This window comes from Quercus lobata, chromosome 4, assembly GCF_001633185.2.
Source record: "Quercus lobata isolate SW786 chromosome 4, ValleyOak3.0 Primary Assembly, whole genome shotgun sequence".
Classification (NCBI taxonomy): Eukaryota; Viridiplantae; Streptophyta; class Magnoliopsida; order Fagales; family Fagaceae; genus Quercus; species Quercus lobata.
In genome coordinates, this window is record NC_044907.1 from 67,142,258 (window position 1) to 67,214,346 (window position 72,089).

General features: G+C 35.0%; 2 protein-coding genes, 1 long non-coding RNA gene and 1 pseudogene across 5 annotated transcripts; 2 read left to right on the forward strand and 2 right to left on the reverse strand.

The window, feature by feature from the left end:
• The first annotated feature begins 4,152 nt into the window (after window positions 1-4,152).
• On the forward strand, window positions 4,153-31,184 carry LOC115987498. The gene is made up of 13 exons (XM_031111073.1): window positions 4,153-4,212; window positions 20,105-20,259; window positions 20,521-20,698; window positions 24,027-24,569; window positions 24,948-26,180; window positions 26,274-26,598; window positions 26,744-27,002; window positions 27,095-27,311; window positions 27,498-27,862; window positions 29,244-29,378; window positions 30,040-30,107; window positions 30,806-30,836; window positions 30,952-31,184. The coding sequence occupies exons 2-11, from the start codon at window positions 20,150-20,152 to the stop codon at window positions 30,101-30,103; spliced, it is 3,429 nt and encodes a 1,142-aa protein (XP_030966933.1). The 5' UTR covers window positions 4,153-4,212; window positions 20,105-20,149; the 3' UTR covers window positions 30,104-30,107; window positions 30,806-30,836; window positions 30,952-31,184.
• Window positions 31,185-31,697: 513 nt separating this feature from the next.
• LOC115987500 lies at window positions 31,698-33,885 on the reverse strand (annotated as a pseudogene).
• A 21,207-nt stretch (window positions 33,886-55,092) lies between these two features.
• Window positions 55,093-55,845, reverse strand: LOC115985655. Its single transcript, XM_031108576.1, has 2 exons — window positions 55,738-55,845; window positions 55,093-55,680 (listed from the first exon to the last, which is right to left on the reverse strand). Exons 1-2 carry the CDS (start codon window positions 55,843-55,845, stop codon window positions 55,093-55,095), a joined length of 696 nt encoding a protein of 231 aa, XP_030964436.1.
• Window positions 55,846-60,973: 5,128 nt separating this feature from the next.
• Window positions 60,974-63,658, forward strand: LOC115987502. 3 transcript variants are annotated; one of them, XR_004091106.1, is made up of 4 exons: window positions 60,974-61,352; window positions 62,977-63,076; window positions 63,206-63,286; window positions 63,386-63,658. It is a non-coding gene; the product is annotated as an uncharacterized LOC115987502 (long non-coding RNA). The 3 variants fall into 3 exon arrangements; XR_004091105.1 differs by having other exon boundaries at window positions 63,206-63,658; XR_004091107.1 differs by lacking the exon at window positions 60,974-61,352 and adding an exon at window positions 62,502-62,682 and having other exon boundaries at window positions 63,206-63,658.
• The last annotated feature ends 8,431 nt before the right edge of the window (window positions 63,659-72,089 follow it).

Below are 72,089 nucleotides of genomic sequence, written 5' to 3' on the forward strand. Positions count from 1 at the left end.
ACATGTGGATGATAAAATGAATAATACATGGAGTCATTATTATTTTTGCTAATTATTGTTGCACATAGCTAGTTACACAGCTTGTGAAATTGTGTATACGATTTCATGATTTCAACTTGTGTGTACATGCACACTATTTGTGAAAATCATTACTCTATTATTTTTGACAATGATTGATTGTACTGAAGCAAATAAGAAACTAAAATGATGGAGTCAATGGTGGAGAAGACTGAGGTGAAGAAGGAAGAAATTCTAGGTAGAAGCTTAGTAGATTTGATATTCTCTTGGTCTCTCAAGGATGTTCTCAATGAAGATCTTCATAAACACCAGGTTTGTCCACCATGAAGCTCTCACCCTCCTCTTTCTAATTAAAATAAGTTTCAACACATGTGGATTAATATGATATGAATAATGTTTTCAGGTGGAAGGGTAATATTGATTTCTTAAAAAAAAAAAAAATTCAATAATTATAATGTGTCCTATTCTAGGTATATCACTTTTACCAAGATTCACCACTGACACTACTTTTATTATGTTGTAATCACAACACACATTATGAGCAATTCTGAAAATAAAGTTGTAAAAAATGTTTTGCTCGTAGATTTATTCTTAAAATTCATTGTATAGCCACATATGTATAACAGAAGGAATAATACCTCTGACCAGAAGTAGATTTGTATAATAAAAAAAAATTACACTGACCCTACTAGTCATTCCCTTATTGCTCAGTAGCTGATTTATGATTTAAAACAGCATGAGAGAGGCCAATACTACATGACTTAGCAAAGGTTTGTTGAATACAAATCTTAGTTCCACTTTATGCTATACTAGGATTTTTTTCCTTATAAAGTAATTAAAGTTTTAAATGAGAAGAAAAAAAAGAAAAAAGAAGACTAAAGTGACCTAGTTGGTGGAGTATAAAGTAGAACACTAAGTCTAAGAGTGAGATAGGTCATTTTTATTCAAATTTTGTATTTAGTTCCTTATATCTTGTCAAGTAAATCTTGATAGGAAAGGAGAACATGCTATGACTAAATAGTATGACATCAAGCTGTTAGCCTTACCAAATAGTTGAATTATTATGATTTGGTTTAACTAATTTGATACAAAATTTTGGTTACCTATTTATTCTGTATGTTACCATTTTTAATAAAGAGATATAGTGCTGCAATTATTTTCATATCATGTAATGTTTATCACATTTCTACATGTGCTTATCTTTCCTCTGATTAAAAATTTTCACTTGGGTAAGAAAGATCCCAGAGACATTCTCCTCAACCACAGAGTACTTGACCTCATTCTGTGATCCACTTGTTGAAGAAACTCATGCTGACTTGTTGTGAAGCATGTCAACAGTATCCCAAGCACCTATGCGTGCAATATTTTCTGTTAGGCAATCTGTGAAATGTAAACCACCCAAAGACCTCTTTTACCATGTTACACTTGAAAGTTTGAAAAAATTTGAGAATCATGGTGTTAGATATGAACTTGAAGTTAGAGATATTATTGCCATAATAGATGTAAGACCAAAATGCATTGATGATTTAGAAAAACCAAACAGGTCCTATCTTGTTGCTATTGTTCTGAGCATGAGATACAAAAGGTATTTGACAATATTATCCTCAAAGCCTATCTTGTTTGAACATGACAATAACAAGAAGAGACAGACTCTTTATGCTTCCCTTGATAAACATGACCACTATTCGTATATGGAGGGCCTTGAACTCTAAGTTGGAAGGTGGGAACTTAAACATCATTCAGAATGTGCTGCAATCTAGTTCTATGGTAAGAATTTTGGTGATTGCTTATTTCATATGGCATATTAATATTAGGCTTAAATTCGCTGTTGTTGGTCCCTAAACTTTTAGCACATTAGTAATTTTAATTCCTGAAGTTTAAAGTGATCACTTTTAGTCCTTTAGATAATGTGTCCAAATTAAAAACTCACATGAAATCAGTCCATAGGGACTAAAAGTGGTCACTTTAAGCTTGTTAAGGACTAAAATTGACCACTTGAAATTTTTTTGGGACTAAAAGTGAGCACTTCAAACTTTAGGGACTAAAATTGGTCATAAACTAAAGTTTTGGGACAACAGTTATTTTGGCCTTGCTATTTTTATTGGCAATAATTTTTTTTTTTTTTGACCTCCCTTTATTTATATGTAGGATGCTACAAATTGTACTACCTTCCTTATTGAAGAAAATTGCAGTGCTGCCTTTGCAGCTATTAGTTCCAGAATCTGCTCTTCTGATTTAAATGACTCCCAAGAAGATGCAGTTCTTAGCTGCTTGGTAACTAGGGAATGCAATCATCAGAATACTGTCAAACTAATATGGGGCCCTCTGAGAACTGGGAAACCAGGACAGTTTGATGTGCTCCTATTCTCTGCTTAGAATGAAATGCAAAACACTTACATGTGCCCCAACTAATACTGTTGTTTTGGAAGTGACACAGAGGCTTCTAAAGAATGTGACAGATCGAGTCACTTGAATACTTATGGGCTTGGAGATGTGGTTTTCTTTGGAAATGGGAAGCGAATGAAGATTCTGGATTGCCATAATTTCCTCGATATATTCCTTGATAATCGAGTTAGCACACTACATAAATGCCTTGTTTCATCATCTGGTTGGAAAGGTAGTTTAACATCAATGAGATGGTCAATTGACTCGTGTAGTTATCTTGAAGCTGATCCTCTGCTGTCACTACCAGAATCATTGGCTTCACTCCGTCTGAGGGATGATTCAGAATCATCATCTACAACTTATATGTAAGTAACAATTTCAAATTTTCAACTATTATTTATTAGTCAATTTCTCTTAAGAATAGCTTAAACAAATTTAAAAAAAGAGTATGTATTAGATTATCAAATGGGAGTTACCATGCTGTTGGAGTAAGGTGTCAATTAGGAACATAATCAGAAAGTTCTGTTTTGCTTTCGGTGAACTAGCTCTGCTACTTGCCAAAATCATGATATTGAAAATATTGTGACCAACAATTGCTAGCGGATTTAATTTTAGTCCCATAATCCCCCAATACCATATATATCATGACACATCAAATCCATGTATCATGCTAGTACTTGAAGATATCCCTATAGAGGACTTACATATGTTTAAATATTAGGGGTTTTCTTTCCCTTAACTTGTTTATGGAACTTGGTCAAGTGGAAATTCCCTAGGTTGTACAGTATTATATTCACTAAATACTTTTCATAATAGCTTTGTCATTATCAATATAATTCCAAATTTATGACAAATCTAAATATCATTAGTGATTATTATTGCTACTACTACTTTGGTGTGCAACATTATAATTTTTTCCCTTAATAACCCTATTTTGCAAATGATATTTTGAGGTTTCAAAATGCATAATCAGAACTTTAGTGTCATTTTTTTGTTACTTTCCTTCCTATGACGACAAGACATGCATGTTTAATTGAATAAGGCTAGTTTGAAGGACTAACGGTTTCTCCTATCAATGATATTCAGAAATAACTCCTCCATGGGTAGAGATGTTGTTAGGAAATGGCTAAGAAAGTTGCGTAATGAGTAATGAGGTAGGTTTACATTCTTCATGGGAATAGAATATCGATTCTTTATTTTTAACATATATTCAAAATATTCTAAAACAAAATTAAAGCATTAATAGATCCAAAATATTTTCATGATTAATAAAGGATGAGTTGTTGTTAGGTAAGGCTTGATCAATTAATTAACATCTAAGATGTGTATTTTAATCAATTAGCTATAGTTAATCTAAATTTTCTGTTTTGGGCTGCTGACGATTGTTGACTACAGCTCAGCTTTATGAGTCTGAAGCATATTATATTACATGAATTGTTTTCTTCATTAAAAAGAAACAGAAAAAGAAAAAGAAAAAGAAAAAAAGAAGAGATCCAAATTCAATGATGACTACATCTCATCTTCTAACATATAAGAAAATATATATCACATGAATTGTTTTCTTCATTAAAAAGAAAAAGAAAAAGAAAAAAGAAGAGATCCAAATTCAAAGATGACTACATCTCATCTTCTAACATATAAGAAAATATATATCTTACCTGACTCGTATTAATAAGTCATAGCATCCATTCTTCATTTCTCTTCATTTCAGCAGTTCTTATCTTTAGAGAATAAGAAAGAAATGGGATATGATTAGAAAGGATGGGAACTTCAAAATCCAGCAAAAGGGCTAGAGTGTTCAGCTTTCGGGTATGGTACACATGTTTTATTGCATTTTTTTTTTTTTTTTTTTAACATATGCTAATGATGTAAGACAGATCCTAAGTTTAATTGCAAAGTATTTGGGATACATTCATGCTTAAAATTTTGAATTTTATTTAATCAATTGATATCAGAACAATCTCTCTATGTTCATTAGCTATATGATTTTTTGACTTTATTTAAGAGATATAGTTAACGTCTAGAGATCATTGAAATTGTGTCTACAATGCAAAAATCTCCAGTTTGTTTGAATTTTTTTTTTTTTTTTTTGTGTTATCTAGCTACCTACTCAGGTTCAAAACTAAAAAATATATTATATCCAAAATCAAGCTTTGTCTAATATTATTCAACCTTCCTGCAAAAGACCAGAACATAGAAATATGGCAGTAAGCTATCAATCAAGCCAAATTTGTTCTATAAATCAACATGCACAATTCCAATTCCAATTCCCATTGCATTCTATAAACATTTTTCTCTTTAGTACTAATTCACTGCAAAAATTGTACGAATATAAAGATAGAAATTCATAGGTAGATTAGAGATAGAAATTGCACAAAAGAATATAAAGATAGAAATTCATAGGTAGATTAGAGATAGGGAAGAAGACTGTCTAACTGGATAAATTCCCAAAGTTGACACAACATGTTCCAAGAAAACTATTCAAATGGTAGAATGTGATAGTCAGCTTAAAATAATAAGATGCCATTTGGCCCATTTCGGGGTTCCCTTATAACAACACATTTTGGTGATGAGGTGTTAAAGCCGTTGAGGCTCTAAAAGAGCTAAAACAACCGATCATCATTCTTCTTTTTTAATTTTTTTTTTCTCATTCACTCTAATAAGGACTACATACTTATTGGGTACAAAGGAATGGCAACAATTATTTATTTCCTTTTATATATATATATATATATATAAAGCAGTGAGCTAGAAGCTTTTGTGACCTGATTTATTGTGATACAATTCCGTAAAGAGCTTCAAATTGATTATCCTACTACAGTTCCATAAAGAGCTTAGTACATACTTCAAGAGTCATGTCTAATATCTACAAAATCAAGTGATTGGAACCAATTCTTAGAGTAAACTCCAAATTTCAATCTCCATTAAAACTGTTTTAAGTTGGTCAATTAACTTGCAAAGTCAAATCTGCACTCTACTCTATTCATGCTTTGTTAGGCTTAAATATGAATTGCAAAATTATCAGGTGGCATATATATAAGCTTAATTTGAAACACTAATGGTGCGTTTGTTTGGAGGTGAAATAGGGTGGATGGAAAACTTTGGAGAGAAAATGGGAAGGAAAACTTTTTTGAGTGTGTTTGGTTGGGTGGGAAGGAAGGAAAATAAATGGTGGGGTTTAGGTATTTTCTCCCCTGACCCACCAAAAAGTTTTCTCCATAAAATGGAGAAAAAATTGGACGGAGGAAATGTGGTTGTTTAATGGACAAAAATGCCTATGTTCAGTTCATTCTTTTTCCTAGACGTTGCTTTTTTGTTTTTTGATTTCTTGGGCTGTGGGTGGGCATGTTGCCTATTTTTTTTTTTTTTTGGGCTGTGGGTTTGATAGTTGTTTTGTTTTTGTTTTTGTTTTTTTGGGTTTAAGTAGACATGATTTTTTTTTTGGGACATGATTTTTATTTTTTAATAAATTGGGTGATTGTTTTTTTTTGGTGGTTGTTTGTCACTTTTTTGTATTAATTGACTATCATTTTTTAACAAGGGTGTATGAGTAAATTTATACAAACTCATTTTTCCACTCCCAACCAAACAAAAATGAGAGAAATTAAAATCTTCTCTATCCTCCTACTTTTCCATCCTCTCACCATTTTCTATCCTTCCACTTTTCCTCCCCTCCAACCAAACGGACCCTATGTGTGCATCATTGAAAAACTAATTTATTTTCTTTTTATTTATATTGAGACAATAAAAAATCACCTTAAGATAAAGAAAGCCTGGAAGGTGAATTGGTGAGGGAATGAGATTGAATTGGAAATCCCAACTTGAGATTTAGCTTGAAACCAAAACCCATTATGTTTGTCAGAACCAAAAGGGAAGAGAAACATGGTATATATCTACAAAATCAAAACTCAAATTTGAGAAAAAATATTGATGAATTGATAATGGTGATGATGAAATAAAAATTAGATTGATGATGCATAAAAATCGTCAGTGAATTGATTGTCCACATGTGCGCCAATTAGGGTACTTAAAGAATAAGAGATGATAAACCAAAAGAGAGCACCAATGGGGTGCTGGCCAAAGACTCTCCGAAGGTTAAGCCAGTGATTGAAGAATCTCCAATAACTTAAAAGTGTAAGAGCTAGGAAATTTTTTTATGTACCTTGGAGAAGCGGAGACTCGGTACTTATATTATGGTGTAGAGCTGACCAGGATCCCATGAATATAGGAGCTTTCCTTGTAGGGAAGAGATAGAGTTAATGTTTCGAGATCTTAGGGCTTTTCTTCCTATACTGGGGATATACGAATATGTAGAAAGATCTTTGGACGTGATGTGCAAGTTCTTTTTATCTAGGGATGCATAAGTGGAGAACATGCAAATGGTGTGGAGCTAAGTGTAATCCACCGTAGGTATTGGATAGCTCGACAGGTGATTCCATACCTAACGAAAGAAATGGAAGGTTCCCTCATTGGCATCTGACTCGAAGGGGGGGATCTCCAACCCAGAGGGCATCCTTATCTCAAAGGATGCTACAAACCTGAAGGACACTTTCATCCTAAAGGGCTAAAGGAGATAGATAATTTCTTAGATAAAATATTCCCTATCAGCTGCCCCCTATTCTGTATTCGTCGGGATGACAGGATCAATTAGTGGCTCACCTTGAGCTTGTGCCATTTGTGAGGGCAAAAGAGTCTTTTTATGGTGTGCAAGTGACACGTGGCGTTTCCTAATTGGGTGACATGAACAGTCGCTTCATTTCTTGTGCCTCTTTGCCTATAAATAGCTCAATGCCCTTATTGACCTTACTGTTTATTCTTTTTACTTTCTAACATCATGTGGAGCTCCCGTTTTCTCGTTGGTTTTTGGGATTGTCTATTGCTTCTAAAGCCATCCATTTCAATAATTTGTCCATCGTTCTTCGATCATCACCTCTATTGGGTAAGTCTCTATTCTTTAAACCTTTCTGCTTATTTACATATAGTTGGAGTGGTCGTTGGTCCAATGTTTGGTCGTCACGTGAGTAGTTTCTTAGTTTTCATATGTCTCTTATAGGTGAGAGGATGTTAAATGATAGTTAAGCGACAAGTGAGTATTCGTCGTTTGTCCATCTAGAATCGGGCGACGATGAGGTTTCCCCATCGGGAAATGAATCCATGGCCGACTACCTAGTTGGTTCCTCTAAAAGGGAGCCATCAGCTAATTCATTCGAGAAGGACGAGGAAGTGGCCAGTCCATCAGGGCACAATTTTAGGGAGTTCGTCCTCCCTAGGATTTAGGCGGTGAACGAATTTCCCCCTAAAATGACGAAGGAGGTCTTTAGAAGGCTCCATACTCTCTTCCAAATTCCGATGATGTCCCCATATGAAAGGCAAATAGAAGGGAGAAGTGTTATTTGAGAGAGGTTGAGGACATCGGTTTTTATGAGGCTGCCTCTCAGTGAGATCCATCATCGGCTAGCAGATTACTTAGGTATATCCGTATGCCAAATATGTCCTAACACATGGAGGATATTTCTTGGGTTGAAGTGTTGTGGGGCCAAATGAGTGGAGGCTGTCGTGGTCTTTCTCTTGACAAGTTCTTCTATTGCTACAATCCCCAACAAATTTCTGTGTCACAGGACTTTTATAATTTCATGTGTCGCAAAGCATCATTGGAATTGGCATATGATATGCTTGATTCCAATCACAATTGGAAAAATAGGTATTTATTTGTTCAAGGGTCCAATTGGGTGTGTAAACCTAACGAGTGGGAAATTATAGGTGAAGGTTACGATAATACCTAGGCAATAATGGACAAGTTTGGTGAGTCATCAGGTTGTCTTCCTTGTTTGTTTCGTCGGTTTTATTCTTTTCCTAATCTATTTGTTTTCAATTCTGTAGCCTAAACCCGTTCGACGATATCACTCGGACAAGAAAAATTTATTAATCATATTCTTGAGATCCCTATCAAACGATAAAGGTGGAAAGATCTTGTCACACTTGACAATCTCCAAGTTTTTTATGAGGGACTTGAACTGACGAATAAGGCTAGGCGTTTGGATGCTTAATCTCAAACTCGTGAGTTTCTTTATATGTCTACTTTATTCATCAGTTTTCTCAACTAACTCGTCATTTTATTGTTGTGTTTCCTTAGAGATGGATGCTGGAAAGAAAAAAGCAAATGGAGATAAGGAAAGCGGCTGCTCTCCAAGCTTTACAATTTAGGGGGTCATCAGCTCCTTCGGCAAAAGTAGGTCAGAAGAGGAAACCCCTGAGCAACAAAGGTTGTCTGAACAGGAACACTTTTGATACTGTGGACCATCTGGAGCAAGCGAAAATGGTCCAAAAAACGCTTAAGCCTCCCCGTCATGGCATAGGCAAAGGTCTTATGACATCTTAAGGTCCCGACGCCAATCCTCTAGCCCCCCTAATGATGAGAAACAAGGGGTTTACTGTGGGTAGTGCCTGTAATTTCATCAGGAAAGTGGACCTCAATGAGTGCTCAGAGCATGAAGCTGAGGCCTTTGGTGACTTAGGTCTCCTTAACTTGACAAGGGTGAGTTTGGTTCCTGTAGTTCCTTTCTATTTGTTTACACACACACACACACACACATTATTTTTAACAAGCCTAATCCTCTCGTCCATCTCATTTTAGGCCTTGGTGAGGATAAGGGTGTGAAACTTAACAACTGGTGCCCAACCATCGAGTCTACCAAGAGATCGATCCATGGAAGTGGATAGCAGTCCTTTGGACAAGCCCTATTTAGATCGGTAAAATCCATACACATCCTCCATTTACCATTGGCTTTTTTGACCATTACTACGTTAGCTAACCAGTTGGGGTTAGTAGACTTCTTTGATGAACCCTGCTTCTAGTAGCTTGCAAACTTCTTCTGTTATGGCTTTGTCCTTCTTATGAGTGAAGACTCTCTTTTTTTGTCAGACAGGAGGGAATGATAAGGAGACATTGAGCTGATGGACCATGATACTTGGATCGATTCTTGGCAGGTCCTCATGGCTCCAAGCGAAGGCGTCCAAGTTGTTTTTCAAGAAGATTATGAGCTCCCGATAGATCGAAGGGTCTGCTTGGGTGCCGATGCTAGTGATTCTATCTAGGTGACTTTTGTCTAAAGAAATGTCTTCCAATGTCTTCGTTGGTTCCATTATCACTCGTCGTACTTTGATATTCAAGGTCAGTAAATGATCATCCATTTCTAGCATGGGTATGTAGCATTCGTGTGTTGCCATCTAATCCTTGTGCGCTTCTCCCATCTTGTATTCTATCAAGAACTTGACAAGTAGATGGTAGGTGGAGGTGGCCGTTCTCCATGCGTTGAGCGTAGGTCGTCCAATGATGGCATTGTAAGTTGAAGAGCAGTTGACAACCAAAAATGTGATCTCCCTTGTGAGCTACTGTGGGTAGCTATTAATTTTGACTGGCAACGTGATTGACTTGATGGGAACACCTTGGTTTTGCCAAACCCTATGGTTCGATGGTAGGAGCCATTTCTTGTCGATTCTCATCTGGTTAAAGGTGGGATAGTAGAATATGTTGGCTGAGCTCCCATTGTCCACCAACATCCTTGGGGTGGTATAATCAGCTATGGACAGGGTGATGACCAACGCATCGTCGTGTGGGGGATGGAGTTGTCAAGCATCTTCTTCAGAGAAGGTAATAGGCAGATTCTCAACCCTTGATAGCTTAGGGAGGCAATCGGTGATTTGTACACTCTGCACCATGTAGAGATAAGTCTTTCTTGCATTTCTAGAAGACCCAGCCATTGTGGTTCCTCCTATGATCACCCTTATTTCTCTGAGCAAAGGTCTTGGGTGTTCTTTTGCCTTACCATTGGGCTCTGGGACCTCTGGCTAGGTTCCTTTCAGCTCTCCCTCGTCCGACGAACTGTTGTAACTTTCCTTGTTTGAAGAGAGCTTCTATCTTTGCTTCAAACCATAGCATTCGGAGGTGTCATGCCCATGGTCCCAATGGATGCGGCAATACTTATCCTTTAAGCGCTTGTTAGGATCACTTTTCAACTTGTCCAGCCACCTGAGTGCTTAGTCATCACTTACTTGCATGAGGACCTGCTTGAGCGGGGTGTTCAGTGGGGTGAAGTTGGTAATCTTTCTGAAAGGAGGTCTTGAACTCCTGTCTTCCCTTTTGTCACTTTTCTGACTTCCTTCCACCATTCGGACGGGGGTTGTCCTGTCTCTCCCTTTTCTTCAATTTGCCCACTTGGGCTATCATTGCATCTTCAAAATTCATATACTTAGTAGCTCTATATAGCATGTTCATCATCGTCTTCAGGTTGTTCTTGTAGATGAAGAAGAGGAATTCCCCATACTAGCCTCCATTAGTAAAGGTCGTGACCAAGACCTTGTTATCGGCTTCGTCAATCAAAAGGGCTTCCCTGTTGAATTGAGTCACATGCGATCTTAAGCTCTCATCTTCTCATTGCTTGATGTTCAAGAAACTTTTCGAGGACCTCTTGTATCTTTATTCGCCAATGAAGGGCATGACGAAATGCCCACTTAACTTCTTGAAGGTTGCGACAGAGTTTGGAGTAATCTTGCTAAACCACACCCTAGCCAGCCCTTTAAGTGTGGTTGGGAATGCTTTGCACATTATCTCGCTGAGTACTCCCTGCAGGTGCATTAGAGTTTTGAATGACTCTAGGTGATCAAGTGGATCTTTTTTCCCATCGTATTCCTCCACCTAAGGCATACAAAATTTAGGCAGAAGAGGACAAGATGTGACATGCACCATGACGGGAGAGTCAGTATGGTGGACTAGTTCATCCAAGTTGGTGGACACTTGCTCCCTCATGACATTCATCATCATGTCCATCTTATCTTTCATTATGTGTATATCTAGTGCTATGCGCATTGCACTACTCTCCAATTTTGACTAACGGTCAGTATCCTTCCATCAATTGCATCTGTTGGCGACATTACTTTCTTCTTGATCTCCCCCTTCATGTTGATCTCCCGTTAAAAGGTGACTATCGTCGTGCTCGTCGTTGTGTTTTTTGTCATGTTGATCATTGTTTTGGGCACGACGCTTATTCACTAGGTTCATTTGCTGTTTGAGCTCTTGATTTTGCTGGGTAAGTTGCTCAACGGCCACAGTAAGGCTTTGCACTTGCCTCTCCAAGGCGTTGGAGGGGTTTCCAGACTCTGGATTGGTGGTAGTCATTGACCGCATCTAGAACATGCAATTCTTTGTCTTAGAAGCAGTGATATGGCCAATTACTCGTTCCCACAGACGGCGCCAACTGATGAGCACAAAAATCGTCAGTGAATTGATTGTCCACATGCACGCTAATTAGGGAGCCTGAAGAATAAAAGTTAAAGAACCAACAAAGAGAACCAATGGGGTGCCAGCCAAAGACCCTTCAAAGGTTAAGTCAGTGAAAGAAGAATCTCCAATAACTCAAAAGTGTAAGAGCTAGGAAATATTTTTAAATGCCTTGGAGATGAGGAGACTCGGTACTTATATTGCAATGTAGAGCTGACTAAGTTCCCATGAACTAATGATGAACAAAAATCAGCGGTGAATTGATCGTCCATACACGTGCCAATTAGGGTACTTAAAGAATAAGAGATGAAGAACTAATAGAGAGTATCAGCAGGGTGCCGATTAAAGACCCTCTAAAGGTTAAGTCAGTGATAGAAGAATCTCCAATAATTCAAAAGTGTAAGAGCTGGGAAATTTTTTTTCGTACCTTAGAGAAGAGGAGACTTGGTGTTTATATAGTGGTGTAGTACCGGTGAGGTACTGGTCATTGACCCTTCGAAGATTAAGTCAGTGATAGAAGAATCTCTAATAACTCAAAAGTATAAGAGTTAGGAAATTTTTTACGTACCTTGGAGAAGAGGAGACTGTAGCGATGTAGAATTTACCAAAATCTCATGAACGTGGGATCTTTCCTTGTAGGGAAGATATGGAGTTAATGTTCTGAGATCTTAGGGCTTTTCTTCCCATACTGGGAGATACAAATATGTAGAAGGATCTTTGGATGTGGTGTGCAAATTCTTTCCATATAGGAATGCATAAGTATAGAACACCCAAATGATGTGGGGCTAAGTGTAATCCACTATCGGTATTGGATAGCTCGACAGGTGATTCCATACCAGATGGAAGAAATGGAAGGTGCCCTTGTAGGCATTTGACCCAAAGGTGGATCTCCAACCTGAAGGGCATCCTTATCTCGAAGGATGCTACAAACCTGAAGGATACTTTTATCTTGAAGGGAAAAAGGAGATAGGGAATTTCTTGGTTAAAATATTCCCTATCACAGACTTTATAGGAAAAATGACAATGAAGAAATTACATATGTATGCTTTGAATCTACTACCATCTCAATTGAAATTTTAAGGGAAACAATTAAATTAAAATATATCAATTAAAAAGCACACAATATTCTCCTCAAAATTCAAGTTGTTATATTTAACACGAAGAAATATAAAGTAAAACAACATGCTAACAACATCAACAATGGTATTGGTTGACTCATTGAAACATGATCCAAACACCATAGACAAATAAAAAAGAAACATATAACTCAAAAAATCAATACTTCAAGAATATCGATTCTATATAATTTTACATTTTCTAAATTCATGAAGATATAATGGACTGGGTTGAAATTTCCCTAGAGAATGACCTTTAATTATATACTAATGAAGGGAAAATAAATGTCTTACCGTGAAAGAAAAATAAAATCATTAAAGGAATTAACACAATATATTTGGGTCCAAACAAATAATAAGCTTTCAGTTTAAGTTGTGTCTCTATATCTTATGTTAAGGTGTTATCTCCTTGGCTTTGTTGATTTATTATAACATGAATCTTGGGTAGTATTTGGTTTGTAGGGTCTTAGATTGTTTGGATTGTTATTTTCTTGGGTAAATTCCAGACAGCTACCATGAGGTTTGGGCTGCTAGTAATTAGGTCCATGACTTCTTGAATCTAACCAACTTAGTCCCTAAAAGACAACTTTGTCCCTAAATAGCTAAACATTGTTATTTATCTCTTCCCTTTCTCTTCTCTCCAACTCTCTTCTCTCCAACTCTCTTCTCTTGTCCCTTTATCTCTCTCTCTCTCTCTCTCACACACACACACCAAACCCAGGTGATCTCCCTCTCTTCTCTCTCGTTCCTCTCTCTCATTGAACCTTGGTGATTGACGAAACCCATAACCTTTTCTCTTTAAATTTCCTTTGGTTGTTAGGTTCAGATGATTTGGGTGTGAGTTTGAAAAATGAGATTTTGGGTATATTGTTCGTAGATCTATGAGTTTGCCATTTTGATTTGGGTTTTGGGGTTTCCAGTAAATAATGATTAAACGAGGGCAACCCTCCACGAGCTTGGCCATGGGTAGGCATGTTTGGGAAAAGGCCTTGGGACCACACCTCACGTGCTCAATGGTGTGAGGTGGGGCCCCAAATGCATCATCGGGGTGTTGCTGATGTTACTGTTTTTGGGTGGGTAGAGAGAGAGAGAGAGAGAGAGAGAGAGAGAGAGTTAATGCTAAGCTAACTTTTAGCAGTGATAGTTATTTAATTGAGTTCCTAACACCAGTGAAGGCTTATGGGTTTTGCAGGTGACCAGGTTTAGTGAAAGAGAGGAACGAAAGAGCAAAGAGTTAGAAGAGATAAGTATCATCGTTTGGCTATTTATGGATAAAGTTATATTTTAGGGACGAAGTTGGTTAGTTTTGAAAATTCTTGGACTTAGTTGGTATTAGCCCAAACCTTAAGGTAGTTGTTTGGAATTTACCCAAGATTCTTTTAATCTTTGATCATTGGAATCATATTCTTGAAATATAAGATTACTTCTCCCAAGATATCTAAGACCAGAATATCTTCTAAAATCTCTAAAATGACAACAATATCCCTCAACCGCCCAAATAACCCCTAGATCTTTTAAATGACCAAAATATCATTTGAAACCTTTAAAAAAGAAAATCTAAATCTCCTAAATGACCGAAGTACACCTAAAATCTTCAAAATGACTAAAATATTCCCACGATTATCATAATAACCAAAATATTCCTAAAAATAAAAAGATCATAACAATCCTCAAGATCTCCAAACTAACCATGGTTTTTAAAATGGTAACCAACCATCCAATTCAACAACAGACATCCCACCTCCCAGATTCTGTCCAACATGATAACCATTAAGACTAACTATTATATTTATTTTTCTTTTAGTGCATTAAAAGTTTTTATTTTATTATATCACATTTCTTTCAATCAATTTTTATTTTTAGATAAATTTATTTATGATTTAGGAATTGTACTTTTACACGTAAATGCGCTATTTATGAATTTATTTTTAAAATGGGCTTATCATAGACTAAATTAGTTTCTACTTGAAGGATTAATTAACACAAATTTTTTATATTTGCTTATGATTATTATTTTCTAGGGTAAACTATGTATTTAGTTCATATCTTTTACACCATATTTCAATTTGATCTCTAACTATTCAATTTTCTCAATTTGGTCAATAACCTTTCAGTGTCATGTTAATTTAGTTCTTGCCATTATCTCTTAGATAAAAATTATTAATGTGGCAAATGACCAAAATAAAAAATTAGTTTACTTTGATATGGTAATAAAATAACTTTTTATTTTGGCCATTTGTCATGTCAAAATTTCTATTTAAAAAATAATGGCAGAGACTAAATTGACACGGTATTAAAAGGTTAGAGACCAAATTGACGAAATTGAAAGGTTAGAGATAAAATTAAAATATGATGTAAAAGTTAGGGACCAAATACTAGTTTATCCTATTTTCTATTAACCTTATTAAAATTGTTAAAATTCATTTGAAAGTTGTTCAAATTTCCTTAGACATTTCTTAGTTATCTTTTTGTATTTTAATTATTATAACCCCTTTAGCAATACATAAATGGGCCATATATATATATATATATATATATTAAAAGCCAAATTTGAGAGAATTGAAATTTAATTAGAGTCTAATTTTGCGCCACGTGTCTCATCTAATCTAAGTTTTTAAAATTTTGTTTCAAGTGAGTTAATTCAGTGTAAAAATTGGATTTTATTTAGAGTTTAATTTTGCACCACATATCCCATCTAATTTAAATTTTTTTTTAAAAATTTTGGGCCAAGTGAGTTATTTCAGTGCAGAAAACAAGAAGTCCAATATAAATAAACCATTAAAAAACATAATCATATATCTAACTCTATTTATAAAATTAGAGGAAGAGAGAGTTTGAATGGTTTTATATTTATGAGCCATTTTTTTGTGTAACTAAAAATAATTCAAATTTATAAGTTATTTATGTAATATATCATGACTATGTACGGTCCATTACTAATGAACATATATGTATTTTTAAACCATTTCTATTCAAATATTTTGTATGCGAAGATTTTGAACGTAACAAATTGTAATTGAGTTGAATGATCCTATGCACCTATCCCAATTCAATTTATATAGGAGATATTATTGGACCAATTTATTATTTTATTTTGTGTTATATTTAATAGAATTTTACGAACAGTGATTGTGAATTAATATTGTATATGTAACTTGAATGGTGGTAATATTATTTTTATTTTAAGTGTTACAGGACATATGTTTTAACCAGGATAATGTAATAAGTGGAAGTATATGTTTTAAAGGTATATGTGTTAATGATATAACAATATTTTTCAATATGTATAACTTATAAAAAAATATTCTTCAAAGGTTAATTTATTTGTTATGTAGTAATATTATCAAGTATTTTTTTTTTTGAAAATGTTAACAAAATTTATTTTTCCTAAAATAAAAAAAGAAAATGATTTCTTTAATTTTATTTTACTTCACATCAAATACCATAAAATAATTTTCAAAGCATTTTTACAAATGTAATCAAATACACAAAAATAAAATGCTTTCCCTAAAAAGTTTATAGTTGAAAACATTTTAATTCGTAAATCATTTTTAAAACAAAACAAATGTAACCAGAATGCACCTATGTTTGATTGTAGGGAAAAAAAGTGTGAGCAAAGAAAAAACAGAGGGTATATTTACTTTGTTTTTTTTCCTATAGAGAAGGAAAGATAACATATACCATGTTATATAGATTGACTTTTAAATCCTCATGTAATAAAATAAAGTGTGGTGATACAAAAAGAAAAGGAAAAAAATGTAAATTATAACCTCTAAGTTTGATCATAATTTATTTAAGGCTTCCAAATTTTTTTTTTTTCAATCAAATCCTCTAATTTTCAAACTTATTGAATTAAAGTCTCTCTGATAGTGAGTTTCCATTAACTCCACATTCTTAGAAATTTCCAAATTAAAAAAAAAAAAAAAATCAATTAACTAATAGAATGAAACAATATTTTTTTTTAAATATTTTTTTTTAAAAACTAACAAGTTGAGCTAAAGACATGAACCAATTGAGAAAGCTCTAATAGTTGCGTGTTTAAATGCATCTATGCTTGTTTAAATGCAACTATGCTTGCGTGTTCATACTATTAGAAAGCAACACTGCCTCTCTTACCAAAATATTCTCTCTCGTTACTATTGCTTTATTTGGAATTCTCTATAAAACATTCTTTATTGTGGAATGATTGTCAACACACTCTTTATTACACATCTCGTTGTATACGCATTGCCACATGAACTGAAACTGAAACTGAAACTGTGTTTTTAAAACATGATTTCACAATTTTAATTAAAATTGCATTTTAAAAAATGATTTAAAAAGAGAATGTGTATAGAGTGTGTAATATCAAATTTGTAATAATATTTTTTGTTTCTCATTTTTCCTTTAGAAGCCTCCTTACGTAATTAAAGTTTAGCCACAAATTTCTATGTTGTCTAGAAGCTTGGTGAAAGATAATTGTTGTTAGTAAAAGAATGTACGATAACATTTAAGGTAGGTGACTTTAAGGCTCTATTTGGTTAGGGTGGTTATGGGAGGATGAAAAAGGGGAGGGGAAAATAGGGGGAAATTTGAATAGCGACCTTATTTGGTTGGGGTGTTGATTTTGGTAGGGATAAAATGTTTTTTTCTTGGGCCCACCATTTTTAAGTGTTTTTTTTTTTTCTCCCCAAACTGGGGAGAAAATGGGGAAGAAAGAGGGCTTAGATGGGAATTTACCCATTTGCTCCTCTCATTCCTCCACATTAGTTTTATTTTTATTCTTATAAACCGTTATTCTTTTTAATGTAATAGGAGCATAAGAGTAAATTTCTATATATACAATTTTCGATTGTCGCATTTTTTTTTCTCAACCAAATAAAGGAGTTTTCTATCCTTCCATATTTTCACCCCTAAAACCAACTTGAACCATGTGTATAAATAAGGGGTGTGGTGCTCATTTGGTGTGTGAATGCATAAGCACCAATTCCTAGCATGAGTGTTCAAGTGTCCTTACAAAAGTGAGTGTGTTTACACTATGTTTGGTTGTAACCGAGAGAAGTGAAAAGAAGAGAAAGGATTAAGGGAAAAGAAAATGTTTCTCTCTTGCATGTTTGGAAAGAGTGGGGGAAGGGAAAATAAAAGATGTTTAATCTAGGTATGTATTTTACTTAAATATCCCCATTAAAATAAAGAGTGTATATGAAAGGTGATGGGCAAAATTGAAATTTTATATATCATTAGCTGTGGCCCTAAAACTTACACTTTTTTTAATTAGCTTTCTCCTCATTTCCTCCCAATTTGAGTGGATGAGAAATGTGGGCCCGAATGAAAACTTACTCTCTATTTTCTCTTCTTTTCCTTCCTCTAACGCCAACCAAACAAGGAAAAATGTAATGTCACTAACATTTCCTTTTTCTTCTCTTCTCTTCTTCCTTTTCCTAACAAAGCCTTAGAGTATTCACATTGGTGGTGCTAAAATAACTAAAATGCTATTTTAGCACCTAAAACACTAAAAAGCATGCTACATTGGCGGTGGTGGTAAATTTAAAAATTTATACAAACTAACTAAAGTTTATTGTAGCAAAAAGTGATAAAAAAAAAAGTTTATTCCTTAAGGGTTACATCTTCACATTCCACAAAGTTATAAAAAAATAAAAAAAAATAAAGAAAGAATATTTAAATGAAGTGATATAAAAGTAAAATTTTGATGTTATGTGTATTGTAAAGTGAGGATTGAGGTGTTCACATGTGTCTACTACGTGAAGTGAGTTCAAGTGAGTAAGTGTGTGTCTTATAAAAACTCTAATATTGGAAAAGTGCAAAAGGCAAAAATTGCCTGTGTGTGTTTATGGGTTATGTGCGTTTAGGAAAATTATTAGTTTACAAGAATAGTATCATTTAAAGTATATATTGTAGGCAAAAATATGTCTAACATTTGCCACATTGGAAGAAAGTAGATAACATTTGTCACAATTTTTTACTTACAGGTAGGTACTATACACACAAACACACACACACACATATATATATATATATATAAAGCCAAAGTCGAGAAAAAATACAATTAGATTTTAAATTAGATTCTAATTGTTATCTAATTTTGCATCGTGTGTCTTATCTAAGTTTTTTTTTTTAATTTTTTTATTTATTTTTGTTTCAAGTGAGTTAAAGTTGTGCAAAAGACAAAGAGTCTAATATAAATAAACCATCAAAAACCCCAAAAAGAAGAAGTAAACTTGTGTATATTAAAAAAAAGAAGAAGTAAAACTCATCTATATATCTATGGCTTAAAAAAAAAAGTGTAACTTTTACACAAGATGTAATTTGAATCCATATATATGTGTAAATATAATTGTGATTATTTTTACCTATACCTTGCTTATACACACGTTATACATTAGTATAAACTAATGTCAACTAATGATTTTCTGTGTATCTATATAAAAACTTCTTGTCTTTGTTTAAAATAAAGATTTGTTTTGGGGTCCTTGTAACAAAATCCTTTGTTTTGTTCTTCACTTTGTGTCGGTCATTTTAGATTTGCATACCCCAAACCAAACCAAAGCAAACCCCTCTCTCTCTCTCTCTCTCTCTTCCCACTCATGGGAAAGTGTGAATGGTACCTCTTTCTCTTCGAATTGACTCGTTTGTACCACATAAAAAGTAAATGAAAGGACAAGATTTTGAAGACCAAAAGGCGTACGTCTGTTGATCTTGGTGAACCTGCCAAACCTTTCATTCCTATATAGGACCAGGTAGTAGACATTGTTCAATAAATTACTAATATAAAGTAAAAACAGTCTCAGTATCATCATCATCTTCTTCTTCTTCACATTGTTGTTCTCTTTTATGCTTTTTCCTGGAAAAAGGTTAAGTAATTGGAAATGTATATATATATATATATATATATTTATATATATATATATCAAACAAGTATTAAAGATATTGCAATGCATGCATATAGTCGTATGAATAGAATAAAAAATGCCATTATTCAAGGAAGGTAGGCAGGAAAGTAAAGGTAGGTAGCTACTTTCATTTGACTTGAAGTAAACCTCTTCTTCTACATATTTTCTATCATTTGAATATGACTTCGGTCATTCTTTTAACATTTTCTTACATGATTTTGTGTATTTATTTATTGACCAAGACTAAGGATACCATATTACAATAGGCTCTCTTATTAAGCCAATATTTTATTTTTATGGGTGGTCTCACTTTTCCTTACTTTCATCATGGACGTGAAATGGTATTTATACCATTTCCTTATCTTCTTCCAAGCTGGTTCCTTCATGCTTATTGAACCTTTATTGTTCTGTATTTAAAGGGCATCTGGGATTTTGGCACATAGACTGACTATACAGAAGCGAAAATGATTGACAAAACCGAGTTGAAGAAGGATGAAAGTCAGGACAGAAGCTTAATAGGTTTGCTATCTTGGTCTATCAAGGGTGTTCTCAATGTGCTCTTTAATAATAACAGGTTTGTGCATGTGGATTATCATATGAATATTACTTTTATGCAATTTATTTTTTAGCCAAATGTCAACGCATGTGGATGATAGAAATAAGTAATACATGAGTCATTATGATTTAAGCTGATTATTGTTGCACATGGCTAGTTATACATAGCCTATGAAATCGTGTGTACGATTTCACGATTTCAGCTTGTGAGTGCATGCACACTATTTGTGATAATCATTACTAGCTCTGTTATTTTTGACAATGATTGACTGTACTGAAGCGAACAAGAAACTAAAATTATGGAGTCAATGGTGGAGAAGACTGAAACTAAAATTATGGAGTCAATGGTGGAGAAGACTGAGGTGAAGAAGGAAGAAATTCCGGGTAGAAGCTTAGTAGATTTGGTATTCTCTTGGTCTCTCAAGGATGTTCTCAATGAAGATCTTCACAAACACCAGGTTTGTCCACCATAAAGCTCTCACCCTCCTCTGTCTAATTAAAATAAGTTTCAGCATGTGGATTATGATATGAATAATGTTTTCAAGTGGAAGGGTAATATTGATTTCCTTCTTAAAAAAAAAAAAAAACTTTTTTCAATAATTACTCCTCTGTCTAATTAAAATAAGTTTCAGCATGTGGATTATGATATGAATAATGTTTTCAAGTGGAAGGGTAATATTGATTTCCTTCTAAAAAAAAAAAAACTTTTTTCAATAATTACTAATGTTTCCTGTCAGAGGTATATCACTTTTACTGAGAATCACCACTGACACCATTTTTATTGTGAGCAGTTATGAAAATAAAGTTGGAAAAAATGTTTTGTTCCTAGATTTATCATTAAAATCTATTGATTAGCCAAATGTTTATGACAGAAGGAATAACACCTCTGACCAGAAGTAGATTTGTATATTAAACAGAATTGTTTTTTTTTTTTTTTTTTTAAATAAAAAAATGAAGTTAACCTAAAATTACATTGACCTATTTTATTTTTTCTTACTTTTCTTGTGTGTTGCTAAATCATTGCATTTTTTGGTCAGACAGGTGACTCTAAAACCTTTTCTGATTAATAATCTCTGAAGAGTTAGTTGAATTAATATTTAATTATACTGGCCATTCCCTTTTTGCTCAGTAGCTGAGTTTAGGATTTAAAACTGCATGAGAGAGGGCAATACTAAATGACTTAACAAAGGTTAATTTGAATACAAATCCTAGTTCCACCTTATGCTCCACTAGGATTTTTTTCCTTATAAAGTAATTAAAGTTTTAAATGAAAAGAAAAAAGAAAAAAGAAAAAGACTAATGACATATAATATTTGGTGGAGTATAAAGTAGAACACTAAGTCTAAGAGCCAAATAGGTCATTTTTATTCAAAGTTTGTATTTAGTTCCTTATATCTTGTCAAGTAAATCATGATAGGAAAGGAGAAGGGGCTATGACTAAATAGTATGACATCTAGCAGTTAGCCTTACCAAATAGTTGAATTATTATGATTTGATTCAACTATTTATTCGGTATGTTACCATTTTTCATAAAGAGATATAGTGCTGCAATTATTTCCATATCATGTAAAAGGGGTGGCAAAATCAACCCAAATCCATTTGCCCACCCACTTAAATGAGACCTAAACCCACCTAATTATTAATTGGGTTAAATGAGTATTAACCCAATTAACATTAATATTTATTGGGTTTTAATTGGGTACTCAATTAGACCCAATTATGATCCAACTACCATTTCTACAAATCATCCAACTCTAAAATGCCCCAAAACCACTAAAATTATCAAAATACCCCCTCAACTTAAAAAATGACCAAAATAACACCTAAACCTAAAAATGACTAAAATATCCCTAAAACCTAAAAAAAGACCAAAATACCCCTTAAACCTAGAAAATGACCAAAATACCCCCAAAACCTAAAAATTACCAAAATAACCCCAAAACCTACAAAATGACCAAAATACCCCTGAAACCCAAAAAATGACCAAAATACCCCCCAAAACCTGAAAATTACCAAAATACTCCCAAAACCTAAAATTTACCAAAATCCCCAAACCTTGAAAAATGACCAAAATACCTTCGAAACTTTAAAATTACCAAAATACCCCCAAAATCCAAAAAATAACCAAAATACCCCCGAAACCCAAAAAAATGACCAAAATACCCCAAAAACCCAAAAAATAACCAAAATACTTTCGAAACCAAAAAATGACCAAAATACCCCAAAAACCCAAAAAATAACCAAAAAACCCCCGAAACCCAAAAAATGACCAAATACTCCCGAAACCCAAAAAAATTACCAAAATACCCCCTAAAACCCATTAAATTACCAAAATACCTCTTGAAACCCATAAAATGACCAAAATACCCCCGAAATCCAAAAAATGACCAAAATATCCCTGAAACCTAAAAATGACAAAAATACCCTTGAAACCTAAAAATTACCAAAATTCCTTTGAAACCTAAAAAATGACCAAAATAATTCCGAAACCTAAAAATGACAAAATACCCTCAAAACCTAAAAAATGGCCAAAATAACCCCGAAACCTAAAAATTGATCAAAATAATCTAGAACCTAAAAATGATCAAAATACCCCCCCTAAAACTATAAAATGACCAAAATACCCCCTTAACCTAAAAAATTACCCGAATACCCATGAAACCTAAAAAATGACCAAAATACCCTCAAACCTATCAAGTGACTAAAATAACCCTAAACCTTTGAAATGACCCAAATAAACCCGAAACCTCTAAAAATGGCCACAAACAACCTGAAACCTCTAAAATTACAAAAAATACCCTGAAACCCCTAAAACGACCAAAATACCTCTAAACCTATAAAACGACCAAAATACCCCTCAAAATATCTAAAATGACCAACATACCAGTAATCCTATAAGATGAACAAAATACACTTGAAGACTCTAAAATTACCAGAATAGGGGTTTGGGGTATTTTGGATGTTTTGAGGGTATTTTCGTTAAATTAAAGGTTCTAAGAGTATTTTAGTCATTTTGTAGGTTTTGAGGGAATGTCACTAATTTTTTAGGTTTTAGGGTGTATTTTTATCGACTTATAGGTTTAAGGGGCATTTTTGTCATTTTATAGGTTTCGTGGTATTTTGGTCATTTCTTAGGTTTCAAGGGTATTTTGGTCATTTTAAGGTTTAGGGGTTATTTTGGTCATATTTAGGATTCAGGGGTACTTTGGTCATTTTTTTAGGTTTTAGGGGGTGTTTCAATTAATTTTTAGGTTTCGAGGGTATTTCGATCATTTTTTTGGTTTTGAGGGCAATTCGATCATTTTTTGGTTTCTAGGTTATTTTGGTCAATTTTTAGGTTTCGGGATTATTTTGGCCATTTTTAAGGTTTCGGGATTATTTTGGTCATTTTTAGGTTTCGGCGTTATATTGGTTAATTTTTAGGCTTCGAGATTATTTTGGTAATTTTTTAGGTTTCGGGGGTATTTTGGACATTTTTTGGGTTATGGGGGTATTTTGGTCATTTTCAGTTTTCGGGGATATTTTGGTCATTTTTTGGTATCGGGGTATTTTGGTCATTTTATGGGTTTTGGGGGTATTTTGGTAATTTTTAGGTTTCAAGGGTATTTTGGTCATTTTTTGGATTTTCGGGGGTATTTGGTCATTTTGTAGGTTTCATGATTATTTTGGTAATTTTTAGGTTTTAAGGATATTTTGGTCATTTTTTGGGTTTTGGGGGTATTACAGTAATGTTTATCTGACTTCTATATGTGCTTATCTTTCGTCTGATTAAAATTATTCACATAGGTGAGAAAGATCCCAGAGACATTCTCCTCAACCACAGAGTACTTGACCTCATTCTGTGATGCACTTGTTGAAGAAACTCATGCTGACTTGTTGTCAAGCATGTCAACAGTATCCCAAGCACCTACGCGTGCAATATTTTCTGTTACGCAATCTGTGAAATGTAAACCACCCAAAGACCTCCTTTACCATGTTACACTTGAAAGTGTGAAAAGAATTGAGAATCATGGTGTGAGATATGAACCTGAAGTTAGAGACATCATTGCCATAACAGATGTAAGACCAAAATGCATTGATGATTTAGAAAGACAAAACAGGTCCTATGTTGTTGCTTTTGTTCTGAGTGTGAGATACGAAAGTTCTCTGACAATATTGTCCTCAAAGCCTATCTTGTTTGAACATGACAAGAACAAGAAGAGACAGACTCTTTATGCAGTTCCCTTGGTAAACATGACCACAAATATTCGTATATGGAGGGCCTTGAACTCTAAGTTGGAAGGTGGGAACTTAAACATCATTCAGAATGTGCTGCAATCTAGTTCTATGGTAAGCATTTTGGTAATTGCTTATTTCATATGGCATATTAATATTAGGCTAAAATTTGCTGTTGTTGGTCCCTAAACTTTAGCACATGAGCAATTTTAATTTCTAAAGTTTAAAGTGATCACATTTAGTCCTTTAGATGATGTTTCCAAATTAAAAACTAACACGAAATCATTCCATAGGGACTAAAAGCGGTCACTTTAAGCTTGTTAAGGACAAAAATTGACCACTTCAAATTTTTTTGGGACTAAAAGGGATCACTTCAAACTTAAGGGTCTAAAATTGGTCTTGAACTAAAGTTTTGGGACAACAGTTATTTTGGCCTTGCTATTTTTATTGGCAATAATTTTTTTTTGACCTTCCTTTATTTACGTTATATAGGATGCTACAAATTGTACTACCTTCCTTATTGAAGAAAATTGCAATGCTGCCTTCGCAGCTATTAGTTCCAAAATCTGCTCTTCTGATTTAAATGACTCCCAAAAAGATGCAGTTCTTAGCTGCTTGGTAACTAGGGAAAGCAATCATCAGAATACTGTCAAATTAATATGGGGCCCTCCGGGAACTGGGAAAACCAAGACAGTTGGTGTGCTCTTATTCTCTCTGCTGAGAATGAAATGCAAAACACTTACATGTGCCCCAACTAATACTGCTGTTTTGGAAGTGACACAGAGACTTCTAAAGAACGTGACAGAGTCACTTGAATATGATACTTATGGGCTTGGAGATGTGGTTTTATTTGGAAATGGAAAGCGAATGAAGATTCTGGATCGCCATAACCTCCTTGATATATTCCTTGATAATCGAGTTAGCATACTACATGAATGCCTTGTTTCATCATCTGGTTGGAAAGGTAGTTTAACATCAATGATATGTTTGCTGGAGGACCCTAGACGGCAATACAATTTGTACTTGAATGACAGAAGCATGATAGACAATGAGGAGGAGAAAATTGACGACAAGAAGAGCAAGAAAAATGTGAGGAATGTTATTGTTAAAGCCTCAAATGAAAACAAATACAAGAAAAATGAAGGACAGGTGGTTGACAAATGTGATAGTCATTTATCGTTTGAGGAATTTGTTCAAAGAAGATTCAATTGCATTTTACAGCGTTTGAAGTATTGTAATGTAAATTTGTGTACACACTTGCCAACTTCTTTTATTTCATTAGAAGTGGTAAAGAAGATGAAGTTATCCCTTGATTTGCTCACATCTCTAGAAAAATTGTTGAGTAATGTTACTGTTGCTGACAAAGAATTAGAGCAAGTCTCTGAAGAAAATGATCAAAGATTTGGTCACTTGATGAAATATGGTTTTGTGAGAGGAGATTGCCTTCGGATACTTAGAACAATTCCAAAAAAATTCCCTGTTCCAGATTTTAGATATGAGTGGGAGATTAAAAAATTTTGCCTAGAAAATTCATGTCTATATTTCTGCACTGTATCAAGCTCTGCTAAATTACATGAAGTAAAGACTCAATGGGAAGTACTGGTTATAGATGAAGCTGCTCAGCTTAAAGAATGTGAATCCACAATTCCTTTACAACTTCCTGGCCTCCGCCTCGCTATTCTCATTGGGGATGAGCGGCAACTTCCTGCGATGGTTAAAAGCAAGGTTCGAGTTTTATTATTATGACTCTCCGGATGTTCGTCTGTCTTTACAAATTATTAATAGAGTTTTTGTATCTTTAAAATTTGCTATTATTAGGTTTCTGAGGAAGCTGGATTTGGAAGAAGTTTGTTCCAAAGGCTAGTATTGCTAGGGAAAAATAAAAACCTTCTTAATGTCCAGCATAGGATGCATCCATCCATAAGCTTATTTCCAAATAGGGTGTTTTATGAAAATCAGATTTTGGATGGCCCCAATGTCAAAGAAAGAAGGTATGAGAGGCGATTCCTTCAGGGAAATATGTTTGGCTCCTACTCTTTCATTAATATTGCACATGGAAAAGAGGAATTTGATTACAGCCATAGTCTCAAAAATATGGTTGAGGTTGCTGTAGCATCTGAGATTGTTGCAAGCCTTTTCAAAGGTATGTCTAAATTTACAACTAATCGTAGTCTCAATTTTGCTGAAATGTTATGCTATGAATTTTTAATTATAGTTAGCTTGGTGCTAGATAATTTAATGAGTTCAACAACTCTCTTTTTTATTTGTTTCTCCTGCCACTGCTAAAGAATTTGTTCGCACAAAGAAGAAAGTTAAAGTTGGTATCATCTCACCATACAAGGCACAAGTCTATGCAATTGGAGAGAAGGTGAAACACTACAGTGCTGATTCTAATGATGACTTCTCAATTAGTGTTCGCTCTGTTGATGGTTTCCAAGGTGGTGAGGAGGATGTGATAATTATCTCAACTGTCAGATGTAATATGAATGGAGTTGTTGGTTTTCTTGAAAATCATCAAAGAGCAAATGTGGCACTAACCCGTGCAAGGTAACACATTATAGACTTGACTATGGGCAGCTCAAACATATTTTGTGGCTTTGATAGTTTTTGCAATTAATTGGCATGGTTTTGCTCTGCAGGCATTGCCTTTGGATATTGGGAAATGAAGCAACTTTAACTAAAAGTTGCACTATTTGGAAGGAATTAGTCATTGATGCCAAGAAACGGGGGCGTTTCTACAATGCTGATGTAGACAAGAACTTGGCTCAAGCTATTACGGTTGCCTTGGTTGAGCATAACCAAATACACATTTTACTCAACATGGATTCCTTTTTGTTCAGAAAGGCCAAATGGAAAGTATGCTGATTCAAAGTTTTCTCCTCGTATTTCTAATGATACATCAACCGTTGTCTTTGTTATTATTTGCTTCTTTAATATTAGCATTTGAATTCCATATTCCTAGATTATTAATGTTAGTATTGTGATTAGGTTCAAACATTAATCAATTGACAGATACTTCATTTTTGTTTTTGTTTTTTGTAGGTCTCTTTCAGCAATGATTTTTTGAATTCCATGTCGAGAGTGAAAAATGTTGAGACTTGTAAACAAGTGCTTACTTTATTGGAAAATCTAGCAAATGGTTGGCGTCAATCACACAGGAAGAAAAACCTCTTTTTTTATTGGGGAACTTCTTCCCAATTATTGGAGCAGTATAAGGTCAATGGGTGTCTGAATCTTGTTTGGACTGTAGACATCCTTAAGGAAAATTCATATTACATTCAAATTTTGAAGGTCTGGGATATTTTGCCATTATCTGAAATACCAAGAGTAGCAAATCATCTTGATGTCTTATTTGAGAATTATACAGTGGATAAGATGAGTCAATGCAAATACAAATCTCTCAACGGGTATGCATTTATCTGAATTTATGATTTGTCAATTAGCTTCTACAATTCGTTGGACCTTTGACCTATAGGAAAGTAGGGCTGGCCCTAGGCCTAGACCATCACCTACGTCCTCCTACTAGAGGAAGGCCCAAATTTTGGGGTAAAAATTGATATATTTAAAAAAAAAAAAATTAATTTTATAATTTTCCTCTACTTTTAAGAAGTCCTAAAATATTGAGTAATGTTAAAGATAATACAACTTTAAATACATGAGTTTTACAAATAAAGTAATGCTATAGTTTTACAAACTATTTTACAACATGTTTACAAATTGTTGTTATGGCTAAATTCTTACTGATTCTCATCAAAGCTCATCGAAAACATCACTTTTTTATTTATCTATAATCATTCACCACATCATCAATTTGTAAAAGTTTTTGTAAAAGAATTTGTATCTCTAACATTTTGCTTTACAAATATATGTGTTACTAATCGCAAGAAATAATTCAGATAGAAAAATGTTAGAAATATCATTAATTTTACTTAAAATTTTACAAATTGATGTGACAATTAATATGATATGTGGACGACAATAACCTATTAAATGCATTTTTGAATTATTTTTTGTGATTAATGATACATCTTTGTAAACCTCAAGTTGTAAAATTTATAATATCTCTAACATTATTCATTCAAATACTTGTTTATTATCTTCTTGAAGTGTCACTATTCACATTCATTTTTACATCATTTGAAAGTTTTTTTTAGTAAAATTTGTTATAGTTTTAGCATTTTTCCCAAAAAAAAAAAAAAAAGAATATTACAAAATAAAAAGAATAGATTTTTGCTATAAAAAAATTATGATATTAAATACTAGTTAAATATTATTTAAGTGATAACAAAAGGGACCTATTTAAATATATTGCCTTAGGCCTCCAAATTTGTTAGGCCGTCCATGTGGGAAAGCAGCACATCCAACTCACCACCAAGGCGACATTGAAGACTTGTGAAAAGTGGAAGCATTCACTTATATGCTATTCTAGTTAGATTTTCTGGTTGGAGGCAACGTGGTATAATGAAGTTTGCCTAAACTAAAGGAATCTGTCAATTATACTTTAAGAAGTCCGTTCATGAGTCTTCATCTATTTATATATGTAAAGGCACATACAAATATATATATATATATATAGAGAGAGAGAGAGAGAGAGAGAGAGAGAGAGATTTATAATTACTATTTAAGTAAAGGCATTGTTACAGAATATGTGCCTTGGGGCCTGCAGGGTGCGGGAAAGAATAAAATCAAAACTTTTATGCTGACTTCCTCAAACTTGGAAAAGCAATAAGTAGCTAACTATTAAGATGTTTGTCGTGGAACCCTAAAACAACATTTTATTTGCTATAGGTGTTTACTTGTTCCAATGAGATGGTCAATTAACTCGTGTAGTTGTCCTGAAGTTGATCCTCTGCTATCACTGTCAAAATCATTGGTTTCACTCAGTCTGAGGGATGATTCAGAATCATCATCTACAACTGATATGTACGTAATAATTTCAAATTTTCAACTATTATTAATTTGTCAATTTTTCTTAAGAATAGCTTAAACAAATTTAAGCAAAGAGTATGCATTAGATTATCAAATGGGAGTTACCATGCTGGTGGAGTGAGGTGTCAATTAGAAACATAGTCAAAAAGTTCTGTTTTGCTTTAGGTGAACTAGCTCTGCTACTTGCCAAAATAATGATACTGAAAATATTGTGAAAAACAATTGCTAGTGGATTTAATTTTAGTCCCATAATCCCCCAATACTCTATCTATCATGACGCATCATATCCGTGTGTCATGCTGGTATTTGAAGATATCCCTTAGAGGACTTACATATGTTTAAATACTAGAGGTTTTCTTTCCTTAACTTGTTTTGTGGAACTTGGCCAAGTGAAAATTCCCTAGGTTGCACAGTATTAGATTTACTAAATACTTTTCATAATAGCTTTGTCATTATCAATATAATTCCAAATTTGTGACAAATCTAAATATCATCAGTGATTATTATTGTTATTATTACTACTACTACTTTGGTGTGCAACATTATAAAATTTTCCCTTTATATCCCTGTTTTGCAAATGATATTTTGAGGTTCAATATGCATAAATGAAGGCTAGTTTGAAGGACTAACGGTTTCTCCTATGAATGATATTCAGAAATAACTCCACTGTGGGGAGAGGTGTTGTCAGGAAATGGCAAAGAAAGTTGCCTAATGAGTAATGAGGTAGGTTTACATTCTCTTTTTTTAACTTCTATCTACTAATTATTCATTCTGTCAGTATTGGAATTAAAAAAAGAAGTTTGAAAATGTTATGAGCCTTCTATCTTTAACTTTAAACAGATATTTAGGGCATGTTTGGTTTACTCTTAACTCTTAACTCTTAACTCAATTCTCATATTTCATCTCTCATCGCTTAAACTTAGTTTTCATAACTTATATCTCTATCACTACTTTTTCCTTAACTCTATCTTATTTTTGTTTGGTTTCAAATTTGGGTGAGCTTAACTCAAAATTTTGACAAAGTGGTAGAGTGCATGTCATGTCTCTCTCCTCCATCTCTTTCATTTTTTTTTTCCTCTCCTCTTTCACGAAGCCTGAAACATTGAAACCATTCTCCTCCCATTTTCGGCCTCTTCCACCTTTGACAACCCACAAACCCACCAATTGCAATTCTCAAAAACCCAACCCACCGCCATTGTTTTGCATCCACCACCGTACAAATCACCATAAATCAACATTACATATAGTAGTTGAATAATGTGTTTTCAGTTTTTAAACAACATTACATACATTTTCACATATTTTTTCACCCACATGTATTTCTAAATAATACAAACAACGTTACAAATGGCCCCTTAATATCTTGGATTCTAGCTTTCTTGGAGACATCTATAATTCTCACTTCTTCTATTTGGATGCAGGCTTTTGGCGGCAGAGATGCCTCAGAGGAAGGTTATAACCATCACCAGCCTGAAATAATTCTTACAAGTTATACATTTCATGCAGATCTTAACTACAGTCTTTGCACATTTGTTCCTATTTCTTATTCTCATTTCTTTTTCTGAAGGACTGAAAAACTCTAAGAAATGGGACAGAGCACAAGAAATGCAAATTCTGGAACAGCTTTCAAGATTATCTTGTGCACAATCCTAACAAGATATGATGCTGATATAATACTGGCCAAAATTGTGTGCAATGGCATCTTCCCTATGCTGCAATTCTATATTATTAAATATCGTAAGCATTAGAAAGTATTTCAATTAGGCAGTATCACTGTCCTCTGCGATTTTCTTCAGTTCAACCTGAATGACTTGAATTTTATACCCAGAAAACATACTATCAAAGGCCCTTGAAAATATCTGTTGGAACAATTGCTACAGGCAACTATCAAAGGCCCTCGTAAATAAGAAAATAAAATAACTTTCAACTAGAAAACAAATTAATATTTGTTTCTGGTACTAGTTAGTTGTGTTCATTAGTTGTTGAATGAATCTTTGCTGTCAACTAGAAAACTGAGAACCCCAATCATTCTTTAAAAAAAAAAAAAAAAAAAAACCCAATCATGCATTTTTTATTTTTTTTTGGAACCATCAAATCCAGAATAAATTAAGATATTCAATACAACAGAAAATTATAGTTCACTAAAACTAGCACTAGTTTATGGTACAGAAACATTGCCAAATTTACACCGATTTCACTACCAAGCTGGCCCTCCTGAGAGTTACACAATGGCTAATATAACGAAAGAATTGGCTCCTCCTCCTTTCCGTTGAGAAAAGGCAAACAAGGAGTTGAAAGATGCCAGTGCTGAAAACATATCACTTTCTGTTCCTGCTCTCCTTCTCCCGCTTCTTGTAAAGCTTCTCAAGAACACGCTTAGCCTCACACAGGGGAAAGTTCGTCAGATCATAATAATGTGGTGCTGTATCAATTATCCATTCACCACAAATGTCTGTCACCGTCCGAATGTAATTACTTTTTGTTTGAACATCTTCATTATAAATGACCCACTCCGGCTTGTGATCCAAGCAATTCGATGGATGCAAGTGCACTACTTGGTTGTCCTTCACTGTCAAGTAGTGTCCAGTACGTTCCAGGTGAGCTACCTGCATGAAATATCCTGCTACCATAGCCTTCCTTATGTTGATGTAGTAATCACGGCAGTTGAAATTAGTGCTGCACAACCTGAGGTTAAACCTGGCCATGATACGCACGAGCTGTTGTCTAACACTATCAGCAGCCTTCAACACCCTTTGGTTGACGAAGTTCTCATAGCACCATAATAGGTCCTCGTTGTTTTGCTTGTATGCATGGTACACATTCAAGAGCGTGAGGTGATCTCCATCGATGTGCCCAAACCTAGCTTTTGCTTCATCAGCAGCTTCCTGAGCCTCCCTAGGCCTGACAAAGCAATTGGGTACTGAAAGCATGGCAGAAATTGACAGAATTTCATTTGAACAGTTGAACTCAGGGCTAATTATGAGCATCTTTGACATCTGAGGATCCAATGGAAATTCACTCATAATTTCGCCCAGCTTTGTCAGATTTCCATCATCATCTATCGCTCCCAGGTAATTCAAGCCTCTAAAGCCCGCATCAATGTCTCTGGAGCAGGGGCATCCATAAAATCAAAATGGACTAGATCATTTATCCCCATTTTCTTCAAAGTAAGAATCGTATTTGCAAGGTTTGATCTTAACATTTCTGGATAGGTCTGTGGTTGAAGATCGTTCTGGAAACTTTTCTCGGTGTAAAGTCTAAAGCATTTTCCAGGCTGAGTTCTTCCAGCACGCCCTGATCTCTGGTGTGCACTAGCCTTAGAAATCGGAGATACCAACAACGATTCCACACGCACTCGTGGGTCATAAACTTTTTGTTTTGCAAACCCAGGGTCAACCACATACACTATACCATCAATGGTCAAAGAAGTTTCGGCAATGTTTGTTGACACCACAATCTTCCTTCCAGCAGGACCACCTTCTTTCAAGGGAGGAGGAGCCGGTTCAAATATCTTCTGCTGCATAGCAAGAGAAAGAGAAGAATACAAAGGCACTGCTTTCACAGGTCCCACCGGGTCACCCATATTTGCTACTTTTTTCGTTATTTTTCGACATGCATCTTCTATCTCCTCCTCACCAGTGAGGAACACAAGTACATCTCCAGGAGTTTCTCTCGTATGAATTTGCACAACTGTTCGGATTGCTGCATCCAGGTAGTCACTTTCAGGCTTTTCAGTGTAAAATATTTCCACCGGATAAAGCCTCCCAGGAACTTTCATAAGTGGTGCATCAAAATAACTCTGAAACTTTTCAGCCTCAAGAGTAGCACTCATTACAAATAGCTTCAGATCAGGTCTATTTGTCAACACTTGCTTCAGAAATCCAAATAGAACATCAATTGCCAATGTTCTTTCGTGAGCCTCATCAAGAATTATAACCTTGTAGCATTCCAAAAGCGGATCTGTCATTGCTTCTCTTAAAAGCATACCATCTGTTAAATACTTCAAAACTGTTCTTGCACTGCTGCAGTCTTCGAAACGGATACTATAACCAACCTCTTCTCCGATAGTTACATCATCTCTTCGGCAACACGCCGAGAAACAGACATAGCAGCCACCCTACGAGGCTGGGTGCACGCAACCATCATCTTCTTGCGCTTATCTGGAGTTGTTTTTATATCGATCGATTCCAAAACGAACTGGGGAATCTGAGTGGTTTTGCCACTACCAGTCTCACCGACTAGGATGACAGTCTGGTTAGACTTGAAAACTTGCAAGAACTCTTCTTTTTGGTGCCAAACAGGCAAGTCTCTCCGCTTCAACAAAATCTCATAGTATCTCTGCGAGTACGGCCTCCCCCGTCCAGCTATTGATCCCAGGGCCTCCGCCAATAAAACTACCACTCGCCGCAGAGGACAAGAAGCCGCCGCCGTTGATTTTGAAGATCTTGGACTTGTCCACCGCGTCGAACAAGCTCACCTTCCTCTTCCTCTCCATTCCCATCAATAAACACTAACCCTAACAATACGAACCGCACAGAACTCTATTGCTCCGATTAGCTATGAGATTTGACTAATTTTAGAGAGAAAGAGAGAATTTAGGGTGAGAGTGAGAGGGAGTTATCCTATAGGTATGAAAGCATGTATCTACTTCTATTTCACAACTTCGCCTTGTGGTATCTATCTACTATAAGAACATGACCGACTTAGGGTGGGAGATAGAGTAACCGACTTAATCGATCTTTGCTCAAAAAATAAAAGACATGACCGTACGGTTCAATCCACTAGTTAACTTCCAATCCTAATTATATTGGGATTCCTTTTTCTACGTGGATAAACAGGATTTTAATAATAACAATAATCTATTATTTTCCATAAAAAATACCTTTTGATTTAATAAATTAAAATTTATAAATCAAACGTCAAGGTTTTCAAGATTAAGATCCAGAATCCTAATAATGCTAGTAACCCGTGAAAACAAAATCCTAATCCTATTAAGAATAAATTTCATTAAAGGATTTCATCTTGGTATATCTTCATAGAGAGCACAACATATAAAACACTTCAATTATAACATATGGATTAACAAAATATATATATATATATATGAAACATAAGAATTTAATGGAAACAATACGTATATAAAATGGTCAACAAACATAATTGATGATCCATTGTCTTATTTATATCTAAATCTAAATCTATATATCATATCATATACTATATAATAAAAATTGGGCTTAGAAACCGTGATTGTACCAAGTGGCTTCATTAAATTGCAGAAAATTTTTTAGATTTAAAAAAAAAATAGATATACATACATACATATATATATATATATATATATATTGTTCTTATCTTCTTCTCTTATAATTTCTAACTTGATGAAAATTTTAATTGGATTACAATCCAAATTCTAATCCTTTTATTATTAATTTATTTTTTACTTTTTTTTACTTAATTTATTAATCTATTTTTTACTTTTTTTTTTTTTAACAAATACTTCTTAGACTTCTATAGCTCTATGAACCTAAACGCTATATATAATGTTCCTAATGGATATATACTTATTTATTGTACTATTAAAAATGATGGCAATCTTTTTTTTTTTTTTTTGACGAGAAATAGGTGTATTTTATTACTAAACGGATAAAGCATCCTGAAAAACAAAAAGTTCAATACATGGTGGGATTTCCTCAATCCAAGTACAAAGTCATCTATTCCTTTGGCGTGATGGGCCAAAGTGTGTGCCAGCTTATTTCCAATTCGCTTAACATGCTGTATCTGTGTTCTTCGAAAAGCTTGCAAGCTATGATGAGTGTCCTGTATGATGTTGTCAATGCTGGTTGATGCCATGGAGATATCATTTAGGGCAGTTGAAAGAATGGTAGAGTTTGTCTCGAAAATGACTTCCTGAAGTCCAATATCTTTGGCGAAAGTGACTACTTCATGCATGGCTTTTGCTTCGACTTCAAGAGGTCCCAACAGCAGTGGCATGCGCTTGCTTAGAGCTGCCACAACTGACCCCTCATGGTCACGTACCACAACACCAATTCCTACAGACTTGGAGACGACGAAGACGGTGGCATCGATGTTGATCTTGTACCACAAGAAGTTCGGTGGAGTCCACTGTATATCTGCGGGTTCCTTATGATGAGGTTTCGCCAGGCGGGCAAGCTAGTAGCTCTCAATCATGCTTCGGGCTTTGAAGATTATCTCTTGGCTGGACTGTCGTATGGTCCCATGGTGGGCTTTGTTCCTTGTCCCATATTGTGCGCCAGAAGTGGGTATGGTCAGATCCATGTGACGTGGTGCATGGGTTTGCATGGGAAGATAAGGATAGTGCCACCTTATAAGCACTATTAACAGTGAATATACCTCGTGGAGTATAAGCCCATATTAAGCGGTCTCTAGTGGGATTTCGGCACCTTGGTATCCCCAAGATTGCATCGGCATCAGCTGGCAAGAAGTGTTGCCGAATCATGTCTGCTTTCCTTTCACCCGTTTCATCATCTATGAGAGTGCAAACCCATGAGTCTTGAGGTAGTGTGCCCGTCGGCGAGGTGACTCGAAAGGTGGAATGTGTAGACAGCCACTTGTCGAGCCAAATCTGGATCGAGGAGCCATTTCCCACTTGCCATCTGCTGCCTATCTTGACCACCTCTTGTGCAGCCATGATGCTTCTCCAAGCAAAGGAAGGTTTTGAGCCCAATTCTGCATGTAGGAAGTCAGTATTTGGGAAGTAGCGAGCTTTAAGAACATGGTGAACTAGGGAATGGGTGTTTGTTTGAAGTCTCCATCCTTGTTTGGCGAGAAGTGCCAAGTTGAAAGCCTTTAGATTTCGAAATCCCAAGCCACCATCAGATTTTGGAACACATACTTTATCCCATGAAAACCATGCCATTTTATTTCTTCCATTTGTTTGGCCCCACTAGAAGGAGCGCACCATGCTAGTTATCTCATCACAAAGTGTATCTGGGAGTTTGAAAACACTTATTGTGTGAGTTAGGATTGCTTGGGCCACTGCTTTAATGAGAATCTCCTTTCTTACCTGGGAGAGTAGCTTTTCTTTCCATCCTGAAAGCTTATTGTCTAATCTTTCCTTCAGAGCAGGGAAGATGTTCTTTTTTTATCTACCTACGAGCGAGGGTAGGCCAAGGTAGGTTTCATGCTGTTGTATAACCTCAGCACCAAAGCATTACTTGATCTCTTCCTGCAGGTCCTGTGTGGTGTTTCGACTGAAGAAGAGAAAGGTTTTCTCCCGGTTTATTTTTTGCCTAGATGCATGCTCATATGTCTCAAAAATTTGTTCTAGGTGGCTACAATCTTCCCGGGTAGCTTGGCAGAAAATAATACTGTCATCTGCAAAAAAGAGATGTGAAATCTATGGGCCGAGTGGGTAGGCTACTACTCCTTTAAGTAGACTAGTTGCTGTGGCCTGTTGGAAAAGAGATAAGAGACCCTCTACACAAAATAGAAAAAGGAAAGGAGAGATGGGGTCCCCTTGCCTCAAACCCTGAGAGGGGATGATGTGGCCATGAGGTTTACCATTTAACCTGACAAAATATGTAACTGAAGTAACACATTGCATTATAAGGTTCACCCATTTTTTATCAAAACCCATCTTATGCTTGATATCTTGAAGGCAACCCCATTTCACTCTATCAAATGCTTTACTCATGTCAAGTTTTAATGCCATCTCTCCTATTTTACCATTTCTTTTCTAGTTTAAGTAGTGCATGATTTCAAAAGCGACGAAGACATTATCAGTGATAAGGTGGTCGGCCATGAAGGCACTCTGGTGTTCACTGATTATTTTTGGTAGGAACCTCTTAAGTCTATTTGCAATGACTTTTAAGGCTAGCCTCGAGATGACATTGCTCAAGCTTATGGGTCTTTATTGTTTTATTTTTGTAGGGTTCTTGACTTTAGGAATAAGAATAATATGAGTTTCACTAAACTTGGGGGGAATAATGCTCAAATTTAAATAGTCAAGTACAGCTTTAGTAACGCAATCACCAGATAAAGACCAGAAGTGTTGGTAATATAAAGGAGGCATACCATCTGGACCCGGTGATTTCTTTGGATGCATTTGCTTTAATGCTCAGTGGACCTTATTTGCCTGGAAGGTTTGGCATAAGAATCTGTTCATAGAGTCAATAACAACTGGTTTGATTGCTGCAACAACTGCCAAAGTGTCCATAGGACCATTGGAGTGAAAAATATCAGAGAAATAGCCCAAAGTAATCTGTTCCATTGAGTGATCATCAATCTGCCACTTGCCATGTTCATCGGTTAAACCTTCAATGAAGTTTTTCTGCTTGCAATTGGATGCCTTTTGGTGGAAAAAAGATGTGTTTCGATCTCCATCTATGATCCATATTTGCTTTGCCCATTGGTGCCATATGGTGTTTCCTGTGTCCAGCCAACAATCAAGAACTTTGCGGACCTTTTGGATTAGTTCAAAGTTTTGTTGTGGCCAGTGATCAAGTGCCTGCAACTCCTATTCCAACCTTGCTGTTTGGCGTCCAACATGGCCAAATTCCATTTTGTTCCATGATGTTAAGTGAGCCCTGCAACTGTCATGGCAGTTTGTGATAGGTGTACCCTTTGGTTTGTAGAGCCCTTCCATCCATGCTTCTTAAATGACTTCAACACAACGAGGGTCCCTTAACCACATTGCTTCAAAGCGGAATGGAGGCTGTGATTTAGGTCGTCGATGCCGTATTGAAGGGAGATTGACTATGAGCATGAAGTGATTTGAAGCGGGCGTTGGCACATGTTGTATGACAGTGTTTTGGAAAAGTGACTTCTATGCTATGGTGGCAAGTGCTCGGTCCAAGTGGATGTAGGTTTGGCCATCAACAGGATGATTTCAAGACCAAGTAAATGGAGAGCCAGTATAGCCCAAGTCGATGAAACCATAGTGATGGATCACTTCGCGAAACTGGTCCATTTGTCTAGTTGGCTGCAATCTCCCTCCACTCTTTTCTATTTGGCTGATGATCTCATTATAGTCTCCAAGGCACAACCATGGATGATTATTTGAGTGCTTTAAAGACTCGAGTAAGGTACATGTTTCCTCCCTTCTGCAAGTATCAGGTTGTCCATAAAAGTCGGTTAGCCTCAATTTCAAACCTGTGCCATTACACAAAATATGGGCATCAACAAACCATCGTGAGAAATTTTGGACATGTACCTGCGTATTGGGTTTCCAAAGAAGAGCCAGTCCACCACTAAAGCCATCACTAGACACTACAAGTCCTTGGTAATAATCCCAGTTCTGTTTCATGCTATTCAGTTGTTTAGTGGTGAGTTTTGTCTTCATTAAGAAGACACAAATGGGAGCTTTTTTCTTCAGTGCTCTCTTGAGAGCGTTAACTGTTCGGGAGCTCCCAAGCCCTCGACAATTCCAGTTTATTATATTCATTACGTCCGGCGGTGCTACGTAGCAACCATTGCCGATCCCAGGTTGTCTGCCAAAAGTTTACCTAGAGCCTTTGTTTCATCGTCCAAGCGTTTTTTCTTTTTGTTTGTGAGAATGGCAATATATGGTTTAATGTTATCACACTTACGTTTTGGGCCAAGCACCTGTTCAATTTTTTTTAGAGGTGTCCATTGCATGGGCCAGTGGCCTAAGTCTGCGCCATGTACCAATTTTTGGGCCCACCAAAGATTCAGTGTTACAGCTTGGGTGTGAGTCTAAGATGTATGGTTCAGGTGTAATGGAGGTAAGGTCCTATGTCCCTGACGAGGTAGTCTTTTCGTGGAGTAGTTGACTTTGAGGGCTCATATATGGAAGTATTTTCATAGGCACGTGGGTGGGATTCTGCTAGTTGCATGGAGTTTGTAGTTGGAGGGTAATTTATGATGTGGTCAATTTCCGTAATGTGTGCATGGAAAAGATCATGATTTGATATTATTTCCTTATTTGTGGGGGTATGTTTGGAAAGTGGTGCTGAAGTCACACTGGTGTCAGATGATGATGGTGGTAGTGGTGGGTCCGAGGTGTTTGCCATTGGTGGGGTCGGTTTTGTCAACGGGCAAGGAGTGGGGCGGTGAGGTGGGGGTGGCGGTGTGGTTTGTGTTGTCTTAGTGTTCATAGTTTGTGGTTGTTGGATGTTGTGTACGGTTGCCTAGAGCCAAGGCCGGTACTGCTGCTCTTCTTTTGTTAGTGAGTCGCCATTGTTAATCCAAGTTTGGCAGTCTTTCTTGTCATGATTCAGGAGGCCACACCAGTAACAGTACACGAGTAGCCTTTCGTATTGGAGCGAGATCCAGAGTGGGTCCAAGTCACCCAAGTCTACAAAACGGCCACAAGAAAGGGGTTGGCTGATATCAATGTCAACTCGGATTTGGAGATAACGACCGCGACATTCTTTGGTTGGCGACGCATTAACTTGTTTCAGTTTACCCAAGGATCGCCCAATAGCTTTTGCATTGGTGCAGTTCATTTGGCTGAAGGGTAAGTTGTGCACTTGAATCCAGAATGCGGCATTGTTGAACTTGGCATCGTCAACGGACTCCTCCACCGTCAGTTTATAGAAACCAATCAAGTACTTGTCAAAAGACCATGGTTGCTGGTCAAGGATTTTAAGGGAGTCAACTTCACTGGAGAAAAGAATCAAAACCGTATTGGATTCGAGATCTTGGAGTTCGAAGTCTTGTATGGAGCGCCACATGTTTTTAAGGGTTCTTGATAGAGCTTCCATGCTAGCTCTGCGTTTGGTGAAAAGCTTTGCGACAAGGACCTTACTATTATCTTCAATATCGGATGCAAGAGGGATGGTTTGGCTTTCTTGTGTGTTGAGTGATAGCTTTGCCCATCGTCCAATGAGGTCGTCCATGGCTAGTGAGGGTGGGTAGTGAAGATTTAGAGAAGAGAGTGGAGATGAGGTTCCACCGAAATGGGGAAAATTAAGGAGGCCTGTACAGGCATTAGGGTTTCATCGTCACAAGCCGTCTCAAGGGAGAGAGCCAGCGAGAGAAAAAGTTGATAAGATTAAGCTATAGACAAAACAAGTCAAATGTTATAAATTTGATAATATTATAGAAATGAAAATTTAAAACTATCATACCAATTTAGAATTCTAATAATTTTATTATTAATATATTTTTTACTATTTTTTTTTTACTTAAATTATATTACTACACGTAAAAATAAACAGTAACATCACCTTTTTTTTTTTTTTTTTTTTTTTTTTTTTTTTTTTTTTTATAATCTCTAGATTCCCTCTTCAAACAAGGTTACTTTTTTTTTTTTTTTTTTTTTTTTTTTTTTTTTTGGATTTCCTCTTCACATGCTACTTATTTTTTAGATTTAGATTTTAACTTCACACATTTATAGATAAAAACAACTTCTTATTTGTTCTTATCAACTATTGCTTTATCACTAATTTTTAAATAAAAATAACTACAATTTTTTAGATACTTGCTAATGCTATCTCATGAAATTTTAAAGTATAAAAAAAAAAAAACCAATGTGATTTAGAGAGTTATATACTTATATCTATTTGATTATTGAGATAAAACTGATATTCATTGTGAATGAGTTTTAGTATAATAGTAATTCCTAATTATCGTAAATGGGTAATCTATAATTGTAAAAATGTGCTCCCCCCTAGATCGAGGGTTTTACATGGAGTCGCCACTTATTTAATTTAAAAAGGAAAAACAAGAAAACCTTTAATGAAAAATACTTCTGTTGTATTAATGTATATGACAATTTACATCGAATTTTGTAACAAAAATTTACAATGCTTTTTGTCCTAGGTACAATCTAAGAAAAATAAATTACATTGCTTTATTTCCTAGTTACATTCTAAAAAAGGTAAAATTGTATATACAAAAAAATTGTCTAGAACCCTTGATCTTGGTTCGGAGGCTAATTTACGAGATGGGAAGGGATTAAGCACCCATCTCGCCCGATAAAACCGGTCTCCTAGGTTAAGGTGGCCAATGTCATGTCATGTCAAACAAATACAAAGAATATGTCATATAAACATGTGATTTGCAAGAAGTGTAAATAAATATATGTTAGAGGAATTTGACATGAAGGGAAATAAAATAAAACAAAACTTGTTAGATAACAAAAAAAAATGAAGGTAATGGCATGTTCATCCAAGGGATCAATATAAATAAAGAATTCCTAGCCTAGACATGTTCATCTAAGCATGTGAGGGAAAACAAAATTGTCATGTGATTTGACATCAACATAATTGCAAAGAGAAGCAAATAAAAATAAAACCTTTAAGCATATTTGATTATCCAAGCAATTATGAAGAGAAGTAAAAGAAAAACCCTAGACATGTTTATCTAGGCAAAATCAAAATACTTTGACATGTTTGTTCAAGCATTTAAAAATGTAAAACAATTACCTAGACATGTTCATCTAAGTATTAAAGAGAAAGTTGTGTTTTAGCCTAGAAGTGCTCATCTAAGCATTCAAAAGAAAATTGTGTATTGGCCTAAAAGTGTTCATCTAAGCATGTAAGAGAAAACCAATAAGACATAGGCATGTTCATCCAAGCATAGTATAAAAGAAGTGAATAATGATTTGTAAGCATTTATTCTAGTAAGTATAAAGAATTAAAAAAAAAAAAAGTTAACTACTTACCAGCATAAATTAAAAGGGGAAATGATCACCTAAAGGGCTAGGGAGAAAGCAAGGAAGTACTCAACTACAACCAAAGTAAGAACAATGGTTGCTCAATAGCTTTTTTTTCTGCTTTCTCACTAGCTCTCTAGAGGGAATTCGGGGTCCAGAGAATGGAAGATGTCTTCTCTATTTATAGGGGAAGGGATGGCTTAGCTTTAAAGCTAAATTATTAGCTTTCTTCTGAAGCTAAAGGAGGAGATAATCTGTTTAAATGAGCTGGGGACGGATTTGGTGTTGATCTCCATTCAAATTTTGAAATGATGCTGCACCTGCTTCGTATTTTGGCTCTAATTTTCCGCTCAAAATTCCAATTGATTCAAGATGGGTGTTTTTTGAAAGGAAATTCAATTATCTACAACTTTTTCAGAAATAGAGAAAGCCAAATTTCGACGTTATCCATGCCAAAAATGTGTTTCAAATTGCTGCTGAAAATAGTAACGTATTTTGAGCATTTTTGAATTTTTTCATAGGCTGTATCTGTTTCTTTACCCAATTTATTTTTCAAAAATATTTCTTCTTAAGCAAAGGGAAAGGATAAGTCTATTAGATGGGCTTGAACAGATTTGACGTTGAACTCATTTGGAATTTTGAGAGAAAATTGAAGATAATGCTGAATTTATGTTGTCTTCTGCACCTGTTTCGTATTTTGGCCATAACTTGCCGCTCAAAATTCCAATTGATTCGGGATTGATGTTTTTTGAAAGGAAATTTAATTGTCTACAACTTTTATAGAAATAGAGAAATTCAAATTTCAACGTTTTTCTGACCAAAAATGTGATTCAAGTTACAGCTGAAAATAATGACGTTTTTTTGAGAATTTTTTCTTTTCTTTTTTTTTTTGAATTTTTCATGGATCATATCTCTGGAATTTTTTTCAAAAGAGCAGATAAGATGCCATAAAGAAAAACATTTTTTATTATTTTCTTAAAAAAAATGAAATAAAATGAAATCCAATCAAAAATCACACTTGATTAATTTTAAATTAATTCTTGTGAGAACCAATCAAAATTAAATGTTTAGAATAGGACGCGATCAGGCCCATCGTGTAGGCAGGCCATGATCATTGAAAATTGCTTGTATGATAACTTTTGATCAGGTGGTCCGATCAAAACCCATGACATACCATTATGATCGTTAGAACATCAAGATTTATTTTGTATCACAAATCTAAAGATCTACCGGTTGGTTAAATGCAAGTTATAAAATTGGGTGTCTACAGAATGCCCCTCATTGACAGAGCTTGAAAAGTGAATGTCAATGTAAAAGAAAGACACCAAATTTTGAAACTTGAAATTTAACCGATGTGTGATGAAAATTTGTTAAAGTTTTGGGAACTTGTTGGTTTCCAAAAATTTTGATCCAAACAATGTGTAGGCAATTTTCTCAAAAAAAAACTTTGTTGGGTTTTTTTTTGTAAAGATCTTGGCAAAAATTTTTCTTTTTTAAAAAAACTTGTCTTTTTTTTTTGAAAATTTTTGCACCCAAAATTTGTTGAAAATCTTGTGGAATTTTTTTGTTTGAAAATTTTGATATTCTTACCAAAATTTGTATTTGTGAAAACATGTTGGGCATTCTTGGAATGATCTTATCATGTCTTTTGGAAATTTGATAAAAACCTTGTTGGGTCTTCTTATGAAGATCTTGGCAAATTTTCTAAAAGCTTGTCTGTTTTTTGAAAATTTTTGAACCTAAAATTTGTTGAAAATCTTGTTGAATTTTCTTTTGAAAATTTTGATATTCTTGTCAAAATTTTTATTTGTGAAAACATATTGGCCATTCTTGGAATGAATTTTTCATGTCTTTTGGAAATTTGATAAAAACCTTGTTGAGTTTTTTGTGAAAACTGTGTAACATTGTCAAGCGTTCTTTTTCTAAGAGATGTTTGAAGATCTTGTAGGATTTTCCTCGACTTTTGAAAAAGATGCTAAAACTTTCTGAAAATCTTGTTTGATTTTTTGAGAAAGTCATGAAAACCTTGTTTTGAAAATTTGTTGACAAACCTTGTTGGGTTTTTTAAAAATTTTGTTCACAAACCTTGTCGGGTTTTGAGAATTTTATTAGAAAACCTTGTCTGGTTTTTTGAGATAGATGCTAAAATTTTCTGAAAATCTTGTTTGTTTTTTCGAGAAATTCATGAAAACCTTGTTTTGAAAATTTGTTGACAAACCTTGTTGGGTTTTTTTGAAAATTTTGTTCACAAACCTTGTCGGGTTTTGAGAATTTTATTAGAAAACCTCGTCTGATTTTTTGAGGTAGATGCTAAAATTTTCTGAAAATCTTGTTTTTTTTTTTTAGAAATTCATGAAAACCTTGTTTTGAAAAATTGTTGACAAACCTTGTTGGGTTTTTTGAAGATTTTGTTCACAAACCTTGTCGAGTTTTGAGAATTTTTTTTTGAAAATTTGTTAAATAAAGTATGAAAAACTTGTCGGGTTTTTGTTGAAAATTTGTAAGAATTTTGAAAAACTTTCAGGTTTCCTTGAAAAAAAGTTATGAATTTTTTGAAAATCTTATTGGATTTTTTTTTTTGAAAACTTTTTTGTGACTTTCAAGAAAAAAAACTTTGTCAAACCCTAGAGCCTGAGATGTTGGACAATGAATGCAAGAGACTCCTTAGTCGAGCCTTGTGTGATGTGGGAGACTTCTTAGTTGATCCATGTGAGATGTGAGACTCCTCAGCTGATTTGGTGATCTGGACTTGAAGTTGTTATTGAATGCTGAGAGATTTTTGCTTAATTCCTGCAAAGATGAAAATTTTCCTTTATCAAGCTTGTTAGAAACAAGTTAATTTGAACCAATGCCCCTAGTATAAACATGCTTGCATAGAAAAATAGATGAAAAGCTTGCAGATGAAAACTAATAGGCCAATGCTTAATGCAGATAAAAAATGGGCCAATGCCCCTAGTTTAAAGCTATTTGCAAACAACTTTGCGTCATTGTCTTGATTTGGTGCCTATTGTTTACAGAGCCTTTAACAGGTTGCCTACGCACTTTTCTTCAGGAGGACCAAGTTAGACATAGTTCAAGTCTGTAGGGAAGACATCTAGTCCACCCAAAAGATGATCATGGCTTCCAACCAAACCTTGCACTGCATTTTCAAAATGGACTTGATAATGAAAAATTTTGTTTTTGAAAGAAATTGATTTTCTTCTTGAAAAACCATTTGGTGAATAGTGGTGCCTTTTGAGAAAATTATTTTTCTTTCCCAAATGACCATGAGATAATCCTTTCAACGACTATTTTAGCATATCATACTATTTAGGAGTCAAGTCAATCTTTTTGACTAAAAAGGAACAAAGTCATTGAATGCATGTAATCAAATTTGCTTCTTCTCTTTAAACACTATTGGATTAGGTCTTCAAGGACAATCAAAGAAATGAAATGTAGAGATGTTTGAGAGTCGTAATTTTTTTTTTTTTTTTTTTTTTTTTTTTTTTTTGGGATAGAAACAAAGAGGAGTGCCCCAAATTTGGGAGTCACATTTGTTGGAAACAAACAAAAAGGGAGTGCCCTCAATTAGAGAATTCTTTCAAGTCATTTGAGAATTTGAGGAACTGTATCATGGAGATTACTTGCCAGTGGGGCTTGATATCCTCAAGCATTTTTCCTTTTTAATCCAAGAGAAAATATTGCCAGAGTTAAGGGTGTGCCTATGACTAGCAAAACTTCAAGGAGGGCTTTATGCATGGGTTGTAATGTAGGCTAGGTTCAGGTTATGAAAGAAATGGTATAAAAAAGGCTCAAAATCCCTTGTAGATATTCCCCTCAAGTGTGCAATACTGAAAAGTTAGGCATTAGAAGGATTTTCTTGTTTCTCCCTTTCTTGACATTGTGCTGATATTCTCATCATTCTTGTCATCTACTCACTGGTCATCATGGATCATTTGTATCAATGTTATATCATGCTTGTTTGCCTTGTATTCTTCTTAGGCAACTCTTTTTTGAGCTTTCAAATTTTCTTCTTTGATTTGAATTTGTGCTGAGGTCTTTGTTGTGATTGAATTTTTCTGCCTTTCTCTTCATTGATTTATTGTATGAATGTGCTTTCATGCTTGTTTTTCAAATCTCTAGAATTTCATCTTGACAAATCTTTCCTCTTCTTTTGGAACTTGTGACTAGGCCGCCTTTTCAATTTTCGACCTTCTTTGTTCTGCTTTTTTTCTCTTCTTTTGAAACCTATGACAAGGTCGCCTTTTCTTTTTCTCTTCTTTTGGCAATTGTGACTAGGCTGCCTCTTTGATTTTCGACCAATTGGACTTCTTTTGTCCTCTTTCTTTGATAGCAAATGAATGAATGATTTTTTTTTTTTTTTTTTGATATGACCGTGCTTGAAAAAGCTGCCTATGTACCTCTTTTAAAAGAAGGATCAAGTCATCCATAGTTCAAAATAATTTTTTTTGTGCCTTAATTTTTGCCTAGACTACCCTTTCAGGTTTTCAATCTAGCAGGCTTTCTCACACTCGATTTTTTTTCTTTCCTTTTGCGTATACTGCCCTTTTAGGTTTTCAATCTACCATTGTTTCTTTTTTTTTATCCCTAATTTTTGCCTAGACTGTCCTTTCAGGTTTTCAATCTAGCGGGATTTTTTTTTTTTTTTTGGCTTCATGCTTTCTGACTTAATGAGCTCTCATCTCTTTCCGTATGATGGAATCTCTTAGCTTTCAACTTGATGAAGTCTTGTCTTCTCATCTTGATGGAGTATTATCATCTGCATTCTCAAATGTGATCTTCATTTTTTCTTCTAATCTTGATGGACTCTGCTTTTCTTGATGTCTTCATTGAAGCTATGAGATTGTCCTCCTTAGCATAAAATTTGAGTATGCACACTCGAATTTTCCCACCCTAGGTTTAGGTTGTTATGAGTTCATGAAAAAAAGGATAACTGTTTAATAGTTCAAATGGGCTAGCAATGGATGATAATTGTAATGGGTGTCAAGGAATAATGTGGCTAATTCAAAGATGGCCTCCTATCCCTAGTAAGGCTTGTTTATAGGCACGGTAACTCAAACTCTTTTAGTAACTTCCTCTTGGAATAAAAATTATGAATGCTTCAATATTGTGACACAAAAAATGTTCTAAGATTTGGATTGAGTGTACATTGTTTGAGAATTTCTGATCGGTGGAATCTTTTTTTGTTGAGATTTCCTAATAACTGGATTTTCTTTGATTGCCTTTAGGACCTTCTCTTCTTATGTTCTAAGTGATTTAGCAAAGATCCTTACATGAATCAGATGAAATTAATTCTCTCTTTGTGCACATTGATTGGTTGGCCCATTAAGCATTATGATTTGCAAAAGCTTTGCCAAAGGAATTCTCATGTAGTACTTGAGGAAAATAACATTTGAAAATTTTGACCTCTCACACTCTTTCCAAGCGGACTGGGCTTTGATGAGAAGGTTAAGCCTTACATTATTTTTGAAAATCCACCAAAGGGCCCAATGCCCCTGGTTGGAAGATTTTTTTTTTTTTTGAAAGTTTTCCTTGATTTTATTTTATTATTTTTTTCTTTTTGAAGAAAAGCATTTTTGTAATATTTGAAGGATTATCATGAACAAGTCCATTTTGACAAAAATTGTAGGCCTCAAGAAAACCATTTTCAATTGGGTTTTGAAAGGAGTCAGAAATGTCACTAAAGATCCCAATGCCCCTAGTCCAAAGTTTTCTTTAATTTTTATTTTTTTGAGTTTTTTGAATTTTTTATTTTTTTAATTTTTGCATCAAACACAGCCTGAATAACAAAATGCATCAAACAAGAAATGAAATTAAAAAATGGAAACAAGTAAGGAACAGACAAAGCTTGTAATTAAAAAATTATTGAAAAACCCATTATGGCTTGGCAACTCATGAAGTAGAGTTAGATTGATTGGTAGATGCTAGTGCAGCAATGATTTGTTGGTCCATGAGATCTTGGATAATCCCACTGTTATTGATGGCATCTTCAATTTGGGTTCCAGCAACAATTAGGGTCTTGAAGTTGGGAAAGTATCGAGCAAATAGATACTTGTTGTAGGTCGGGAGGAGATTCTTCACAATCATGTTCAATTGTTCTTCCTCATTGGGCCTAACGGTCACCTGGGCTGCTTTTTTCCTCCACCTTGTGATGAATGCATGAAAAGATTCACTGGAATCTTGCTTGGTTGTCTCAAGGTCTTGCTAAGTGATGTCCACCTCAGTATTGTACTTGTATTGCTTGTAAAATTCATGGCACATATCTTCCCAAGTCCGAGTTCGAGAATCCTCCAAATTTAGGAACCAACGTAGGGCAACTCCGGTGAGTGTATTTTGAAACATTTGGGCCAGTAACTCTTCATCAGCTCCCAAGGGTTGCAATGCTCTTATGTACATTTTCAGATGGGCTTTAGGGCAGCTCATGCCATCAAACTTGTCCAATGTTGGCATCTTAAACTTCGGTGGGGCCCTTGCTTGAGGAAAGAGCAAAAGTGAATGCAGATCCATAGCTTCTTCAACCCTTCTAGATCTCATTAGGAGCTTTTCCATTTGGTCCATTTGTTCAACCATCTTCTTCTCATTTTCAGTCAACACCAAGCCATGGCTTTCTTTAGAATTTCTGGGTCCATTATCATTTTGGGCCCTAGAGGATTCATGAGAGTTCTTGTTCCCCATTTGTTGGATCAATGCTTGGATGTCCTTTTGGAGTTGGGCTTGACCTGCTACCAAAGTGTTGAGTAAATCTTGAGTGGTGAGAGGCGGTTGTTCCCTATGATCATTCATATGTCGATCTTCTTGGTTGTTGGCCATTTCTTAATTGGAAGCCTTGGTTTTGATGTTTGCTTGGGCCTTGCACTTTAAGATTGGTGGCTTTAATCTTGATGTCTTTAAGCTTGATGATCTTGAGCTTTTAGATATGCTTTGAACTTGGTGGGCTTGAACCCTGATTGAGATTCTTTGGTCTCAACCAAAATGCATAAGTTAGATTTTTTTTTTTAGAAATCTTAAACAATTATGATGGGCCTAAGCATTGGACTAAGGCACATCATGGATCAAACAACGGCCAAACACATTCATGGGATGCAATGTATTTTATGGGATTGACCTAAAGATTAGTTCTATGGCTTCTTACATGAAGGTAAAAGGTAGGCTAATAGGTTCCCCAAAAGCTAGGACGTTGTACCTCCCAACTTGTGACGTATGAACACCGCGTTGGTCCAAACGGTAGAGTTTGTCCTTTACGAAACGCAAGAAAGATCAAGCGAGTCTTAGGCGATGGGGTGGTAGGTTCACCACTGGGTACACGAATCCAGGAGGACCGCGATCCATGGCTACAATTACCGTGGTTTCCGGGCAACATACACAATTCATATACAATTCCAATCATGCAAATGATGTTATGGCAAACAAATATGACATAGTATTAAAAGCAATAAACAAACAAATGACATGGTTGGCCACCATAACCTAAACTGGAGTCTAGCCTTCAACATCCCCAGTGGAGTCGCCACTGTAAAAATGTGCTCCCCCCTAGATCGAGGGTTTTACATGGAGTCGCCACTTATTTAATTTAAAAAGGAAAAACAAGAAAACCTTTAATGAAAAATACTTCTGTTGTATTAATGTATATGACAATTTACATCGAATTTTGTAACAAAAATTTACAATGCTTTTTGTCCTAGGTACAATCTAAGAAAAATAAATTACATTGCTTTATTTCCTAGTTACATTCTAAAAAAGGTAAAATTGTATATACAAAAAATTGTCTAGAACCCTTGATCTTGGTTCGGAGGCTAATTTACGAGATGGGAAGGGATTAAGCACCCATCTCGCCCGGTAAAACCGGTCTCCTAGGTTAAGGTGGCCAATGTCATGTCATGTCAAACAAATACAAAGAATATGTCATATAAACATGTGATTTGCAAGAAGTGTAAATAAATATATGTTAGAGGAATTTGACATGAAGGGAAATAAAATAAAACAAAACTTGTTAGATAACAAAAAAATGAAGGTAATGGCATGTTCATCCAAGAGATCAATATAAATAAAGAATTCCTAGCCTAGACATGTTCATCTAAGCATGTGAGGGAAAACAAAATTGTCATGTGATTTGACATCAACATAATTGCAAAGAGAAGCAAATAAAAATAAAACCTTTAAGCATATTTGATCATCCAAGCAATTATGAAGAGAAGTAAAAGAAAAACCCTAGACATGTTTATCTAGGCAAAATCAAAATACTTTGACATGTTTGTTCAAGCATTTAAAAATGTAAAACAATTACCTAGACATGTTCATCTAAGTATTAAAGAGAAAGTTGTGTTTTAGCCTAGAAGTGCTCATCTAAGCATTCAAAAGAAAATTGTGTATTGGCCTAAAAGTGTTCATCTAAGCATGTAAGAGAAAACCAATAAGACATAGGCATGTTCATCCAAGCATAGTATAAAAGAAGTGAATAATGATTTGTAAGCATTTATTCTAGTAAGTATAAAGAATTAAAAAAAAAAAAAGTTAACTACTTACCAGCATAAATTAAAAGGGGAAATGATCACCTAAAGGGCTAGGGAGAAAGCAAGGAAGTACTCAACTACAACCAAAGTAAGAACAATGGTTGCTCAATAGCTTTTTTTTCTGCTTTCTCACTAGCTCTCTAGAGGGAATTCGGGGTCCAGAGAATGGAAGATGTCTTCTCTATTTATAGGGGAAGGGATGGCTTAGCTTTAAAGCTAAATTATTAGCTTTCTTCTGAAGCTAAAGGAGGAGATAATCTGTTTAAATGAGCTGGGGACGGATTTGGTGTTGATCTCCATTCAAATTTTGAAATGATGCTGCACCTGCTTCGTATTTTGGCTCTAATTTTCCGCTCAAAATTCCAATTGATTCAAGATGGGTGTTTTTTGAAAGGAAATTCAATTATCTACAACTTTTTCAGAAATAGAGAAAGCCAAATTTCGACGTTATCCATGCCAAAAATGTGTTTCAAATTGCTGCTGAAAATAGTAACGTATTTTGAGCATTTTTGAATTTTTTCATAGGCTGTATCTGTTTCTTTACCCAATTTATTTTTCAAAAATATTTCTTCTTAAGCAAAGGGAAAGGATAAGTCTATTAGATGGGCTTGAACAGATTTGACGTTGAACTCATTTGGAATTTTGAGAGAAAATTGAAGATAATGCTGAATTTATGTTGTCTTCTGCACCTGTTTCGTATTTTGGCCATAACTTGCCGCTCAAAATTCCAATTGATTCGGGATTGATGTTTTTTGAAAGGAAATTTAATTGTCTACAACTTTTATAGAAATAGAGAAATTCAAATTTCAACGTTTTTCTGACCAAAAATGTGATTCAAGTTACAGCTGAAAATAATGACGTTTTTTTGAGAATTTTTTCTTTTCTTTTTTTTTTTGAATTTTTCATGGATCATATCTCTGGAATTTTTTTCAAAAGAGCAGATAAGATGCCATAAAGAAAAACATTTTTTATTATTTTCTTAAAAAAAATGAAATAAAATGAAATCCAATCAAAAATCACACTTGATTAATTTTAAATTAATTCTTGTGAGAACCAATCAAAATTAAATGTTTAGAATAGGACGCGATCAGGCCCATCGTGTAGGCAGGCCATGATCATTGAAAATTGCTTGAATGATAACTTTTGATCAGGTGGTCCGATCAAAACCCATGACATACCATTATGATCGTTAGAACCCAAGATTTGTTTTGTATCACAAATCTAAAGATCTACCGGTTGGTTAAATGCAAGTTATAAAATTGGGTGTCTACAATAATGTATATTTATCTACTATATATATAAGCTAATAAAAAATAAACAACTTCACAAGATGCAATCAAGCAACTTTACAAGATGTGCAATCATGCAATAAGACACAACAAGAGCTTGTGTGTTTATGATGCTATTTTGTTTAACATTAGCCATGAGGAGATTTAGAGTGCGTTTCAAATTTTTTTTTTTTTTTTCTCAGCCGTAACTTTTTGACTTTTCTTCTGTGAACAGTACTCTCGTGCACTATTCATGGGTCTCACAAACTACACTTTTCAGCAACTTTTTCATTAAAAATGAGTCTCACAGTACTATTCACACGTTTAAAAATTATTTTGCTACAGTGTTCTTCAGTTTTTAGTTTTCAGCTGTATCCAAATAGACCCTTAGTGTACAAGGAATAAATCTCAGGCCAAAAAAGCCTCTATTGACTTTTAGGAGTTAGTTTCAATGGGGGAATGTGTAGAATAGCTGTGTAAAGGGGTTGTAGATAGTTAATTAGGCAATGTTTGAAATAATAAAGAAAACTACTATCTTGAGTTTTAGAAACTCGAGATCCAAAGGCTCGCCGTGCGAGTGTGAAAATCCCACATAGATCTCGAGTCTTTAAGACTCGAGTTTCATGCAAAAATAATTTCACCTATAGTGGCGTTTTTAATCCTTACAGTGACGTTTTAAAGCCCTATAGCGGCGTTTTCCTGCAAAATTTTTTTTAGAAGTACCAGGTTTAGGGAGCCCTATAGTGGCATTTTAAAGCCTTATAGTGACGTTTTAAAGTCCTATAGCGATGTTTTTCTGTAATTTATGGAAATTGAGTCTTTAAAACTCGATTTTTACATCAATTTTTTCTCCCTTTAAAGCCATCCTCTTACAAATCGAGACTTAAAAACTCGAGTTTTAAACACTCGAGATGCTAGTTTTCAACATTGCTTTGAAACGTGACAACTAACTAAATTTTTTAATATTTATTGTTATTTAGAAAAAAAATTCTAGTTTCAATCGTGCTAATTTTCCTTTTCTTTTCCTAAATGATTTATGTGTTTTTGGACTCTTTTTTTTTTTTTTTTTGGTTATTTTTATTATTCTAAACTTTCAATTACCCTCTTGGAAAACTAAGGTAAATTTAGATATAATTCTCACTCTTAAGGACAACCATTCAATTCCCATTTAAATAATTTTTTTCTCTATTAACTCTACTTATAATTTTTTAAATAATTTTTCTTTAATGAAAATTGTCGTATATTCATTATATGATTATTTACTCCATTCTAACCTTTTGTCTCTCTTAAAGTAATTGTTTTTATTCTCACATAATCATCAGCTCGATATATTAAATTTGTCCTTAATTTTATGTAGTATTACTATTAGGTTTTGCTTGGGAGTTCATAAGGGAAGGGAATGAAATGGAATAATAATATAGTGAGCTAAAATCTCCTTTATAAGTTCAAAATTTTTAATTTAATTTTTTAAGATAAGTAATTTAATTATATTATTGAAATAAATTGTTTAATTTACATAAACTTTTCTATTAAGCCGTGTATCACACAGGTATAACACTAGTAGTAACTAAAAATCGAAACATTTGACTTTTTGTTGACCACTCATTATTATGCCATATGGCTACATAAGTTATTGTCACATTAACATTTAAAAACTCCCCAAAAAAAGGTGTATTTTCATTTGAGAAATTAGCAAATAAGTCAAATCAGTTATTTTAGATTCATGCACACACATGTTCACAAAAAGTAGTTATTATTTAAAAAAAAAAAAAAAAAACACCTCTTTAAAAATAATAATTAAAAAAACAAGAACAAGTTGCAAACTTCAATTGGTAAATCTAAAACACAAAAACCCTAAACTTGCGCCTCTTCACTTCCCTTTAAAAGACAGTTAGTGTCTGATCAGAAAAAAGAAAAAGAAAAAAGACAGTGCTCTATGATATTCACATCTCATACATGTGTAGCAAGCAAAACTGTCATAAGTACTACTTTATCAAACATGTTTTTGGAACATTCACTTGAACTTATAATGCAATCATGACAAAGCCTTCCTTATAGATGTATCAATATATTCCTGTATGATTTCATTAGAGCATAGAATAGAGTACTGAAAGCTTATGGTGTTTACATATATGACCATTTAGTTTTGTTGATGAATTCGGGTTTAATGTTTTGTATTAGATTTGCTTCCATTAAGTTCTGATCACCAAGTTATATTCTAATTAATCATTCAGTGATTGTGCTTCCAAAACTTTCATGCCTTGGTTGATGAATTAAATAATTCAAGCCGAAGCATAACCCCCAAATAAATGTTTTTATTGCCCAGCAAAATTGATGGGAGGCACAGGACAAGCATATGAAATTCCATTTAACACGATACCAAAGGTTGTGTTTTACAACCATAGATCTTTGTTAATGGTTTTATAATTAATTTGCTTTATAAATATACAACGATGAACTACAAATCCTGCACCTATTTTTGTTGATTGTTTAAAGTTTAGACCCTTTAAAAATGTTTATTAATGATTTTCCGTGGTTTTTTTTTTTTTTTTTCCTTTTCCTTTTGTTTTTGTAGGGTTGCTAAGAACACGCCCTAACAAGTGAGAAAAAAAATATTTTTTATTTTATGATTTTTCATGTACTTTTTAAAAAGTGATCTTGATACAGCCTTCTATACAACTATGAATCACCAAACTCTATGCCTTTCATTGTTTAAAGTTTAGACCCATTAAAACTTGTTTCTTTTTATGGGATCATGTATTTCTCTTTTGAATAGTTATATTTTTTTTGAATTGTTTCATTAACTTTTATGCTCTAGATCTTCTAATTCTTTAATTATATATATATGACATTTTAGAAGGTTTTTTTTTTTTTTTTTTTGTGCAATATTTGAACATGTTTGATAGATTTCAATGATCATACCATAGATTATTCTTTTGAAGGTAATCAATTTTCCTCTAATATTTATCTATTGTGTAGTCATATATATATTTTGTTTTATTTCAATAATCTACAAGAAGTGAATCTTATGATTTTTTGGCCTTTCAAAAGTTTTAATTTCTAAATTTTTTTAGTTAATTTTTTTTATAATATGTAAAATTATTTGACAAATTTCAATAACTATAGCCATAAAATGTTCTTTGAGGGATGGTTTTATTATTGTTTTTCGAGGTAGGCTTGCTTTGGCTCTTTCCATCGGCGTCGCAACATTCATTTATATATATATTTTTGATAAAAAAACTTTTTTTATATTATATGATTAAAAAATATAATAATCTTTTTTTTTTTTTTTTTTTTTTTTTTTGAGAAAGAACTTATGAAATCCATTAACGTAAATGAGTTACATCCAACTGTAAAAACTGAACAATATGGGATGGAACATCCTCCATCCAAACTTGAAAATCTGGTATGCGTAAAGCATATTTGGCCAGATTATGAGCTACACTATTGCCATTTCTCTTCACATGAGAATACAATACTCTTATAAATTTTTTTGCATACTCTTTCACATCTTCAACCAGCAGACCCCACGGCAGTAAGTTTTGTTCTTGTGCCTTCAACGCTTGAATTAAGTTCAACGCATCACCTTCAAGGACAATATTCTGGAATCCCAGCTCATGTGCAAAGGATATAGCCTTCAATGCAGCCAGAGCTTCCATGTCTTCTGCCTTGAACGATTGACTTAGCTTCTTTGCACAGGATGCCAAAACAGCACCTTCCGAATCTCGAATCACCACTCCCACACCAGACATCCTTGAGGATTCAGCGTTTGCTCCATCAAAGTTAATTTTAACAAAACCGTATGGAGGTGCCGTCCATCTATTTCCTCCCATACTGCTGCACTCCATTTGAGCCTCTGAAACTTGCAGGTCAGTTCGGTATTGCACCAGACTGGTCCGTGCAATTGCAGCAACCTGGTGAAGCGGGCTGGACTACAACATCAACCTTGCTCTGTTCCTCTGATTCCATACTCCCCATGCCGTAAATGCTAGAAGTTCCAGTGATTTCCCTTCATCAATCATCCATAGCAGCAGCTCCTTAACAGTGACAAAGCCAACCTCATACCGAAATCTCCACATACTTTGATCTGACCACACAACATCCAGTTCCGGGCATAACTATAATGCGTGAAGCGGGTCCTCCACAGCATTTTTACACCTCTCACACGTTGGGTCTTCAAGGATTTTTCTTCTCATCAAAGATAGTTTGGTGGGCAAAGCAGAACGACAAGCTCTCCACAGAAAATTTTTCACCTTTGGGGGAGCTCGCATCTCCCAAATTTTTATCCACAGCCGCTTCTCATCGATTGGTGGTGTTTGCAAATTAGACTCCATCTCCGCCTCCTGTTTTAGAAATCTATACCCCGACTTACAAGTATAATTACCCGTTGGAGAATATGGCCAATAAAGATTATCCTCTGCTGCATTACAGCTGAGTGGGATTTTCTTAATTAAGTCTGCATCTTCAGTGACAAACAGCCCATCTACCAACTCTTCATTCCACCTTCTTGTGATTGGATCAAAGAGAGCAGCTACGGTATGATCCTCAAAGCTCTCCAAGGGACAAATTGGCAGTTGCGTTGGATGTTTTCTTGGCAACCAACGTTGCTGCCAAATGTTTATTTTCTCTCCATTACCTATCCTCCATAAAGCCCCTCTTTGAATGATGTCTCTACCTCTAAGGATACTTTTCCAAGCATATGACCCCATCCTAGAGTCCGTAGCCTCCATAATTGTTGAATTTGGGAAGAAACGAGCCTTAAATACTTTGTAAAAAAGTGATGATTTATCATGCAATAGCCTCCAAGCTTGCTTTGCCAAGAGTGAGTCATTGAACATAGCAAGGTCTCGAAATCCCATACCTCCAATAGTTTTCGATTTTGTCATTTCCTCCCATTTAATCCAATGGATTTTTCTTCGATCACCTCTTTGACCCCACCAAAATTTCTTGATTAAAGACTCAATTTCATTGCACAAACCCACTGGCAATTTGAAACACCCCATAGTGTAGGTAGGGATGGCTTGTATGACTGCCTGAAGGAGTACTTCTCTTCCTGCTTGCGAAAGCAATTTAGCTTCCCACCCTTGAAGCTTTCGCCATACCTTCTCTTTTATGTAATTAAAACTTGCTTTTTTACCTTTTCCAACCAAGGAGGGCAGCCCAAGGTATTTCTCATAATGCAAGATTTCAGGGACTCCAATGGCCACTTTGATTCCATGCTTCTCCTCCTCTGGTACAGACTTACTAAAGAACAGTGAGGTTTTACTTCTGTTCATTTTTTGTCCCGAAGCTTCCTCATACTCCTTAAGGATATTCAAAACTTTCCCACACTCCTCCATTGTTGCCCTGCAAAAAATCAAACTATCATCTGCAAAGAGCAGATGCGTTAGTTTTGGACCCCTCCTACAAAGGGAGTATCCATGGATTTCACCTTGTAAATCAGCCTTTTTAATTAAACCATTCAATCCTTCCGTACAAAGAAGAAATAGGAAAGGGGAGAGTGGGTCTCCTTGCCTAATGCCCCTTGTAGGAAAAATCATCCCACATGGATCACCATTCACCAACACCGAATATGATACAGTTTTCACACAATCCATAACAAGATTTATCCACCTCTCCCTAAAACCCATCTTTCTCATTATCCCCTCCAAATACGACCACTCCACCCTATCGTACGCTTTACTCATATCCAATTTTAATGCCATATACCCATAGTTACCTCCCCTAAAGTTTTGTAAGCTGTGTAGTGTTTCAAAGGCCACTAGAATATTGTCAGAAATCAAACGCCCTTTAGTGAAAGCTGATTGGTGTTCAGTGATAATGGATAGAAGTATTTTTTTTAGGCGATTTGCAAGAACTTTAGAGTAAATTTTGTAAAGGACATTACAAAGACTAATGGGGCGAAACTGGTGGGGAAATTCAGGGGAGTGTAATTTTGGCACAAGAGTAATAAAAGTATGGTTCAGATTGGTTGGTATTGTACCTGAATTTAACCAAGACAGAATGGAAGAGGTGACATCCTGGTTCACTGTGCTCCAAAAATGTTGGTAGAAGAGCGGGGGCATACCATCCGGGCCAGGAGCTTTAAGGGGCGCCATTTGTTTTAGAGCAATGGCAACTTCACTTGCCTCAAACTCACGACACAACTCACCATTCATCTCATTATCAATCAATGGTTGAACACAATCCAACGCACCAGTGGATACAATCCCCTCTGAAGTAGTAAATAGAGACTTGAAATAGTTAACCATCACTTCACCAATTTCTTCATGTCTGGTTCTCCATATTCCGACCTCATCTCTGATACCCTGCAATAAATTTTTCCGGAATCTCCTAGTAGCACAACAATGGAAATATTTAGAGTTTTTGTCCCCTTCATTAGCCCATAGGATTCTAGACCTTTGAGCCCACATCATGGCTTCCCTATCTTGCATCACCTCAATCTCTTTTTTAATTTGCCTGACCCTAAAATTATTTCCACTCACCATGGCTACCCTTTCTTCTTTGGCTAGGGATTTTTTCAATCGGTTCAACTCCATCCTAACATTACCAAAAACATTTTTCTCCCATATCCCCAACTCTTTTCCACACTTATCAATTTTACTCAAAATATTACTCTCTACACTTCCATCACTTCCACTACCCCAAGCCGAAACCACCACTTCCTCACATCCCGAATTTGAGAGCCACATTTGTTCAAACCTAAAATTTTTTTTCCGGATTGGAGGAATCAAACCCGATGGGGAAATGAATAAAGGGATATGATCCGATGAAGTGCAAGACAAGTGGTACACCCTTGAACCTCCAAACATCATAAACCAACTATTATTCACCAAACACCTATCAAGCCTCTCCCAAATTGAAATCCCACTTTCAAAGTGTTTGCTCCATGTAAATTTAGGTCCCTCAAAACCCAAATCCATGAAGCCACATTCATCAATCACCTCCCTAAACTGCTGCATCAGATAATAAGGTCTTCTAGCTCCTCCTAGTTTCTCCTCTTGTTTTATAATCTCATTAAAATCTCCAAGACAAAGCCAAGGCTTTTCAGGTTGTGAGTTTAGAGCTCTCAATTTGGCCCAAGCTTCATGTCTTCTTGCTGTATCAGGTTCCCCATAAAACCCAGTTAATCTCCACTCATTATCCGAGTTTTTATTGATCACCGCATCAATATAGTGTCTATCTGAATCTTCCACCAACAAATTAACTGATGCTTTCCAATACAAAACTAATCCACCACTTCTTCCCACCCTTGGCACAACCCATCTATGCTCAAAACCAATACTTCGCTGTACGAATTCTAGCCTTGCATCATCTGTAAGTGTCTCGGCTAAAAACACCACAGAGGGATCTTTTGCCCGAATAAAATCACCGAGCTCTCTCACTGTACGTAGGTTCCCAAGCCCACGACAGTTCCATGCTAAACAACTCATTGCCCTTGGCGGGGCTGACCATCAGCTCCTGCCACTACAAAAAAATTTTCATCATCATTGACACCTACTTGGAGACGTTTTGATGAACCTGCCATAGGGGATACCTCAGCTGCCGCCATTCTTTTTTTTCCTTGCACCTGGACTTGTGCTGCCTTGTTAGTCTTTGGCTTAGGTCTTTCTCTACGTGTCCAAGTACGTGCTGCCCTTGAAGATTGGAGATTGTGAGCACCAGTATCATTAGTATCACGTGATAACTTAAGTGAGGGTTTGCCACTTAAAACATCACGTGCACTAGGGTTAGAGAGGCCACTTGGAGTAGGGTTTTTGTTGTGAACTTTCCTGCCCGAATCCACTATCTTAGCCGCCCCAAATTCTGCTGCCAGACATAACTCCTCATTACACGCCACTTCCTCAATTTCAGTTTCCTTAGGGGGAGTAAATACCCCAATAATAGCATCCTTTAATTTATTTTGGTCAACCGTATCTTCCCTCATATCTCGTCCTCCTTCATTCCTTTTAAAAGACACCACGTCCTCATCTTCAATGCCCTCATTAGTGCTCCCATTATTGTTAACCGTTACCTCATGTATCTGATCCGTTACACCTCTTCTGCCTGAATCCGAATTCTGGCCTGAGTTACTTGCCTCTGGTGTACCTGGTCCGGCCTTCTTCTTCGCTGCATAGAACCCAGGGACAGTGATGGTATTACGTCTAGCAGGAACAAAAGGCAGTGCTCGCAAGTATGGCCCAAACTCGCATTGTTCTGGTTTGAGTGTACCCTCACTATCAATCCACAGATCACAATCTTGATCATCATGAGTCAGACTCCCACACCAATAGCATATGTTAGGCAGTCTTTCGTACTTGAAAGCTATCCATATTTGCTTCCCTCCTTCACCTATAGCCACTAATCTTCCACGGCACAAAGGTAGTGACAAATCAATGGACACCTGAATATGAACAAAATGACCACCATCAAAAAATTTTGGGTTCGTTGGCACGTAAACCTCCCCCTAGACACTACCAATTTTCTTCGCCGCCTCTATTGTCATATACTTAATCGGAAGCCCATGGAGTTGAACCCACATTTTCGTCTTCTCAAATTTTATATCTTGAAGAGAGGATTCATTCTCATAACGATTCATGACCACTAGATGTTTCTCAAACGTCCACGGCTCCCCTTCTAAAATTCTATCCACATCTTCCATGTTGTCAAAGATGAATAGAATTTTATGGTCTCCAAAGCTTTGAATCTTGAACCCATTCTTGGCTCTCCATATCGGGTTAAACGTCTTCGCTATGACCTCCATATTGATTGCTCGCCTAGTCAAAAACTTGGCAGCAATAGAAAATTTCTGACTTCTATCATCATCAAGTAGGCAGCAGCCCGGACCCTCTCTATCCAATAGAGTGAGCTTTTTCCAAGACTGAGCCAAATCATCCATTCTCTCACTCGCTCAATACTATTTCCCCACCCCCAAAAAAGAACCCAACAAGCCTAGGAATAACAGTGTTACTCCTAGGATACAACGCACCTACAAAGAAGGGACTCACCAATTCTACTGTGGAAAGAAATTAGAGAGAGACCTAACTTCTAGACTCACAAAAAAAAAAAAAAAAAAAATATAATAATCTTAAATTATAATTTATGTAAATTATTAAATTTTACTCAAAAAATAAATGGCCTTTGAGCTCGCGCAAGCATGCACGCGTGTGTGTGTGTATATATATATATATATTTTGATAAAAACCTCTCTTATTTGACTCTCTTTCAATGACAATTTTTTTCCCCTTTTCTCAACCTTGGATCCCCAATATTTATCCAGTCTTCATCGTTTCCACTAACCCTCCCCTGTTACTGCCTAGTCATCAATTTGCTACCCTCACCGAAGCTGCTTCTCCCCTCTCTTTTCTTTTTCTCTCATTTACAAACAAAACCTGATAACCTCTTTGTCCCTTTGTCCCTGATAAGCCAAATCAAACCAAACCATTCGACTACTTTTCGATATATTACTATCAAACGCAGACCCACAAACGTCTCTCACCAATTCTCACTTCCTTCCTCTCCTCTCCTAATATTGCGACTGTGTCCTCTACGCCAATGAAGAGAAATTTGTCTATAGCTATTGACGTGCAATATGTATATGATGCATGTAAGTGTGTGCTCACTTAGGGAATCATATATGAAACATGCATAACTTAGGAAATAATCATGAAGTGGGCGCTGATTCACTTGTGATTAGAATATGGGAACAGCTAAGCTAATGCTAATGCTGTTTCTAGGAAAATTTTGGAGTTGGGTATTGTTAAAGAGTTTGGAGAACTTGGTCTATCAAAGGATTTAGTTGCTGGGTTTTGAGTTGAATGTATTTGTGGGTAGTTCTTTGATAAGATTATATATGCAGCAGTGGTTGCAACAATAATGCATGATGTGTGTTTGATAAAATGCCTCGAAAAGATTATATGATGTGGAATGTTTTGCTAAATGGTTTACTTATTGTAGTAATTCTCTAGAACTTTTTTTGAAATCAAATTAGTATGTGCATGAAATGCTTACTTATTGGGTTAATAATAGATTGTTAGTGTTTAATTGGAAGAAAAGCTAAGCTTGATAAGTTGTTGATAGCATAGTCCTTAGAAATCAACTATTTTTAAATTTGTGATTGCCCCTTCCTACTGCTTGCAGTTCATTTGTACGGCCATGTGTGTGGTTTTTGAAAGTTTTTGATCACCATGCTTAGTAGCCAAAAAAAAATCAATGTTATGCAGAAGGTAGAAGTGTTTAAGGGTATGAAACTGCCTTGAGTAACTTGGTTTTCCTCCTTATGTGTTTATTTTCTTGCTCAAACAAGTATTAGAAGTCTAATGAAATTTTTGATTGGTCAGTATGGTTTTTTACAAAAGTTTTGTAATCATGTTGACTCGCCCAATATTTTGTTGGGAATGGCTTATGAAAGTGATCAAGTCTTCTAATCATAGCACTATCTAGCTCATTTTTGTTGAACCGATGCATCCATGTCTTCTTAGGTCCCTAAAAATCAGGCCGACTTCTCACAAAAAGCTTTCCTCTTTGCTTTTTGGACTGTAGTTCACCATTAGGCCTACTTCCTCCCATTGCATAGCGTCCTGCTACCGTCTTTTCGAAGTCGCTACCAAACTCTATTGTGTTAGTTGGCCTATTTTGAAAGTCCATTCAGTCAATTTGTAATATATTATGTTATCTGTCTATTGAGCCAAGCTTGGTTTTGATGCAGGTAATGTAGCTGGAGTTGAATTTGAATATGAGGGAATAATTCCTATTAAAGAACTTCAACTTACTATGTCCAATGAGTTTGACTTAGTGCAGTCAGCAATTTATTTATTATTTTTAGAAACCATCTTGTAAGCAAGTTTGTGTATAGCTGAGTGATGAAGGCAAATCTAAAATAGGGACATTTTTTGGATCTTCATGGTTCACTGAAGAAAATAAGTCTCTACGGCCAAGTAATACATGATGAAACTCCATACTGAACCACATGCTTCACTCTCTTTAACTCATCTTCATTAGCACCTGAAACAAAAACATGAAAACTAAATGAATAACTTGCAGTAGGTCTATCAAATCACATATACACTAATTTGCAAACTTTCTACATTTATTGTTAAGGTTTGTGGTAGAAATTTATTTGTTCTGTTAAGTCTCAGAATAGGCAAAGGAAAATGCAATCTTCTAATCTTAATGTTTTTATATTTCTATTTGTATTCAAATTAAAGATGTGCATTTCAACATTTTATCAGGGACGTGCTTGGGAACCCAAAGATGGATGATTTTGTTGATGATAATTCAAGAATCTCATTTGGTCACCAATTGATACTTATATTAGATGAACTCTATGAGGTATGCCACGTCTCATCTTGCTTCATTTGTTTTGTTCATTCTATTGTACATACCTAAGCTAGCATATGGATCATCTTTTAATTTGAATTAAATCATTCTAAATCAAAGCAATGTTTCATGCCTTTGTAGTCAGCCAAAGAAAGCTGCAATGGTGATTGTGTGAATTTAAATGAGAGCAACATTATATTGGATATTCAAGTGATCAATGAGGTCAGAGGGTCTACCACTTTTTGATATGCTTAGATATATCCTTATCATTATTAAGCCATGTGCCTATGTGTTAACCTTTTCAAAATATTTTTTCTTTAGGAACAGCCTTTTCAAATAACCCCATATTCTAAAAGCTGAAAAATAAGCTATACCAATCTGGTACGTAAGCATTTAAACATATTGTTATCCTTATTAAGGTATATAAGCATTTAGACAATTTTGAAATTTTGCTATTACTGTTCTGCTTCAAATAAACCTCATGTAAGTTCTGCATCTTGAAGATCAAGTAAAGAATACCTTAAGAGAAGATTTTTTGAAGAGAACTCCAATGAGAGTCTTCTTTCTGTAATAAATCCTGCATATTGGTGTTAGGTAAGCCTTTCCCTCTTTGTTTATGTGAGTTTTTTTTTTTTTACTCTTTTTAATAACATATATAAATGTCCTTAACATTTTTCACATTACTTTTGTTGTTTTCTAAAATAAATTTGTTGTTTGGTGTTAATATCCCTATTTGATGCAAAAAGCTTTGTTGTTTTCTAAAATAAATTTGATGTTTGGTGTTTATTTCCCTATTTGATGCAGAAAACAAAATATTATAAACAATTATTCTTTTTTCCTTCTATTCACATATCTGTTGTGCTTGGAAAGTCTTTCCCCTTTCATTTCAAAATGCATGACATCACCCCTCATCTTTATTATAATGTCATGATATGTGATAAGTATCTTATTTTAGCTTAGGGTAGTAGTTATTTTTATTGTGAACATGATGTGATGATGCAATGATGAGTTTATTTTATTTTGGCTTCGGATAATAGTCATTCTTATCGTGAACAAGGTCACTGACCTGATCAAACCACTTTGCAACAAGTTTAGCCCTATACCGATCAATAAAACAGTTAACCTTCTGTTTAAGCTTGTAAACCCACTTGTTACAAATAACATTTTGATGTGTGAGATGTGGTACAAGGGTCCATGTGTGGTTAGATAAAAGGGAATCAAACTCAAAGTCCATGGCTTTCCTCCATTCCTCAGACACTATAGCTTGAGAATAACATCGTGGAGCAGGTGGAATTTGAGTGTTGTCTATTGAAATATCGAAAAATTGAAGAAGGCTAGTCTTTTTTTAATTGGTTTCTTGTAAGTTGGTTAGTTTGTATCTTTTCAGCTTACTCTGTTCAGTATATAACTATATATAAGACAGTCTTTGTAACTTAGTTCATTATGTGAATATAGAAATGACTTTCCAAAGTCTTGGTTCATCAGCTTAAAGTTCTATGGTCTTCATCTTCTATGGTTTCCTCAAGCAATTTTAATATTGTGAAAAGCACAAAAGGGATGCTTAGATGAATAGAAGACATTAAAGTTAACCGTGCCTAAGTGATTTTTATTGTATGTATAAATATTAATTTACAAAAAAGCACTCAGTTTGAATTTACAGAATGATTAGTATACATTTGAATCCTATACAGATATTCTAGTATTTATCTTCATGGTCTAGAATTCTTCCAACATTTTCTTCTTGTGACTTTATATCAAATTCTACCCCTTCAGCTCCTTCATTTGATTCTAGAGTTCTTCCAACTTTTTCTTCTTGTGTCTTTCCTTCAAATTCTATCTCTTCAGCTCCTTGATTCTCAGGTCTACTAGGCTCAGACACAGGTTGGTTGACAGTAACAGTGTGGTTGTTTTCAGTCTTTACAGATTCATCTTGTGTATCATCCAAGAAAATTTCTTTTGCATTTGTTTCAGTTGTGCCACCGTGGCAGATAACATCTTCTTGTGCATCATCTATGAATTCCACTGATGCATTATTTTCAAGTGTGATAGTTACACTCTTGGAATCATCTTGCGTGTTACGTAACAAATGATACTGTTCATCTGCTTCAGTTGTGATAGAGTGGCTGATTTCATCCAAAATTAAGTCTTGTACATCATCTAAGGCAATACTCTTTATGCATTCCTCTTCTGAAATGCTTGCAGAATCCTCTAGTTCATCTGTTTCGATTGTGATAATCTGGTGGTTTTCACCATTAAAGTTTTCCGTATCATCTAAGACATCTATCTTATTAGTTTCTATTGTGATAGCGTGGTCATCGCCACCCTTAACAGGGACCTCTTCTGTATCATCATCGAAATAATCATCTTTTGCATTCAGTGCAAGCATAATTGACACTAGCCAAAAGAGAGATGCATCCAAGGACACTGAAGCAGCACCACCAATGAGACCTTTTTTAGCTGTGGAACAATAAAAAAGTGACCTTGATTATTGCATGACAGGTGAAGTTGCTCGATTATGGTCAGCCACAATAAAAAAGTGGCCCCAATTACAGATGTAGATCTGCATGCACAATTTATAAAAAGAGTGCAAATTTGGTCCGGACTTGGCGCAAAACCATCATTTTACACCATCTAATAGCATCGGCCACATCAGCATTTCACAAAACAATCAAATACACTTAACACACACAATCACTTCTTAAAACTCACCCACATCGTCATCAGATAAGCTTTTAGAGCGTTGACGGACTGCACAAAAGCCGTCGGATTCACTGTTTTTGTGGTAGAATTCAACAAAACCCAAAAGCCATCAAGCCTAGATTCAGATGATGGTGTTGCCAAGTGAAAAACTCCAAAAAGTTCAATTGGCTCAAAACCAAAAACAGAAGTAAAAGTGTAAAACCAAAAAAAAACTTCTAATCTCCGATCCAAAGTAAAAGGAAGACCACCCCCACCCCCACCCCCACCCCCACTATTATTCTCCTCTTTGGCATTTGCTCTCTTTGTTTATTAGCTTATGCCTTCAGATCTACCAAATATGCAAACAAACTCCTTTACACAACCAAAAAAAAATCCAACTTGTTTCACTACCATTAAAGACTTATAGTCTCCCCCAACTTCAACCTCTTCTTCTTCATTTTAATTTACCAAAAACACCCAAATAGATTTGGAAAATGCTCTAGCACCATTGAGACTCCAGGCCAAATCATCATTTGTAACTAGGCTTGATGGGTTCTAGGTATCACTTAATTTGAACACATAAACAGCGGCTCCGGCAGCTTTGTAATGTTTGGCAATGCTCCGAAAGCTTTCCTGACGATGGTGTGCAGTGTGGGTGGTTCTACCGTGCTTGGGTGGTTTTTTATTTTTATTTTATGAAATTGGGTTTTAAGGAGTGATAAAGTGTGGCAGGTGTATTTGATTGTTTTGTGAAATGTTGATGTTTCTTGTTATTATTGGAGGCATAAAATGCTATGTTTATGCTAGATCTGGATGGAATGCTTTCTCTTTATAAAATAGGTTATTGGATAAATTAATTAAGACACAATAATTCGTTTGACATACGTATGCATTTCTATAAAATAAATTAAACCTACATTGGATACGTGACTAAATTTGTAATTTTTAATATAAATCCTAACAAAGTAAATAAAAAAGTCAAAATATTCTTAACCGTGATTTAAGTGAAATATGGGAAGTTGTTCCATTGATAGACCATGTCTCATGACAGAATATCAAAATAGTTAGTCTAGTGTTACAATTTTTTTTGAGCGTAAATGCACTTTTAGTCCTTATATTTTGACGTTTTTCCATTTTAGTCCCTACATTTTATTTTTTCCACTTTTAGTCCCTAAAACTAATTTACGCTTTCCGTTTTAGTCCTTGAAGCACTATTCCGTCACCAAACTAACGGGAAAACTGGACGTGGCTGACGTGAGTATTAAAATATTATTAAAAAAATTATTTGACATTTTTTAAATACCAAAATTAAAAAAAATAATTAATTACTCAATTTAATGTTATTGTAGAAAGAATAGAAACCCATCGAATCAAAGAACATGAAACCCAGCAAAACATGAAACCCAGCAAAAGAATAGAAACCCAGCAACCAAAACCTCATACTCTCTCTCTACCCTCTCTCACTCACCGCTCGCCCTTTCGTCTTCATTCTCTCTCAAAACGATCTCAAAGACGCCACTTCATCCTCCGACGACGACTCGCCCCCCGATCCCACCACTCCCCATGACTCGTCCGAGTGGGACGAGTTCGGCTCTGAGTCCCACTCACCTCACAAGTCCGAGGACGAGCTTGACCCTGGCTCCTAGCGCCCGATCTTTGAACCTGACTCCTCCTCCTCCACCTCGGCCCCACTCGATCTAGTCCCTGCCTCAGAGTCCGATTCGCTCTTGATAGGGTGGCCATGGAGATCGACATCTTGTAAGGAGGTATCCTTGGCGGCCTTAGCGACTTCGATTCCCTTGAAGAAGACGAAAGCGTAGCTGCGAGAAGAGTAAGAGGTGACGCTATCGAGCGCACCGTACTGGACAAAGAGATCCATGAGATCTGAGTCCGCAACGTCGCTGGCTAGGTTACCGACCCAGAGATTGTTCGATGGCGTCTCCGATTCGTCGGAGTCGCCGCCAATTCTTCCTGGCCTGGTGTTCATCATCATCGATTTGTTGTTCAGTGGTGGCATTTGCGGATCAATTGGGAATTTGGGTCTCACCATAGAGAGAGAGAGTGATTGGGTTTGGAGAGAGAGAGAGAGATAGAGAGATTTGATTTAGGGGAATGGTCTAGAGAGAAAAAAGAGAAGTGGATGAGAGTGAAAAGAGGGGCAGATGAGATTTGATTGGGTTTGGTGGTTTCAGGTTGCTGCTGTGTTTACTTTAAATTTCTGGGTTTGTTTTTTTCATGTGGAATTTATTATCTTTCTGGGTTTATGGGTTTGATTTGTTAGAGGATTTAGTGGAGGAAAAGGATTTTGAATGAATTTTTGCATGTTTAATTTTCTGGGCAACCTTCATGTTCTTTCCCGAAGAACATGAAGAACATGTAACTTTGTTCTTCCGAAAATAATGAAAAGAAAAAAAAGAAAAATTTTTAATTACTCTTTTTAATTGGTTTATGTTTGTTATTGTGTTCTTTGCGTTTGTGTTTGTGTTTGTGTTTGTGATCTTGTGGTAATGTTTAAATTTGAGTTTGTGTTTTTTGTGTTTGGTAAGAATATGAATCATATACGGGAAACAACATAAAGAACATGAATATGTTCTTCTGAGTTCATCAAAAAAAGAATATGTTCTTCTGAAAAAAAAAATTTGGAAAAGAAAAAAATTCTTTTTAATTAAAAGAAAGTAAATTTTTTTGTTGGAAAGAAAATAATTTTGTTTGTTTGTTTTTTTATTTTAATTAAAATTGAGTAATTAATTAATTATTTATAATTTTGGCATTTAAAAAATGTCAAATAATTTTTTTAATAATATTTTAATGCTCACGTCAGCCACGTCCAGTTTTTCCGTTAGTTTGGTGACGGAATAGTGCTTCAAAGACTAAAACGGAAAGCGTAAATTGGTTTTAGGGACTAAAAGTGAAAAAAATAAAATGTAGGGACTAAAATGGAAAAACGTCAAAATATAAGGACTAAAAGTGCATTTATGCGTTTTTTTTTTTTCTAATTTTAAATAAGTTTATTTTGAAGACATGGATTAGTAGTAGAGTGTCCTATTTTGTACGAATTTCAAATAGAGTTGAAGATATATTTTTTAGTGTTGTCCACTTTTTCCTGTTAAATCTAAAGTTTATAGGTATTTCTAAACCACATAAAAATTCAATCCAAAAAGAGAAATTATCTAATAGATAGTATAGATAAACTTATAAATTAAATTTTACAAAAAATGACGGTGAAGTTGGTGCTTTTAAATAAAATGCAATTGAAATTGTTTTTCCTTTGTATGGGCAAAAGATTGACAGCCAACCAGCCACGCTTGAAGCTAATAGAAACAGAAATGAGATACATCTGAAAACAATTGTGGGAATCGATGGATACTTGCCACCTGCAGGCTAAATCAAAGCCCAAAAGAACAAAAATGAAATATATATATTTATCAAAAAGGAAAAGAAAAGAAAAATTATTGCAGCGCTAATTATGAAGGAAATTACACATTAGGGCAGCAGAAAAATAGTAACAACTAATTCAAAAAAAAAAAAAAAAAATCACCCAAAATGGTAAAGTAAAGAACAAGTTGATATCTTATAAATGTTTACAACATTTTTCTTTCCAATATAGTTTGTTGTGATTCAAGGTGTACCCACAATAAGAGCCAATTTTGTCTCAATGAAGGCCATGATGCCAGCCAATTAGGATGACATATAACAGAATGTGACTGTCACAAGAGGATCAGGGTGAAAATCAATGAAAAGTATAGCATCATGAAAAATCAATGAGAGGCTTTTGTTAAAAATTTAGGATTCAAACTTCATCTACACTAAAAACAAATTTGTGCTTTAGCTCGATGATAAAAGGTAATCACCATGAAACATACATCATATCTTGAAATTCCATCGTATCTATAACAGAAAAAAAAAATTAATGACTAATTTTTTTTTTTTTTTTATAGAATTAATCACTAATAATTTATAGTCTAATTTATCTAGCAAGTAATTTGGAATCTTTGAGGCAGCTCCTATTTAGTTTTGGCTTTTCTATTTAGAGTCCAAATTTGGTAAGGACCGGGTGTAAAACCCCTGTTTTACGCATCCAATCATAGATTGCTACATTAACTTTTTACTTAACAAGAAATACACCCTACCACAACTAATAATATCCCAATTAACTCCCACTTTCATCAACGTCTTTGATTTCAGAACAAACTGAAGCCCAAATCTCATCCTTTCCTATCCAAAATAAAATAAAAATCTGAAATCTCATTGTTTCTAGCATCGTTGCTGAAGTTTTAATTTTTCAAAGAAGAAATCTCATCATTTTTGCAGGTTTGCTCAAGTTTTAATTTTTTTTTGATTTCTTCTTTTTCCCAAAATGGATTTTGAGATTTCTCAATCGTTCTCATTGTTTGCTCAAGTGAATACTGCTGAGATTTCTTAATTGTTTTAGCAACATCGTCCCAATCGCAGTCGTTTTCGAATCCTATGTTTCATGATCTCAAGGTTTATTCCTCTCTTTTTCTTTTTTTTTTTCTTTTTTTCTTTTTTCCCAAAATGGATTTCAAGATACTGACTCTTCATGTAATTTTGAAAATTTTCTTTTAACCTTATCATTCAGATTTATGTATCTACTTTGTTGCATGATGAGAGAAGTAGATAGATTTTCATAAAGTTGTACTGGTTTATTTGAGTTCTTCCAATTTTTTCATTTGTTGGGTGTATATTGCTTTTGATTTAATGGATTTTGAGTTTTGTGAAGCATATATTAGTAAGGATGGTGAAATCTTACTTTTTGGATTTAAAGATAGACTGAATATTGGCCTGAATGAATTAGTATTCTTTAAAATAATGAACCCGTTCACCCATACATTCGTCACACTCACACCCATAGTGCAGGAATTTTAATATCAGTCAAAAGATCTGTTGGTTAGTGTAGGAATTTTGTAATATCAGTCAATAGTGCTTCTTAATGCTCTTGGAAAAAAAAAAAAAAATATATATATATATATATATATTGAAAGAGTTTCAACCTATGGCATCTGCTCATATTTTTTATTATTAGACCAAGACACCAATCAGTTTTTGGTACATGCGGAGATTGAACCCTAAATATCTTATTTAATAATTATAGATTTTACCAGTTGAGTTAACTTTATTGGTTAAAAAAATAGTTTTTTCTTTTTTGATGAGAGGTCAAAAAAAATAGTTAAATCAATGCAATATAACATTTTGGTATGGAGGCACATGCACCATATTGGATACCTTTGGTGTTAATTCTTTCGTTCAGCTTCATAAGATAAGATTTGAAAATGGTACTAGAGTTGTGAACAAACATTCAATTGTGTCAATTCATTGTAATCATTCATGGTACTAACTAATTACAATAAAATAAAGGGACTAAATCACGAAATTGCATAAGAAAAGGAAGGGGTAAATAGCAAAAATGTGATTGAAAGGAAAAGCCAGAAACTTCGTAGAAATCATCACCTCCCAAGACTCACAAAAAGCAAAGTCAAGAAAGGAATTTAAAATTAAAAATGGCCTTGCAAGTTGAGGAACACGACCCACGAAAATTGTTAAAAAGATCAGTACTTCTCTCATAGAGAGAGACAGACAGTACACGTGTCACAATACTATTCGATGAGAATCAGTGGGCCCCAGACACTAGGCTTTAGGTTTTCGATTAGATTCTCTCTTCCTTTTTATAGTGAAATAAAAAGAAAAAGCAAGGAGCAAAATGTTGATGACACCTAATGAATTGGCTATTCTTTTACTTATAATTTTTCATGCTCATTGTTGATTGTGAAGTTTGGCAAAAGTCATTGTTTGAACAACTTTGGTCTTTTAACCACTGATGATATGCAAAGTTCAAGGATTGGCCATATAATCTCACTTTGTGTCAAAGCCCTTTACAAACACATTGAAAAGCTGCACTAGCATTTTTAGCATGTGCAATGATCTCTCTGTAAATTATAACATCATGTTTATTGTGGGTAAAGAAAATGCAATAGAGTTATATGTTAATAACTGACAGAGTTTGAAAATTCACTAAAAATTTTCCCTTTAATCTCTTTTCCTTCGTAACCCAAATTCTATGGATAAGTAACACAAAGACATTATTTGTTATTTTCCCACTTAGCATTATTGGCTCATTCTTTTTTCATTTTTTTGGTATTCAGGTATTTTTATGAAAAACACAAGATTCATCATGTTAGGACATTACACCCTTTGCCACAACTAACCAGCCAAAACATTACACCATTTGCTACAATTCACACGCCAATCTAATAAACAAGATTCAAAGGAGACAAAACCAAACAAGAGAAAGACTACAAGCAGAGACAAACATGGTCACTACTTAGAT

Excerpts from the sequence above, each read along its gene's own strand:
- LOC115987498 (XM_031111073.1), top strand. The coding sequence starts at position 20,150 with ATGATTGACAAAACCGAGTTGAAGAAGGATGAAAGTCAGGACAGAAGC. Across the intron at positions 20,699-24,026 it reads AAGATCTTCACAAACACCAG|GTGAGAAAGATCCCAGAGAC; the intron begins GTTTGTCCACCA and ends TTATTCACATAG. Across the intron at positions 24,570-24,947 it reads TGCTGCAATCTAGTTCTATG|GATGCTACAAATTGTACTAC; the intron begins GTAAGCATTTTG and ends TACGTTATATAG.
- LOC115985655 (XM_031108576.1), bottom strand. The coding sequence starts at position 55,845 with ATGTGGAGATTTCGGTATGAGGTTGGCTTTGTCACTGTTAAGGAGCTG. Across the intron at positions 55,681-55,737 it reads TAGCATTTACGGCATGGGGA|GTTGCTGCAATTGCACGGAC; the intron begins GTATGGAATCAG and ends CCGCTTCACCAG.